Raw genomic sequence first — 72,089 nt, 5'->3', positions numbered from 1 at the left:
AAAGGAAAGGGAGGAGGAGCAAGATAGAGGAAGGGGACTAAGAGGTACAAATTACCATGTATAAAATAAATAAGCTATAAGTATGTATTGTACAGCACAGGGAATATAGCCAATATTTTATAATAACTCTAAATGGAGTATAAACTTTAAAAATTGTGAATCACTATGTTGTACACCTGAAACATGTAATACTGTAAATCAACTATACCTCAGTTTTTAAAAAGCACATACAGTTGTATTTCTTTGTCGCTATTATTCCTAGCGTAGCCTCAATAACTCTTTTTTTGTGTGTGTGTTGTACGACATTCGGGATCTTAGTTCCCTGACCAGGGATCAAACACGTGCCCCCTGTATTGGGAGCATGGAGTCTTAACCACTGGACTGCCAGGGAAGTCCCAATAACTCATATTAATTAAACTTTAAACCACAATAATTAACTTCCATTTATAATGACCCAAAGATGTATCCTCTCTGTAGCATATGAAAATAAGAAGCAAAGTATATAAAATTAAATAGTGGTTACTAGTCAACATTTTGGCATTCTAACTTACCTGGCTGTATATACCAGAAAGCCAAACCAGCTTAAGAAAAAGGAAATACACGGGGTCCGGTAACTGAGAAGTTTAGGAGTGGAATAACTTTGGCATGGTTGACTCTAGCTGCTCAAATAAAGTCACTGGGCAACTGTCTCTTTTCATCTCTTGGTTCTGTTTTCCTCTGAGCTGGCCTTGTTCTTCAGAGCCGTCTGCCTTCTCATGATGAAAAGAAAGTCCCTAGTAGCACTAAGCCCACATGATCTTTAGTGTCTAACAGCTCAGAAAATGGAGATTCAGATCATCTCTTTTATAGTGTCTGATTATTCTCCCTAAAAGGTCCTTAAGTAGCTCTACTTGGAGCAGAAGCCCATCCCTGGGCCAATAGCTGACTCCAGAGGTCTGGGATACTCCAAATGCTCAGCCTGGACCACCTGCCCACCCCTGTGATCATTTAGAATAGGGAGCAGGTATTCTCTGCCCCAAGCACGATGCTCACTGTTTTCATGAAAAGGCAGTCTTGAAACTTCAGCAGGGCGCCATGGAGGCCTACGAGCAGATCCAAAAGGAGCCCCTGAAGCTGAAAGGCGTGGCAGAGCTCACAGTGACTAAGCGGAAGAAGAAAAAAAACAAGGACAAGGCGAAACTCCTGTAAGCGATGGGAACAAGCAAAAAGAACGAGGAGGAGAAGTGGCGCAGCCTGGACAAGCGGACACTGGCCCAGGTGGCCTCTGAGAAGCGGGAGAAATGGCAAATGGAAAGGATCCTGAAGAAAGCATCCAAAACCCACAAGCAGACAGTAGAAGACTTCAACAGACACCTGGACACACTCACGGAGCACTATGACATTCCTAAAGTTAGCTGAACAAAGTAGCCTCCCCATCCAGGGTACGGAGTAGCATCGAGGCAAAGTTGGGATTATGTTTGGTGCCTTTGGCATTTTCTAGAAATATTCTCTTACACACATCCTTACGTCTTCTGCTTGAGACAGTGCTTTTCAAAACTGTTATGTCCTCATTCTGGAACTTGATTAAAGTAAGACTGTCCTTTTACTCTATTTTGATTTCTCGGTAGGACGTAGAAGAGAAAGCTTTTTAGCTTGGAAAGTTTACCCAGAGATTAAGGTTATTTCTGTGTAAGTGCTGTGGAAAAGTGTTTTTACCCCTGAGTTGCATCTGACTCTTTGACAGCCAGCCAGCTGGCTTTGCCTAGATGAAACCAACTCCAGAGACAAGGAGCTAATGCCAGCATGGCCTGCAGCACGTAGACCGCTGTAGGGCCCTGCAGGGGCTGCCTTTCCAAGCTCCCTCTAGCTTGGGGCTCATGCTCTCCCGTCCAGGGTCCAGGGAAACCACTTGTAGCTTCGTGGCCTTCAGACTGTCTCCTCAGCCACCTGGCCACTGAGACGATGTGGCCTGGGAAACAGAACAACCACCTAAGGCAAGGATGGAACGTACATCTTGTCCCTTTCTGAAGCTGTGGCCAGTGTGTAGCCTCTTTCCCCAATGTCCCCATTCCAGACATGTCTAGTGGGTGTTGCCATGGCAGACATTGCCAGTTGAGCACAGAATTCTTTGTAATGGAACCCAGACCCAATCTGCCTTCCTACCCTCCACCCTGGGCTCCAAGCAGCTCCCTGGATTTATTTAGAGTTGGCACATAACATGTTTGGCATTCCTGGCCTCAGGACACCTCAGGGGTGATGGGACCAATGCAGAGCTCCAGAACAGACAGACGTGGGTGCAGTTGAAAGGAAGGACTGAGGTTCCTATGCTGGAGAGCCAGGATCTTTGAGGGCCTATGTGTACCCACAAGATGAAGATCAAATTGCATATGCTATTGGGAGAAAGTGTGTTGACACAGATGCTGAAAGAATAAGAAAGTCAGAAAAGAAAAACCAAGGGTTGGGTTTGGGACTGTCATATGTGAAAGGCAGAATAAAACAAAAAAGTTATTAAAAAAAAAAAGAAAAGGCAGCCTTGTTTAGCAGAAAGAACACTAGACTGGTATTCAAAATACCTTGGTTTTACTTCTGCTCTGCCACCTCCTAACTGTGTGACCTTGGGCAGGCAAGTTCACTTCCTCAGACACCAGTATTTTGTGGTATAGAATGAATGGGTTGGATTAGATGATTCCAGACTTAAATGTCTATAAATGTGTTTCATTAATTCAGAAAGAATCAAGGTTTATTTGTCTGTTTGGGGGCTCAAAACAAGATGTAGAAGTAAGTTCTAGTAGTCCTAGTCAATAACAGAAACTTATTCAAGCTAGGTTAAGCAAAAGAAAAAAAAGTCAGGAGAACTTTGTACAAAAATCCGGAGTATCTCACAGAACCCAAGGACAGAAGTGGACGTCACGAAAGCCAAGCAGCAGGAACTAGAAAACTACCAGGAACTATTAGTTTCTCTCAGTCTCTGTCTCTCCCTCTCCCTTCCTACCTCCCTCTTGCTCTCTCTCTCTCTCTAACCAGATCACTTTTTTACCCTTTTCCCTTTATTTTGCACATCAGCTCTGTTCTCCTCTTTAAATGTCTACTTTCTCTGCTTCTCCCGGCATGTGGATGAGAATGGTTTTCCATGATGGCAGGTTCTGCTCTTCAGTTTCCATAACCCTCATTCCAGCTAAAAGGCACAACACAATCATCCCTGAAGCTCACCTCCGAGTCTAATTGCCTCACCTCAGGTCAGGTGTCCATTCGTGGCCAGCAAAGCAGGGTCATCAATCATAAATATGGCTGCCTCATGGAGATGGAGATGTTCTCAATGAAATGGGGGTACTGAACTGGGAAGACACCCCCAAAGGTATCTATTTCAACAGTTAGGCTATTTTTTTTTTTTTTTTACCGACAAGTGCAAGGTACTATTGTTAAGAAAGAAGAGTGCAACAAGAAATAACAAATGTCGGAGAGGATGTGGAGAAAAAGGAACATTTGTACACTGTTGGTGGGAATGTAAATTGGTGCAGCCACTATGGAAAACAGCATGTAAGTTCCTTAAAAAATTAAAAATAGAACTACCATATGATCCAGCAACTCCATTTTTCGGTATTTATCTGAAGAAAATGAAAACACTAACTTGAAAAGATATATGAACCCTCATGCTCATTGCAGCATTATTTATAATAGCTAAGACATGGAAGCAGTCTAAGTGTCCATCAATGGATGAATGGATAAAAAAGATGTCATACACACACAGACAAATATACACACACAATGGAATTTTATTCAGCCATGAAAAAGAAGGACCTCTTGCCACTTTTGACCACATTGGATGGATCTTGAGGACATTATGCTAAGTGAAATAAGACAGAGAAAGACAAATTCCATATGATCTCACTAATATGCTGAATCAAAAAAACAAGTAAAACGGCTCGTAGATACTGAGAATAGATTGGTGGTTGCCAGAGGTGGCAGGGGGGGAGTGGGTGAAATGGGTCAAAGTGTGGTCAAAAGTACAAACTTCCAGTTATAAAATAAATAAGTCCTGGGGATGTACAGCATGGTGGCTTCAGTTAATAATACTGTATTGTATATTTGAAAGCTGCTAAGAGAGTAGAGCTTAAAAGTTCTCATTACACACACACAAAAATTGTAGCTACATGTGGTGAATGATATTCACCAGACTTATTGTGGTGATCATTTCACAACACTTGTATATACAGAAATCAAATAATTACGTTGTACCCCGAAAACTAACATAATGTTATATGTCAATTATATCTCAATTTTTTAAAAAGGAAAAAGAAAGAACTTTACAACTATAAGGCTTTTAGATAGATAAACATGAGTTAAAAAAAAAAAAACTTCTGGGGCTTCCCTGGTGGCGCAGTGGTAGAGAGTCCGCCTGCCGATGCAGGCGACACGGGTTCGTGCCCCGGTCGGGGAAGATCCCACATGCCGCAGAACGGCTGGGCCCGTGAGCCATGGCCGCTGAGCCTGCGCATCCGGAGCCTGTGCTCCGCAACGGGAGAGGCCACAACAGTGAGAGGCCCGCGTACGGCAAAAAAAAACAACAACAACAAACTTCTTGGAAGGGGATGGATTCATAGAGTATAGGAAACTGAGCATGAGTCATAATAACACCATTTTAGAAACGCAGTAGGAAAAAAAAACACAGTGGGAAGTGTAACCAAAAGTATAACACAAATAGTTTTAGTGTCTTGTATGATTTATATATATTTGGCAACGAGGATTCTGATATATCAATATGTGGATCTGGTGGTATTTCTTTTCTGAACTCAATTAGAAAACCAGATGGATCAATTTCCAACAGCAGCTCCCAAGCTAATATGTTCTGATCCCACCTCTTAGGAGAAAGGCCATCTGACGGAATGCCCAGGTGGAATCACAAGGCATTTCATACTGATATCCTCATTTCTGGTCATACCTCTTATAGTTACTTATAAATAAATATTTATATTATATATAGAGAGAAATAAATCTGGAGATTTCATAGAAATGGAATCATATAATATGTTTGGTCTTTCGTGTCTGGCTTCTTCCATTTAGTACAGATATGCCACATATTTTTATCCATTCATCAGTTGATGGACATTTGGGTTGTTTCCACCTTTTGGCTATTGTGAATAGTGCTGCTGTGAATATTTGTGTACGAGCTCTTGTTTGAACACCTGTTTTCAATTCTTTTGGGTATACACCCAGGAATGGAATTGCTGGGTCATATGATAAGTCTATGTTTAACTTATTAAGAAACTACCAAAATGTTTTCCAGAGCGGCCGCACCATTTCACATTCTCACCAGGGTTACATGATGAGGGTTATAATTTCTCCACACCCTGGCCAACACTTCTTTTCCGTTTTTTGACTACAGCTAACCTAGTGAGTATGAAGAGGGAATCTCAAGGTGGTTTTAAGTTGCCTTTCTCTAATAACTAAGTTCTTAGCTGTTTGATTGCACAGAAAAGATTGTTTACTCTCAGAGGCATGGATTGTACCTTAGAGGCTTAATATTCTCCAGGCTGAGAACACAGTAGGTGATTTAATCATTACCTGCTGACAAATCTTTCATTGGGCAAACATTTACAAGCAGAGTCTGGGCTTCGTGTGAGCTCAGCGCCAATCAACAAGAGTTCTATTTAGCTTCAGGAGGTCAAAAGATCAGAGCACATGGATACCTTCTAAAGACTCTGACAACAGGCCCCTAAGAAGGCAAATTCACACCTCAACATGACAGAGCAATGGAAGCTTTAGAAGCAATCTGATCCATTGCACCAAATGGTGGCTGAAGGTCAATTACAGTTAAAATCGGTATCGCCTTCTGTTTTCATCTCCCTTTTCACTTTTAATAAAATGTGTCTTGGCAGAAATCTCTTAAGGCAGATGGGTGCCCACTTTGTAGAGGTGTTTGGTGGGTTAATGTGAGCCAAACGCTTCATGATAAGACGTCCGCTGCAACTGAAGAGTCAGGTGCTCTTATTAATGAGACTTTTAATTCTGAGCATTTACTCCATGCAAGATCCTGCCCCAGGCAATTTATTAATAGCTGAGAACGTAATGCGCAGCTTTCAGACATTATCTCAATCTTAATAAATAGCTTTCTTCTGCTGCAGCACTGGCTCTGTCTGGGCTCAGATCTGAGCTCTGCCCCTCACTAGCTATGAGATTTAACCTCTGTGAACATCAATTTCCTTACCTGTAAAGATGGAAATGAAAATGCTCATCTCTTAGGTTGTTTTTAGGATGAGCTAGGATAATCTGGTTAACTTATTACAATGTCTGGTACCTGGAGAGAAGTTAATAATGTTAGCTCTCTTTGCCTCCATTTAGAAGTAGCGATATTATAGATATTATTCCTCCTACTTTGTAGATGGGAGGAGTGAGGCACAAGCCTCACAGTGAATGAGTCATCATCCTGTCTTCCCAGCTCACAGCCATTTCCAGCTCCCTGAGGACTGCACGCCGAACCAGGGTGATGGACCACAGCAGTCATGTTTGTACCACAGGCACGGCCTTCAGGTCATTGCTCATTGAATTGAGGGAGACAGACATGGGATTAAAGTGGGCCAATCAGATTCTTGTGTAAGAATTTGGAATTGAGACCAAGAGACAGAAAGTTAGAATCTGTATGTGGTTAGAACTGTGTCACATAATTTAGAATCTTGATGCCACTATATTCTGGCATATGGATGGGGGAGTGCAGAAAGCTGGTCCTCAGAGAGAGAAGAGGGAAGCAGATGTGCAGAAAGAAGCAGCAATGAGAGCCTAGAAGAGACCCCAGTGGTTTTCCAGTACTTGGTTCTAGTATTTTCTGAGCCCAGCTCACACATTTTCCCTTGGATTCCATGAGACACCCACCTACAGACATCACAAATTCCCTCAGGTTGCTTCTCGGAGTTTGGTGGGCAAGATTTTCACAGGCCACCAAACTCCAGAGAGCAAGTGACGGAACTTTATTTCCTGTAACATAATTACATTTGAGTTCTCATTCCACCTGATGGCAGAAAAGCAATCAAGTTCAGCTTCAGGTAAACTCAGTCATTTTAGCGTTTTTGGGGCATTTTAGGCTTCACTCAATTCAGGGTACCTTCACACATTTCCTTCTCACCGTAGTGTCATCTCCAGACTTCCTGGGCATCCTTCTTGCCAACAAGAGGAGGCACTTAGCCCATGCTCACCTCCCTAGAGAGAGGTGTAACGGCGGTACGATGCATTCCATCTGCTCCGGGGTCATCATGTCCTTGCAGCCACTCTCCAGTCACCTGATTCTGCACCACAGCCCTCGACAGCTCTTTGCTCACTGTCAGACACTTTTGTGCCCCTTTTAGGAACTCGCTAGCATCCAAATCTTTTTATTTTTAATAAAAATGGTTTTGACAAGATCTGAACAATCTTTAATCTGCAGGAAGCAGAGCCTTGTGGTTATCCTTCTGATTTCTTCCTAATATCTTGCTTACAACATAAACTTTGTGCATTGATCTTTCGGGGGGAGAGTCTTTGGAAACTTGAAATTCCTTTTTATTTCAAAAATCCTGGCTGTTGTAAATCAAAAGTGTTAGATTTTAAGACTATTGTTTCTACTATAAATTTCAAGAGCCTAAGTTGGAACTAATCTGAGTTTTAAGAACCTAATTTGGAACTCAAATCCATTTGGCTAAGATACTGCATAGTGGTGACTTAACTGGGGAGGGCCAAGGAATAACTTATAGAAATGCACATTTTGTCGTGCTGCATGGGTTTGCGTTGATTTCTTGATTACTGTGATCTGGATAAACACTGGCTTCCCAAGAATGCTTTCCATCCTTCGACCCTGTCTGCCTTTTAGAATTTCCAGGATTATCTCCTCTGTAATGTTCCATCTGCTTTCCACAATCTTTGTGTCACTTGGTGCACAGATACTGGTGGGCACATGGAAAGGGTGAGCCAAAGTTAGACCTGCATTTGCAAGACCACGTGAAACCCAACGCTCATTCTCCTGAAGCCAGGCTGCTTTTAGAAAGAGAGAAGAGGAATGCCATTCCATCACGCATGCTTACCATTCCCCAACTTTGGTTTCAAACCATCTTTATACCCTGGCCCATGGAGAAACTTGCCATTAAATTCTGTTCTCTCATAGCCCTTATATAGCAACTGTGTTGGGGACCACTTCAGACATTCCAAGCTTCACTAAGACAGCAATTTTCTAACAAGAAAGCTAGAATGGGGGAGCATCTAAGATTTAGTTGGCAGCAAATTGGAGACCAGACAATATAATCAACTTATTCAGAATAGTCAGTGAAAACAGCTCTACGAGAGACACACAGCATTGTCATGCTTTAAATGCAATGCATCTATCAGATAGGATTATAGGGGTCTTAGAGTAAGTATTCCCTTTGTTACTTCCAGGTCATGGGGTACAGAAAAGTAAATTTAATGAATTTTAATGATATAATAAAATATAATATCACATGAAAAAAGTAGTAAACAGATATACACATATGAATCCAGTTATTCATATATATATACACAAACACATACACATATATGTATATCTAGACACATATAAGAATAAAAGATGGAAGCAGTAAACAGTGATCACTTCTAGGTAGTGGTATCATGGGTAGTTTACATTTTCCTCCTAACATTTTAACATGTGGCCCAAATTTTTCATTACTCTTATCAAGGAAAATAATTAACATCATCCTTTTTTAAAGAGTGAAATGGGACTTCCAATCTCATAAGATAAGATGAGGGGAAATGATAATCTGAAACTTCTCCTGCCACATTGTCTAGAAATGCTTGATAAAATATAGCAAAAGTGGGCTTCCCTGGTGACGCACTGGTTGGGAGTCCGCCTGCCAATGCAGGGGACGTGGGTTCGTGCCCTGGTCCGGGAGGATCCCGCATGCCGTGGAGTGGCTGGGCCCGTGAGCCGTCGCTGCTGGGCCTGCGCGTCCGGAGCCTGTGCTCTGCGACGGGAGAGGCCACAGCAGTGAGAGGCCCGCGTATCGCAAAAAAAAAAAAAATATATATATATATATAGCAAAAGTTATTTTAAATCCCTCAGTGAACTAGTAAGAGAGAGGGGAAGGCCCAGGTGTGTCAGTTAGAAATAGGAAAGCCAGTGGCGAGGATGTGAGGTGCTGCTGCAACTGGGATTGGGGTCTGGATCCCTGAATAAAGCAGTCTTTAAAGGGTTGTACTCTCATTGAAAGAGTAGATCAGGAAAAATATCAATCTACTGGCATAGAGACAAAAAGGTATTTGTATGCTTTTCTCTGTGTGGGAAAAATGCCCATCTGAGAAACAAAATCTCCAGGTTTGTTCCTACTCCAACTTTGGAGGTTTAAGTTTGCCGATGATCCAGGAACCGTGATTCTAAATGACTGCCAAGGTGATAAAATGACCAAAAACTTGGTCCAGATATGGTGATCTCTCCGTAGCAAACGCAAAGCAGCTCTTGAGAGATACACCCCAAACCCAGGCCACAGGGGAGTCTCACAGTAAAACAGCCTTCTCTAAAGAGGAGCTCACAAACAAAAATGATGAAATACAGAAGGACAAAATCCTCCATGAGAGTCAGCAGACACAATAAATAGCACCAAAAGATTCCCTAAAACTCTGCATAATAGAATGACAATTTGTTTTTGTTTGTTTGAGTACAGGAGTGGCATGATCTGATGTAATATTCCACTGTATATACGTGACACATCTAGAATGACAATTTGAAAGAGAATGTAAAATAATCACCTTTATAAGTCTTAAAAGGCCTGAACGATGTAATTAAAACACGAAGGAACTTCCCTGGTGGCACAGTGGTTAAGAATCCATCTGCCAATGCAGGGGACATGGGTTCGAGCCCTGGTCCGGGAATATCCCACATGCCGTGGAGCAACTAAGCCCGTGCGCCACAACTACTGAGCCTGAGCCTGTGAGTCACAACTACTGAAGCCCGTGCGCCTAGAGCCCGTGCTCTGCAACGAGAGAAGCCACCACAGTGAGAAGCCCACGCACCGCAACGAAGAGTAGCCCCCCCTCGCCGCAACTAGAGAAAGCCTGCATGGAGCAACGAAGACCCAATGCAGCCAAAAATAAATAAATAAATAAATTTTTTTTAAAAAAGGGTTTGTTTAAAAAAAAAAAACAACACCAAAAAAAGAACAAGTCCTATGAAAGGCACTTTGCATGACAGTTACAAGTACAAAATCTGGAGCTAAACTGCTAGGTTCAAATCCCAGCCCTATCACCCATTAGCTGGATGGTACCACCTATTAGCTTGATTTCTTGATTACTGTGAGCTGAAAACCCTGGTCTCCCAAGAATGCCTTCCATCCTTTGACCTTGCCTGCCTCTTAGAATTTCCAGGATTAACTCCTCTGTAATGTTCAGTCTGCTTTCCACAATCATGTCAATTGGGGTGAGTCACTTATTATTTCTGTGCCTCAGGTCCCTCCTCTATAAAGTGAGAATATTAATGGTACTTACATCAATGGGGTGTTGTGAGGATTAAATGTGTTAATATATGTAAAGTGCTTAGAAGACTGCCTATCAAACTATATCACGATCTATATACAGAGAGATGGAAGTGGATAGACATAGACATAGTTATATATTGTATCAGTATATATACAATATATATTCTAAATGTTTATATACTAAATCCATGAATTTAAAAATAGACCCAGATATCAGACACAAAAACCCAGCCATAGGCTGTTCATAACAAGGACACTTAAAATCTAATAACTCAGGAAGACTAAAAAAAAATGAAATAGCAAAAAAATTATACCAGGTAAATACACATTTTTTAAAAATTGAGGGCTTCCCTGGTGGTGCAGTGGTTGAGAGTCCACATGCTGATGTGGTCCGGGAAGATCCCACATGCCGCGGAGCGGCTGGGCCCGTGAGCCATGGCCGCTGAGCCTGCGCGTCCGGAGCCTGCGCTCCGCAACGGGAGAGGCCATGACAGTGAGAGGCCCGCGTACAGCAAAAAAAAAAAAAAAAAATTGAGAGCACATACTCAGTAGCAACAACAGAGGCCAGAAGACAGTAATTATGTTGATACTAGACAAGAAAGACTTTGAAATTTAAAAAATTTTTTAGATAAAGAAGTTCACTGCAAAATGAAAACATGAACAATTCACTAGGAATATTCAATAGTTCTGATGTTCTAAGCACCAAATAATACAGCATAATTGACAGAATGACATGGTAAAAATGGACAAATTCACATTTAGAATGTGGCAGGCAAAAACAGAATATGGAAGATTTGAACAACACAGTTGACATGACTCAGTGTATACCAAAAAAGTCAAGGTTTTCTGAATACAATGTACTACAATTTGAAATTAGTTAACAAGATAACTCAAAAAAACCATTAAAAACACACTTCTAAATAGTTTCTTTGTCAAGAAAGAGACTTTAAGGGAAATAAATACATATTTATCACTAAAGGACAATGACAATAACACATGATAAGACATGTAGGATGCAGCTAAAGCAGACCTTGAGTCACTTATGACCTTAATTGCATACATTAGAAAGGAAGAAAGCCTGAAAAGTAAAAAGAGAAACGTCCATCTTCCAGTTGTAAAACAAATATGACAAACCCCAAAAAGTAGAAGCTAGGAAATAGTAAAAATCAAAACAGAAATGAATAAAAAAAAAAAGTTGTTTTTAAAAAAGTTAAAATAAGATGACACTGAATAGCCAAAACAATCCTGAAAAATAATGAAGTTGGGGGGGTTCCCTGGTGGTGCAGTGGTTGAGAGTCCGCCTGCCGATGCAGGGGACACGGGTTCGTGCCCTGGTCCGGGAGGATCCCACATGCCGTGGAGCGGCTAGGCCCGTGAGCCATGGCTGCTGAGCCTGCGCGGCCGGAGCCTGTGCTCCACAACGGGAGAGGCCACAACGGTGAGAGGCCCACGTACCACACACACAAAAAAAAGATCCCGCATGCCTCAAGGAAGATCCCGCGTGCTGTGACTAAGACCCAATGCAGCCAAAAATAAATAAATAAATAAAAAATAAATCTTAAAAAAAAAAGAATGAAGTTGGGGGACTTACTCTTTCCAATTTCAAAATTTACTACAAAGCTCTGGAAATAGAGATAGTGTGGCATTAATAAACTGTTATATTAATGGTCAATCCATTTTTAACAAACATGCCAAGAAAATTCAATGGGGAAAGAATAGTTTTTTCCACAGATGGTGCTGGGACAACTAGATATCCACATGAAAAAGGATGAAAGTGGACCCCTATCTTACATTATATATAAAAAATTAACTCAAAGTGGATCAGAGATCTAAAAATCTAAAATTCTTAGATGAAAGCATAAGAGTAAATCTTCATGATTTTAGACTATGACTTCTTATATACTTCTTCTCATATAAAATAAGAAGTATATAGACTATGACTTCTCATATAAAATAAAAATTTTGATAAATTAGACTTTATCAAAATTAAAGAATTCTGAGTTTCAAGTGATAACACCAAAAAAGTGAAAAGGCAACCCATAGACTGCAAGAAAACATTTGAAAGTCATATATCTGGAAAGGGACTTGTACCCAGAATATATAAAGAACTCTTACAACTCAATAATATAAAAATAAATAACTCAATTAAAATTGGGCAAATGATTTGAATAGACATTTCTCTAGTGAAGATATACAAATGGTCAGTAAGTGTATGAAAAGATGCTCAACATCATTAGTCATTAGGGAAATCAAATTATTTGCAAATCAAAATGATGAGATACCATTGTGCACCCACTAAGATGGCTATAGTAATAAAAGAATAATAATAACAAGTGTTGGTGAAGATGTGGAGAAATTGTAACCCTCATTAATGGCTGGTAAATCAGAAAATGATGCAACCACTTTAGAAAACAGCTTAATGTCAAATATGGAGTTACCAGTTACCATAGGACCAAGCAATTCTGCTTCTAGATACATATCCAAGAGAAATGAAAACGTTTGTCCACACAAATATTGGTACACAAATATTCATAGCGGCATTATTCATAACAGACAAAAGATGGAAACAATCCAAATGTCCATCAACTGGTGAATGGATAAACAAAATGTGGCACATCCATACAATAGAATACTTTTCAGCAATAAATAAAGCAGAATAAAGTACTGATATATGCTACAATATGGATGAATCTCAAAAACATGCTAAGTGAAAGAAGCCAGTCATAAAAGACCAAATATTGTATACTTCTATTTATATGAAAGATTAAGAATAGGAAAATCCATGGAGACAGAAAGCAGATTACTTGTTCCCTAGGGCTGGAGGAATGGGGAATGATTGCTTAATGGGCACAGGGTTATTTATTTATTTTTTTTGCGATACGCGGGCCTCTCACTGTCGTGGCCTCTCCCGCTGCGGAGCACAGGCTCCGGACGCGCAGGCTCAGCGGCCATGGCTCACGGGTCTAGCCGCTCCGCGGCATGTGGGATCTTCCCGGACCGGGGCACGAACCCGTGTCCCCTGCATCGGCAGGCGGACTCCCAACCACTGTGCCACCAGGGAAGCCCAGCAGAGGGTTATTTTTGAGGGTGATAAAAATTTTTTAAGATTAGATTATGGTGAGGACTGTGTAACTCTGTAAATATGATAAAAACCATTTAATTGTGCACTTTAAATGAGTGAACTTTATGGTATGTAAATATGATTGCCTTTTGAAAAATTAAATAAGATGAGATAAATGCAATGTGCTATCCTGGATTGGATTCTGAAACAGAATTCTGGAACAGAAAAGGAACACAATGAAAAAATTGGTAAAGTCTGAGTAATCTTTGTACTAACATTAGAGATGATGGGTGATAATAATACAGGAATTCCGTATTAACTTTGCAACTTTCCTATAAATCTGAAATTATTCCAAAATGAAAGTAAAACAGAACCATGGCAAACCTTTAGTGCGCTTGATCTAGAGATATGGGGCACGGAGCCGGTAGAAGAGGCACAAATAAATAGTTAGGAGTGACACATAGGATATAAACTATAAACAGTGGAGGTGTAAACCTAATACTAAGAACTATTGTGTACTACTGCTGTGCAAGGTAGGTTCCTTCACTGTCACCACCGGAAAGTGCTCTGGGCTCAGGATGACTTCCACAACGTAACACAGTTTGAGATAAGGAACAGGCCCTATTGGGGGAAACCTACAACACAAGGGTCAGCAGAAGAGACGAGAAATGTGGTTCACTGTCTTCCCATCACTGCATGGAGAGTCATGTCAGGACCTAAGCGTGTATCAGTGGGAGGCAAACGACTGCTTGGCAGAGTGATCTGGGTTCAAGTGCTTGATGTTTATAGCAGCTGCTGAGAAAGCCAGTTGCCCAGCACCTGGAAACCTGGGGTTGGGGGTGTGGGCTGTGGGAAGCTGCAGGTGCTCCTGCCAAAGGAAGGGAGCTACTGATCCAGTGGGAAGCTGATTTTGGGTGTGATCCCTCCCTCTAGCAGAAGGTGGTACAGGCGTAGCCTGCTTCTTGTCCAGTCTACCCAGAGTAAGCTCTCAGGGTTACTTTTGCACGGTTGTACTTGACATTCATAACCAGTAAATTGAAAATATACACAAAATGCGTGGTTTCTTAGAAAAATACAACTTAATAAAACCACTCAAGAAGAAATATAATTTTGTCTTAGATTTATAACTTGAACCAGGAGTTTTAAAATCCACCTTCCTCTCTTAACAAGAAAGAAAAGGAAGAAAGAAAGAATAAAACAGCCCATTAAGCCCAGAAGACTTTACCAGACACAAACTTCAAAGAACAGATCATTGTTTTCTGAAACAAACTGTTCCAGTGAATACAAAATGAGGGAACACTGCTCACCTCATTCTATGAAGTAAAATAATTCTGATGGCAAAATCAGATAAGGAAGGTATGAGAAAGTAATAATTAAAGGCTAATCTCACTTCCAAATATAGATGCAAAAATCCTAAATAAAATTTAGTCACATCAATCCAGAAATGCCTATTAAAAATATATCATTACCAAGTTGGAGTCATCTTAGGAATGCAAAGATGATTAAAATTAGAAAGTCTATTAAGAAGATTTATTATATTAACTGGTTAAAGGAGAGAACCATATGATCATCTCAATAAATGTAGGAAAACTTCTTACAATATTCAACCTTGTTTCACAAATATCCACAGAAAACTAGAGTAGAAAGCAAATTCCTTAGCCTGGTAAATGGTAGCTACAAAAATTATAGCAATTTTCAAAATTACACAACAAAAATTACACATAATGGTGAAATGCTGAAGGCATTCCCTTTCAGATCAGGAACAATGGAGATTTGTTCTATCACCACTTCTATTCAGCATTGTATTGGGGTTTTTCACTAGTGTGATAATACAAGAAAAAGAAATAAAAATTATAAAAATTGAAAAGGAAAAACTAAGAAATACAAAAGAATCTACAGACTACTAGAAATAAGGGTTTATCAAGGTTATTGAAGGCAAAACAGATATGTAAAATCAGTAACACTGCTGTTCACCAGCAACAAAAATTATAAAATGTAATTTTTTAAAAAGATAGATTTTCGAAGGCAACTCTAAAATATAAGGTACTAGGAATAAATACAACAAAAAATGCACAAGATCTTTATCACTAAAATTATAAAACTTTATTAAAAAAATTTTTTTTAACTTTATTGAAAAAATAGTAGAATACCTAAATAGATGGAAATATAAACCATATTTATCGATGCGAAGATATAATTTTGTAGCAATGGCAGTTTCTCTCCAAATCAGTCTGTTAGTATGATTATAATAAAAATTCTAACAAGATATTTTTCAGAACTTGAGAAGATGATCCTTAAATTCTTACAGAAGATTAAAGGATGAAGAATAGCCAAAACTCTTTTTTTTTTTTTGGCTGTACGCAGGCCTCTCAGTGTTGTGGCCTCTCCCGTTGCGGAGCACAGGCTCCGGACGTGCAGGCTCAGCGGCCATGGCTCACGGGCCCAGCCGCTCTGCGGCATGTGGGATCTTCCCGCACCGGGGCACGAACCCGTGTCCCCTAGCATCGGCAGGCGGAGTCTCAACCACTGCGCCACCAGGGAAGCCCCAAAACTCTTTTTTTTTTTTTTTTCCCAAAACTCTTTTAAAGAGGAAACACAAGGTGTGTGTGTGTGTGTGTGTGTGTGTGTGTGTGTGTGTGTGTGTAGTGGAGGAAACTCACCACTTTCTTTAAAGAACAGTGTGGTATTGGTCCAGAGAGAGACAATCAAACAAATGGAATAGAACAGAGTCTAGTATTAAATTCATGTATATATGATAGTGGTGGCATTTAAATTACAGGAAAAGGATAGCTCCAGTGGTGCTAAGACTAGTGGCTATCCATAAGGAAAAGATAACATTAATCCAAACTACACCTCATACACAATTTCTGGATGATTTTAAAGGCCTAAAGGTGAAAAATTATAAAATTATTGGGAAAAATATCAATGATGTTCTGGTGATATTTGTATATGGAATTATTTTCTAAACCAAACACAACAAGCACTAATCATAGAGGAAAAATGATAATTTGATTATATTAAAATTAAAGACTTGTTTTATAACAAAGCCATGAGATACAAAGTGAAAAGGCAAGCCACCAACCAAGAGAAGATATTTGCTACTCATATGACCAATATAACCAGAATTAAAAAAAAAAGATAAACAACCTAAGAGAAAAATGACAAAAAGTATGAATAAGCAGTAACAGGAGGAAGAACCCTGAATGTCCAGTAAACATATGAAACCATGCTCACCAATCCCTTTTTTTAAGCCATTTTTATTTCTTCATTTGTGAATTATCTAGTCATAGCCTTTGTAACTTTTTCTATTGTGTTTTGCATATTTTCTAACTGATTTGAGGGAATTCATGTTTTTGAACTTACCATTTTGGTCTGGCTCTTCTGACCTTGTAACGTTGGCCCTGCTGTTTTAATACTGTTGTTCCTTAGAACATGTTTGTTTGTTTGTTTTTAATGACTTCTAAAATTTAAATATGATTTACATACGTTTGAAACTTTGTCTGCTCCAAATTCACAAAGATAGTGCCCTAAGTTTCCTCAGAGAACCTTTAGACTTTAAAAATTTTTACGTTCAGTTGTGTGATCTTGAATTATTTTTTGTGTGGTGTAAGGTATGGATTGAGGTTCATTTTTTTCCCCGTATAGATAGGCAGTTGTTCCAGCACATTTTGTTGAAAAGATCTGCCATTCATCATTGAACTTCTTTGATATTTTGACCAAAATTAATTGACTATATAAATGTGGGTTTATTTCTGAACTCTCTCTTGTTCCTTGATTCTTTATACCATACCATCTTAATTACTACAGCTTTATAGAAAGTCTGGTAATTAGCTAATGTAAGTCCTCCAACTTTGTTAACTTTCGAGATTCCTCTGGTTATTCTAGGCCCTGTACATTTTCACATAAATTTTAGAATTAGTTCATCAATTTCTGCAAAACCCTACTGGTATTTTTTAGACAGGTTTATTGAGATATAACCCATATACCACACAATTCACCCATTTAAAGTTTACAAGTCAAGAGTAAAATTCATGTATGCAATTCAAAGTATAGAATTCATGCAATGAGTTTTGGTATATTGCTTTATTAAGTTAAAAAATTGTGAAAAATATATGTAATATAAAATTTGCCACTTTAATCACGTTTAAGTAAGCATTAAGTACATTCACAATGTAGTACAAACATCACCAATATATAGTTCTGAAACATTTTCATCATCCCAAACAGAAATCCTGTAACCAGTGTGCAATAACTCCCCATTACCCTTCCTCCCAGCCCCTGGTAATCTCTACTTTCTGTCTCTATTAAATTTGCTTACTCTTGATATTTCATGTAAATGTAATTGTACAATGTTTGTTCTTTTGTGTTTGGCTTACTTCATTTAGTATAATGTTTCCAAGATTTGTCCATGTTATAGCATGTATCAGAACATCATTCCTTTTTTTTTTTATGGCTGAATAATCCATTGTTTGTACAGACGACATTTTGTTTACCAATTCATGTACTGATAGACATTTGGGTTATTTCCACTTTTGGTTATTGTGAATAATGCTGCAATGAATATTGGCATACAAGCGTCTGTTCAAGTCCCTGCTTTCAATCCCTTTGCGTCTATGCTTGGGAGTGGAATGCTGGGTCTTATGGTAATTCTATGTTCAGTTTTCTTTTAGAAACTGCCAAACTGTTTCCACAGCACCGGCACCATTTTACATTCCCACCAGTAATGTACGAGGGTTTCAACTTCTCCATATTCTCTCCAATCCTTGCTATGTTTTTTTTGTTTGTTTTTCATTATAGCCGTCCTAATAGGTGTGAAGTGATATCTCATTGCTGCTTTCATTACATTTCTCTAATGACTAATGACGTTGGGTATCTTTACACATTCTTAATGGCCATTTATATATCTTCTTTGGAGAAACGGCTATTTCTCTTTTGCCTATCTTATAAATCAGGTTGTCTGTCTTTTTGTTATGGAGTTATGTCTTCTATTTATAGTCTGGATACAAGTCCCTTATCGGGTATACGGTTTGCAAATATTTTCTCCTATTTTGTAGTTCAGCTTTTCACTTTCTTGACAACGTCTCTGATGAACAAAAGTTTTTTACTTTGATGAAGTTCAATTTATTTATTTGTTATTGGTGTTGCTGCTCATGCTTTTGGTATCATATCTACATGCAAGTATTTTTATTGGGATTACATTGAATCTTTAGATCAATTTTGGAAGAAATGACATTGTGATACTGTGATTTATAATAAGAAATATATCGCATTTCTTCCATCTGGCTGTTCCTGTGGTATATCCTTTTATAATAAACTGGTAAGTATAAGTAAAATGTTTCTCTGAGTTCTGTGAACTAATTTAGCAAGTTAATTGAACCCAAGAATGGGGTTGCAGTCAGTGAGAGGCACAGGTAACAATCTGGACTTGTGATTGGCATCTGAAGTCAGGGGAGGGTAGTCTTGCAGGACTGAGCCCTTAACCTGTGGAATTTGACGTTTTCTCTAGGTAGATAATGTCAGAATTGAATTGAATTGAGTTGAATTGTAGGAAACCCAGCTGATAGGAAAGAATTGCTTTGTGCCGTGATAAACACACACGTACACACACACACACACACACACACACACACACACACACGTCGGAGGCATCCTGTCAGATCTTCTAACCCATAAACATGGTATAACTTTAAAAATTTATTTTAGGTCTTCTATATCTTGTCTCAGACATATCTTACAGTTTTCCGTGTAGGGGTTTTATACATATTTTATTAAATTTATTCTTGATTTTTTTATGCTATTTTAAATGGCATTGCTTTTCAAATTTCGTTTTCTAATAGTTTTTTGCTAGTATGTAGAAATACAACTTATTTTTCTATACTGATCTTGTCTACTGCAAACATCCTATATTCAGCTATTAGCTCTAGTTGTCTTTGTAGAGTTCTTAGGGTTTTCTGCTGCAGACATACATCCTTTGCAAATAAAAGGTTTTACTTCTTTCTTTTCAATCTGTATACTTTTATTTCTTTTTTTGCCTTACTGCACTGGCCAGAACCTCAACTTCAATAACGAATGGAAGTGGTGTGGTTAGAACAAACATCCTTACTTGCTCCTGATCTTTGGTGAGGGCAGGGCGGGGCGGGGGAAACATTCATTCATATTGTTAGGTATAATGCCACCCAGTGTTACAGGTTGAATTGTGTCCCTCCAAAAGATATGTTTAAATCCTAATTCCTGGCAGCTGTGAATCTGACCTTATTTGGAAACAGGGTCTTCGCAGATATAATCAAGTTAAGATGAGGTTATACAGAGTTAGGGTGGGCCCTAAATCCAATGACTGGTATTATAATAAGGAGAGAGAGATTTGGAGACACAAGGGGAAGACAGCCACTTAAAGATAAAGGCAGACCTTGGAGGGATGCTGCCATAAGCCAAGAAGCACAAGGGTTGCTGACAAACATCAGAAGCTAAGAAGAGGAAGCACAACCCTGCCAGCACTTTGATTTTGGACTTCTAGCCTCCAGAACTGACAGAATAAATTTCTGTTGTTTTAAGCCAACTAGTTTGTGGTAATTTGCTACTGCCCTAGCAAACTAAAATACCTAGTTCTGTAGTAAAAGATGTTCATGAAGTTTTGGTTTTGCTCTCTTGTTGTTCTGTCTGTTTTTATGTGGAAATTCAAAGACTGAAAAATTATACTGTTGCCATTCCCATCTTCCCAGAATCTTTCTTCAAGTCAATGATCTTGTTTTATGGTTAGCACATGGTTTAGCTTGGTGAATGTTCCATGTGTACTTGCAAAGAACTTGTATTTTGTAAATGGATGTAGCTTTCTACAAATGTCAATGAGGCTGAGTTGGTTGATAGTGTTTGTTAGGTCTTTGGTCACTTGCAACCAAAAGAGTGCTAACTGGTACAATGTTCTTTATGCTCCCACTTCATTGCCACTCCCTCTAGGGAGCCTTTGTGCTATGCCCTCAACTAAAAGGACACACTCTCCCCTCTGGGATCCTGAAGCATTTTGTTTACACTTTTTGTAGAGCTTGTATTACATTCTGTTTTATAAGAAAGTAATTCAAGAAGATGTCTTATCTCCATTCCTAGACTGAAAATTCCTGGAGAGCACGGTGTGTATGATTCATTCCTATGTCTGCAAGGTACCTATCACGGTGCCTTGCACACCATAGGTACTCACTTGTTTGCAGTGTTTTACTTCCTGCCTGGTTGTGGAGACTTTTGTCAATAGAACTCAGTTTTACAATGCAGGGACCGGCACGGGGCTATATTAGATAGATTTCACTTTTGGTGTGTGATTAAACATCTTATTTTCTAAAACATAAGATATTTTAAATAATTTTCTTTTAAAAGAAACTTCCTCTCCTACCAATCCTGAATATTTAGCAGATTAAAACAAATAACTATAAGAAACTTAAAAGAAAAAGCCTTAATTATAAGTGATGACATTTATGAACAGTCTAAAGATGTCCTTCCTGAGAATGTAATTTCCTTTCTGTCTACGTGCAATTAGAGTGAGCTGAGGAGGAATTAACTACATGTCAGAAGCAGGTACCTCTTTAACCACTCCACCACCACAACTTAACTAGTACTTGCCATGTGCCAAGCACAGTGCTATGTGCTATAGATATGTTCATCTCACATGCTCCTCATAACAACGCCATCTCAGTCTTAAAGACAAGGAAATAAAGATTCAAGGGGTTAAATGATTTGCCCAAGATGACCCAGAGTGTAAATTACAAGGGCAGAACCAGAATCCAGACCTGTCCATTCCAGTCCCATGCAGTTTCTACCCTCTCGCTCAGGAAGATAAGAAGGGTACGGATGGATCTGAACAAAATGTGAGCTCCCACTACGTGTCCAGGAGATTCGAATGTGGGCCATGATGAAAATACCTACAAGCTTGTGCCTGTCCAGGTGAGTAAGGCAACACGCCAGGGGATCTTCATACGCTGCCACATTTAATCCCTGCAAGGAAATCAAGAGCAGGGAGTGTCACATCATTCTCTCGGTTTACAGAGGAGAAAGTGAAGCTCAGAGAATGTAACTAGCTTGCACAGAGCCCAGCATGCAGGGATGGCAGAGCTAGGATCCGACTCCAGGTGTCTGCTCTCCTACATCAGTCACTTAGTGATAAGGATGTGGGCTCTGGAGTCAGCCTGTCTGGGCTCACGGCTCAGTTCCACCTCTCACATGCATGCTCCTTGGGCAGACAGAGCAGCATTTCTAAGCCTCAGTTTCTTCCTATATAAATGTAGTTAATAATAATAGCATATACTTGCGGGTTATTCTGAGGGTTAAATGAGATACTATGGAGTTCTCCACACAGTTCTGGGTGGTACACGAAGATTCATGTATTGTAATTTAGGAAGGAGGTAAAGACTAACGGAAAGCAAAGACTCAGCCCAGTGTCCTAGTGCTGCTGCAGAGTCAAGCAGTTATGACTTAACTGGACCTCCGGCTGGCCCTCGTTTAGGCACGTTGCTCCTTTTCCTTCTATTAACCACAGAAGATTGTGTCCACATATCATGTGGAGGTGGAAAGCATTGAGAGAGAAGGTGATAATGGTGCCAAAGGCAAATGTCTTGGACTCACTTGAAAATTGCTCAGGCTTCTTTCAGTTACAAGTGCAAGAAGCAGGGGGAAGTGTTGGTTTGTACAACTGGGAGAGGTGGGCGTGGACCCGCCCCAGACACGGTCTGACACAGCACTCAGCAGCGTCTATCCACATCCTCTCGCTCTCTGCCCTCCGTGCTGCCGTTCCTCAGCTCTCTGCTGCCCCCATCTACCCCTCCTGTCTCAGACCTCCACACGCAGTCAAGGGAGGCAGGCTGCCCATGAGTCATTCTTATGCCACCGTAGGTTGGTAACCCTAGAGAAAAGGGATGCCTTAGTCAGCTGGGGCTGCTATTCCAAAATACCATAGCCTGGGTGGGTTAAACAACAGATGCTTATTTCTCCCAGTTCTGGAGGCTGCAAGTCCATGATCAGCAGGCAGGCTGGTTGGTTCTTGGTGGGGGTCCTCTTCCTGGTTATGTCCTCACATGGGCTTTCTTGGTCACGGCAGAGACCCCTTGCCTTCCTTTTACGAGAGCACTGATCCTATCAGGAAGGTCCCACCCTCATGACCTAATCTAACCCTAATTACCTCCAGAAGACCCCCCCTCCTACTACCATCCCACGGAGGGTAGGGTTTCAACATATGAATTCTGGGGGGACACAAACATGCAGTTCATAACATGGATGCTCTCTCCCAGTGTCCAAATATATGATCCTGGAGAAGTCCCAGGATGGGCCCATTCTGGATCACATGCCCACTGCTGTGACCAGAGGGCTGGGCACTGTGACTGGGGGCCCAACCAGAACTCAGACCAGTGAAGGGGCTGTCACTCAAAGAAATCAGTGTTCCAGAACAAGGGGAGAGGAGATTAGGGCAGAAAAATGTATTAGATGTTCTCTGGAGTGAGGGGGAATGTCCTATAGAAAGTGTCAGGTCCACCCTAATGCCCTGTGAGCTCTTCTTCTGGAATCCTCCAACTGGGATACAGCTATGAAGCATCACAGCTGGCTCTAGAACTCAGGCAAGGAAGAGGAAATGCCACGGTCTCCGTGGAAACGGGATTAGGTGAAGGTCTCCTTTTTGAAGGTGGCATGACATTCAGTGCGGGGAGGGGACCTGCCCTAGAGGCAGCACTGGATCCTCTGTGAGAGCAGGGACAAGTGGCCAAATTAAGAAAAGGCTTATTCAGCTAGGAGAACTCCAGACATGATGGCCTTTAAAGTTTTACCTCCTGTTAAAACAGTAATAATAACAACAACTATTACCATCACCACCACCATTTTTGGAGCTCTTACCTTGAGCTTGACGCTGTGCTGTGCACGTTATGTACAATTCCGGATTGGATCCTGATAACCTTTTGGGATACTGGTCATGCACCACAGATGAAGGAGTCTTCCAGTTCTACAATCCTGTGATCGTTTTTCTATACTAATCAAGTCAAAGGTTTGGGATTTTATAGAACTGTGTGACAGAGAGAGGGTCCTGAGTTGCTCTCACGCATGCCACAATAGAATATAGGGCTCCCGTGGGTTTCCACCAACATAATGTTGAATGGTCCTGAAAACAGATGCTTACTGAAGACAGGTTACTGCTGCATTCTTGCCTCTGCCATCCCTGGAAGCTGAATTTGATCAGCACAAGCTAATACCGAAGCACAGTTCTACTGACCAGCAATTTCACTTGGGCAGGGGAGGGGCTGACGTTTCATTTCCAAGCTCCCAGAAGCACAAAGAAAGAAATCTTTCAGCATCTCCAATGGACTGCAGCCAATTCATGTGCAAAATTCCCAAGTTGCTGAGTCTTTTTGGCTTCCTCTTGTAAGATGACTGTCAGCTACTCCAAATGCCTTCTTTTCCTATTTTTTTCATGTTTCAGATGCACTGGGCAAGTCAGCAGGTCTCATACTGGGTGTTCCATTTTTTCCCCCTTAGCCCCAAAGAATATAACACTCATAAGCTGTATAAGATGGGATATTTAGATGAATAATATATGAGTAAAGAAATAGTGGCTTATGAGTGAAAAATAACCAGGGGGAAAAGGGAAGTGTGGTGAGATTAAGTTAAAATTTTAAGGTACCTTGCTAGAAGTTATAAAGCAAATGTCACTATAAGGGGCAGCATATGTCAGAGGTCCACTCACACTATACGATGATTTTAAACCTTGTTTTAGACGGGGCCTCCTGCCCTAATTTTAAAATAAAAAGATAGCATAGTTGGGCTTCCTTGGTGGCGCAGTGGCTGAGAATCTGCCTGCCAATGCAGGGGACACGGGTTCGAGCCCTGGTCTGGGAAGGTCCCACGTGTTGCGGAGCAACTAGGCCCGTGAGGCACGGCCGCTGAGCCTGCGCGTCCGGAGCCTGCGCTCTGCAACAAGAGAGGCCGCGACAGTGAGAGGCCTGCGCACCGCGATGAAGAGTGGCCCCCGCTCGCTGCAGCTGGAGAAAGACCTCGCACAGAAACGAAGACCCAACACAGCCAAAAATAAATAAATAAAACTAAAAAAAAAAGAAGGTAGCATAGTTATCAAACAAAAGTCAAGCAATATAATAAATGACAAATAAAAAAGTAAAACTACATCAATACACACTTAAAAATAACCATCATTGGGCTTCCCTGGTGGCGCAGTGGTTGAGAATCTGCCTGCCAATGCAGGGGACATGGGTTCGTGCCCCGGTCTGGGAAGACCCCACATGCCGCGGAGCGGCTGCGCCCATGAGCCATGGCCACTGAGCCTGCGCGTCCGGAGTCTGTGCTCCGCAACAGGAGAGGCCACAACAGTGAGAGGCCCGTGTACCGCAAAAAAACAAAACAAAACAAAAAAACCATCATTAACTTTAAATATCATTCCTGACGTTTTTTTACACAGATACAGATTAAAAAGAATAGAGGATATTTTTATAAACATAGATGTATACTTATTTTTTCAAATTTATTTCTAATCATATTAAGTTTTTAAAAAAGCATTCAGGTAGTTTGCTTGTATTTAGGATAAGAAACTAAACTGTTGCCATTACTAAACTTTAAATATTTCTTTATCCCAAGAGGTATTTCTTTCAAGATCCATTCAAGCTTATTAAAAAAAATACCATTATATATATACTTTATAACTTTTTGTTTTAGACAATATCAGCTCTCTGCTATGAAAATAAGAGATTAGTACTCTTATACCTCCCTTTCCCCACTTTCAACTTATTAGTTATATTATAAAGGTTTATAATATTTGCAATCTGTATCTACAATACAACTACAATTCCCAGTTTGGTCTTGGTTCTTTATATAAATTCAATGCTCACCACCAGTCCTTTTATTTGATTCATTTCTCCTATCAAATGGTTTCTTTAAGAAGGGCTCACGGGTGTTGCATTCTCTGAGTTCTTGCATGTTTAAGAGTACTTGACGTTATATTTGACAACTTGGTTGGCAATAATATACTAATCTTCAGAAAACTAAAAATAGAATTACCATATGATCCAGCAATCCCACTCCTGGGCATATATCCAGACAAAACTATAATTCAAAAAGATACACGCACCCCTATGTTCATAGCAGCACTATTCACAACAGCCAAGACATGGAAGCAACCTAAATGTCCATTGACAGATGAACGGATAAAGAAATGTGGTATATGTATGCAATGGAATATTACTCAGCCATAAAAAAGAACAAAATAATGCCTTTTGCAGCAACATGGATACAACTAGAGATCATCAATCATACTAAGTGAAGTTAGTCAGAAAGAGAAAGACAAATGCCATATGATATCACTTATATGGGGAATTTAAAATATGGCACAAATGAACCTGTCTACAAAACAGAAACAGACTTACAGACACAGAGCACAGACTTGTGGTTGCCAAAGGGGAGGGAGTGTTAGGGAGGGATGGATTGGGAGTTTGGGGTTAGTAGATGCAAACTATTGTATATAGAATGGATAAACAAGGTCCTACCGTATGGCACATGGAACTATATTCAATATCCTGGGATAAACCATAATGGAAAAGAATATAAAAAAGAATGTATATAGGTGTACAACTGAGCCACTTTGTTGTATAGCAGAAATTAACAAAACATTGTAAATCAGCTATACTTCAATAAAAAAATAAATTAAAAAATATATTTAAGGCACTCTTTTTTCCCCACTCAGAACTTTGGAAACATTCCTCCATTGCCTTCTGTCACTGAATCTCTGAATCTGGTGATAAAGAAGTTTGAGACCCTTTGGTGTTTCTTCCTAACCACTGAGGAATTCTTTCTTCGTTCTTTAAGTTCATCAACTTCATCAGGATACGTTTTGGTGTCAAGTGCTTTCTCTAAGATTCCCTACAACATAGTGTACTTTTTCAATCTGAAGATTCATTCCTTCATTCCAGGAAAACATTTCTGTATTATATCTTTTAGTACGTTTTTAGTTCCTTTTTTTTTGGATACCGATTAATGTTAGAATACCTTTTTCTTTCTACAATTGTCCTCTCAAGAATTAATCTTGGCTTTTTAAATTCTTCATTCACTTGCAGTCATCTCAAGCCCTTTCTTCTATGTTACCAATTCAGTTTTCAACCATGTTTCTTGCTATTTCTAATTCATTGATTTGTTCTATGATAGTGTTATTTTGGCCAAGTTGTTTCCTTAGCTCTGCAATCTGCCCTTTTATCTCATTTTGTTTAATCAGCTCACATGTGAGCTCTTGTTTTACTGAATTCTTGTTCTTTTGATGCTCTTTGAGAACACAATATACCTGTAGGAACTTTTGTTTCTTAGGTTAGCTTTTCTTCCCTATTGGTTTCCTCTGTTCCCCACTCTGCTCCCTTTGCTGCCTGTAGCATATTTATGCGGTTACCAGGCCATTTAACTGAAATTTGCTCATGCTTAAGGTGGGCAAGTCTGTTCAGACCATTTATCTGCTTTGATATGGCGTTGGTATATTCTCCTTGGCATATTTCCCATCTTATTTGACAGCTATTTCTCTTCCTCTGTGAGCTTGTGTTCTATATACTTTCCTGCATGGATGACATTAAAAATATTGAATAACTAGCATGACACAGACACTGAATAAGCAGAAAACAGGTTGACCACAGCTCTGGGGCAGGGGTCTGAAGGCTCCTCGTTAGGCCACAGGTTATCTTTTTAGGTACCGGATTGTGGGGTGGTCTGGAGTTGGGTGGTTCTCGTGAGAGGGGCTGGGGTCAAAGCAGCATGAGTCACTTCAGAGAGTGATTATTTACTGCTTGGCATAGAAGCATTTCGATATTTTAATAACCCGCACAGTCATACCAGTGTGTACCAGCCAAACCTGAGCCCTGCTTGTCTGCATGGGGGAAGGAGGAAGAGTTGTGTATACAGGCTCTTATTGGAGGGACTGGACTCTGCTCTGCCTTCTGATAGTTATATTAAGTCCTGCACCAGTGTGAACTCCGAATGGAGAGGAGAGATTATCTACTATAGCATGGGGGAGAATACCCTTGGGACGTGGCTTCTTCTCTTAAATCAGGGATGCGCTGGTTATTCCTGTTCCTTATTCACCCATCTCTCCCCAGCAAAATCCCCTTCCACCTACACACACACACACACACACACACACACACACACACACACACACATACTCACCAGCCCCACTCAGAGGAAGAAAGAGATGTCTACTCATCCTGTCCAACTCTCCAATCTTCTTTCCAAAATCTGAGATTTTAATGAGAATTCTAGATTTTTCAAATTCCCTCAATAAGGGCAGGATTAGGAACTCTTCTCATTCTTGCCAGAAAAACGTGGTCTTTTTCTTTGGTGATCATCTTTTGAAGTTTAGGGCACAATGACAAGGTTGGGCTCCTTCTTTTGTTTCATCGCTGGTGAAATTGTTTTTACTGGTTTGTAATTTAAAAATGTTTACTTTTTATTTATTTGTTTATTTATGGCTGCTTTGGGTCTTCATTGCTGTGCACGGGCTTTCTCTAGTTGCGGCGAGCGGGGGCTACTCTTTGTTGCGCTGCGCAGGCTTCTCATTGCAGTGGCTTCTCTTGTTGCGGAGCACGGGCTCCAGGCACGCGTGCTTCAGTAGTTGTTGTAGCACGTGGGCTCAGTAGTTGTAGCACATGGGCGCAGTAGTTGCAGCAGGCCAGCCCTAGAGCGTGTGGGCTTCAGTAGTTGTGGCTCGTGGGCTGAGTAGTCGTGGCACGCGGGCTCCACAGCACATGGGCTTCAGTAGTTATGGTGCGCGGGCTCAGCAGTTGTGTCTCGTGGGCTCGAGCGCAGGCTCAGTAGTTGTGGCGCACGGGCTTAGTTGCTCCACAGCATGTGGGATCTTCCCAGCCCAGGGATCAAACCCGTGTTCCCTGCATTGGCAGGTGGATTCTTAACTACTGCGCCACCAGGGAAGTCCCTCCATCAGTGTTTTTGTTTGCTTGTTTTTTAAGTCCTTCTATTAATTCTAATGTACAAATAGGACTGAGAACCATGAGCTGGACTTTGCCTTCTAATTGTTCATAATTTGATACACATAAGCACCATTAAAAAAACATTTTATTACCTGCATTAACGAAGGCAAAATACAAAAAAACCCATAAATTATTTATACTCTGAGTGTTCAGTCAGTAATTCTTGAGCAGCCAAAGAAGCAGGAAGGACTAGAAGAGATGTGTATGGCTTTCCTTCAAAATATTTTTATCTAGCTAGATAACAGTAGTAACACACCTGAAGGAACCAGGGAACACCATCAGAGGTAATGCCCAACTTCTAAGATAGTCCTGGAAACCTCCCATGGACAGGAAGGCACTGTTGGGTGCTGGGCACACTCTTTTGAAGAAAGTGAAGTTTATGGTTTAGTGAGGGAGGCGGCTACACTGATAACCAAAACATGCACCAAAGAATCAGTCCAGTTCTCATGTAGTCACACTTCCCAACATCAAGTTCTAATTTACGTGGTATTGTTTAGAAGTGCAGGAAGTGTTTAGAGGTGAAATTGATGGCCGGGATTTACTGCGTCTGGGCAGTTTCTGAAGAGACTCAACCTGGGTTTTCAGGAAGGGGAAAGGGCAATGCAAGTCTGTAAAGCAACCTGAACCATGGCATGGAGTCATCAAGGATTTTCAGAAAGACAGTGACAGGCTGAAAAAGCAGAGAATTCAGAGATCAAGGCTGCAGCCACTGGGAGTATGCAGGCCAAGACAGGCCTTCATAACAAACTGGGAGAAAAGTGTAGAAGTGAGGGAGTTTAGGGTGTCTGAATTTCTTGCCTGAGAGATGAGAATAATGGTGATGCCACTGACTTAGAAGGCAAAGCTTAAGGGGCAACCACGTTTGGAATTGGGGTTTCAGACGAAGGTAGGACATCTAAGGATCAATGATCAGGAGGCAGATGGGTCTGGATTGGAGCTCCAAGACCACAACCCAGGTGAATGACCTGGTTATCCACACTCCATATTCCAGGTGTATCCACATTCTTGTAGAATAGTAATAAAACAGAAAACGTACCCGTATTCTCAGGTTCTGGAAGAATAGGAAGCAGTGGACATTGCCTCTCCTCAGCTGACCCCTCATTAGCACAAGGCAACTTTGCTCTCCTGCCCACCAGAAATGAGGACAGATGTCCAAACATGGTCTCTTTTGAACCCACCTTGGTTCATCCTCCAGGAAGCTTATCTTTTCATGGTTTCCAACTACTGCAGAGGGCGGAGCTGAGGGACAGCGACTGAGTCTTCACACACGCATATCTGAGCACACTGCTCCAGGTAGGTATGGGGGAAGGCAGTAGATGGTCAGCTAGTCCTTATACCGCCATCTCTGGGAGAACTGATGCTTACAATTTGCAAGAACAAAGCCATTCCAAAAAGGCCCCTGGGGTTTTCTGGGGGAATTGAACCTAAGTTAGAATAAGCAGAGCCCATACAGACTGACTTCAGGTCTGGAGAGGCATTTCCATTTTACACGGTGAGAATGATGGTGGTGGTGGTTCTTCGACGTATATCACTTGGGTGTTTCTGGACTTGCCCATATTCAGTGTGGAATAAAGACACACATGCTTGTCACAGGGATTATTTCAAGGAATAGAAGCCCGCTAAAAGCAGCGTAAGCGAAAAAGGCTAGGGTCTTACTGTAAAGGTACAGGGTTCTCAAGGGGAGGAATTCTAGGGCAGGAGCCAGAAGTGGGAAAGGGAAAGCCAGCCTTCAAGGAAAGTTTGCTGGTGTGTGGCAACTACACAATTCCTCGTCCTTGCTTCTCGGTGTGCCTGCACCATCCTTTCCTTTCCCACCGGCTTTCTCTTCTTCCTTCTCTTGCATGTGGCCCAACATGGCCACGCCAGCTCAGACTCCACAGGACCCTCTTGCTTAAACACCTACCACACTTCACTGGTTTCTCTCTCTTCCTTCAACCCTCCCTGTCCCAGTTCTAACTGGCCTAGCTCACGTATTTAAAGAGGTGGCTGGAGAGGAGGCCGTGTGGGCAGGGTTGCACCCCATCGCCAGCCACACGTATCTATCTATCTGCAGGCATCTTGACATCCACCAACAAGTATCAGAGAGTGAAAACCTAACAAGTCCAACCCTACTTCGGCACCAAGTGATTTAGGCAACAAAGTATCTGCTTTGAATGTAACCAAACAGCAACTCAGACGTTAAGCACAGCAAATTCATCTCTTTGTTCTGCGTTTGTGGTTTCTCTGAAAACAGAATTAAACCAGGCCAAAGAACACAGCCACCTGTGACAGGAGCTAGTCTTTCTAGTGTGCTTAGAACACCCAGGGGCAATGCCATTACAGTGGTCATTTGATGTTTCAAAATTACGCTTTGTTTAGGTTTAAATAGTTTGTTATAAAGATTCTGGAGCCTCAGTTTGTAGCCTGGCTCTACTCCTCATCAGCTGTGGGACCTTAGACCAGGGGCTTCCCCAATTTTCTCATCGTAACTTGGGGTTAATAACGGTACCGGCCCCACAGAGTGATTACGAGGACTAAGTGTGTTAATATTTGTAAAGAGCTTGGAATGATGCCCAGCAAATAGTATGTGTTCCATAAATGATACTTATTACTGGCATATTCATTAAGCAAAAACCCACACAATCTTTAAGAGAAGCACTTGATAAAATACTTTAAAAATAAGTTTATTATAACTAATGAATATAAAATCTGACAGATGTTTTCAAATATTTTTGCAAAAAAAGTAAATCCCTCCCTTGTTCCCCCTCCCCACAAGATACAGAGTTAGAACTTGGACAGAGTTTTACATGAAACCTAAACATGAAATTCTCATTTATCAGTTGATCCTTAAAGGCTCCAACACATTATATTCTAAGTAAAGGTCCATTAAAATTAAGGGATCAACAAACCACTGGACACTTGCTTTCTACTGTTGCTTTCTACTGTCATTATGATGCTCATTCAAAATGCTAAAGGACAAGAACAGGTAACATAGGATTGCATGTGACAGATATTCAAAGCGCATGGATCTATGAGATCACAAACAATGGAGGTGAGAATACTGGGGGTAGAATTAAACACTGACTTAAAAAAGCAACCCAAGGAAATCTATGTACATTGTAGCCTTTGGCATCTGGTCTAACATCTTTCTTCTTTATAGAGACATCATTTTGTCCAATCTATTAACCAGATTAAATCAACCTTAACACATGTCTCATCTGACACAGATTGTCCACAGCCAATTTCATGTGAGGTAGTTGGGCTGTTTACTGACATTCTAGTGAAAATTGTCATGACACAAAGGGATTCATGCATCAAACATGCCACAGGAGACTGGCTCATTAGCCTTCTGGGAAGCAACAGAATTACTTCTAGATCACCTTTCTTGTCACCACTGACTCCATATACACCTATAAACAGACACAGATACGCAGGAGTCTGTGGATGAGATCAGCTTTGCAAGGGGTATCAACCATTTCAGGGTGGTTTCTGTTTATAAAGTACAGGGAAGAAATACTGATCACACTTTAAATATATAAAATAGAACGGACAGTGCTTAAAACAAGCAAGATCTGTTGTGTTCTCACATAGCTTAGCTGAAAACATTTGTTCACGCTCAAAGAGAAGTGATTAAAAAGGGTAACCGAAGAATTTTAAAAACTTTTGCTTTGCAGAGCAGTGGTATGTTTTTTCCTTTTAATTTAAAGCTATATAGAAACAGTGGAGAAGAAAGATCGATGCCTGCGTCAACCGTACCGCTGAGGATCGCTTCCAAGTGCCTTGATGCAGCAGCGCAACAAGAAATCATGCAAATGGCTTCTGTACGCAGGCTACTTACTGCCTGCGCCAGGATAGGACTGGGGACATTTCCAGAGGAGGTCTACTGAACAGTATGCTCATGGAATTGCTGAAAGGACCCTAACACCCCTGTAATAGATAAGCAGTCTTAAAATACTATTAGACAGCTAGTGGGTATTTTTGTCATTCTTATGAACCCCTGGGTAAGCAACTGCAGACCACAGAGGGCCGCCCAGAAGCAGAGTGCGTTTCCAAGTAAAGCACTCTATGCGCATGTCACAGGGACACGGGCTGCCGTAGACACTGAAGCTCATGTACAGAGTCCACCAGATCACACACGGCATGGAAGTCAGCCCCTCCAAGACCAAACATGTTAGCTCAGCTAACAGAACAATGGCTTAAAATGTACTGTACTTATAAATTCTAAATCTAAAAAAATTTTTAAAGGTTGATAGTTCACCTTAAAAAAAAGAAATGAAACACAAGGGCAGGGAAGCTGAGGAGTTATAAAACCCATGACTAATATCAGAAGCAACTGATTTTAATTGACGATTCAGAAATGCACCATCATGTAACCAACTTCTTATGGGACGTGGTCGTTTAGCAGAGAAAAACATAAAAAGTGGCGTTTCAGGAAGTTCCCAAAATCACATCGTCTTGTATCGCTCATGACCCTTTGACTCTTCCTACTGACTTAAATGATGTTTCTTCATACATATGACTTCCACAATCAGATTAAGTTTCCTTAATAAGATACCTCTTCCTTCAGCTCTTTTCCTTACTTCAAATTTAATAAAGAAGAGTATAATTTATTTATTGGTCCCTACCACATATTTTTCTTAATTAAAAACACTTTTCCGAAAATATAAAGTTGAAAGCATTAACTTTTGATGAATTAATAATCAAAAGGAGACTGCAAACCTTTCCAGCAGCACTCATTTAATAACAGATCACCTTTCTTAGATGCTACACACCATGTGGTCACCTGCTTTACAGCTACACATGGGAACAGGGGTTCTTTAAGAAGCTCTTGCAGTCTGGGAGGGGAAGAGAATGCCCACTGACTGGGCACCTGACCCTGGCTAGGTCTGTGCCAGATGCTCCACGTATGTGCTAGAAGCTGCTGCTGAGGAATGGAGCAGAACAGCTAAGAAAGGGGACGGATTTGGTGCTCTGATGGGGGCACTGTTCGCAATCATTAGTAACAGAAGAGGAGAGAGAAGCAGCAGGGCTGAACTATGGAGTTCAGATATCCCTCATCGTGGAATGTGACATTTTGGGAGCATTTATTTTCAGAATGACACACAAATAATGATGACAAGGCACCTGAAGCCACTACTTACACATCCTAACAAACGCTGCCTTTCAAAGTCAATGCCTCGGGGACTGATGTGCTCAACATTCCAAGAGCCCCAGTTCTAGAACTACCTGAGGAGCTGGATCAAGAGGTGATGAGAAAATCATTTCTACCTCAGAGTCACAAGTTGGTTCTTCCCCAAAAGGTATCCCTCTAACTTAACATTTTTGTCAAGATTAGGTATAATGAATCAAATCTGCTCTCAAAGACAAAAAAAATTTGCCATCATTGAAAGGATTTTGTTCAGTTAGACAAATATATATTAATCCCTATTAAGTGTAAGGGCTGGCTTCTGCTGTGGGGAGAAGTGCAGACATGATGAAATTATGTGTATGGAAGTGCCTTATAGGAGGTCGTCCAAATGCTACTTATTAGTTAGAAGACACATTACCTTTTCTTTTCCTTCAGGATCTCTCTAAAGGTTACTCTAGAAAGAGAACCCTAAAAACGTTTGAGCAACCAACAAACATACTAGCGTTTTCCCATCTCCTCTCATTGTCAGAGAAAGAAAGCTGAGAGGTCCCAGGAATCTTAGAGGATTATGGAGAGAAAGCCTTATCTTTTCTCTTTGTCCTCGTCTTAGATAGTAAATGTCAATTAGCACACATTATGCCTTTAAATAAAATGGAGAAGCAAATACTGCAGGTCCAGGAGGAAGCTCTGACTGTGCTAAGCGTCAGGCCAAGTTGAATTTGTCATCTAATATGAAGTTCAATTTCCAGAGCTTTACGCATCTTAGGTAAACTTAGTATATGCTCCAGTGAGGAAAATACCTATCAAATAACATTACCCCCTTTCTGTAGGGTTGGAAAAGTGTTGAGTAGGTAATGCAACTTATTCAAGTTATTCAAGCTACTCTGATCTGGGTTCCCAAAGATCCCAGATAATGTGAAACCCTTCTTTCCCAGAAAACTGGGTCATATACCCCAAGGCAGTACCTATAGAACCGCGCAATGGCCGTGCTGAGCAGCTTTCTTCCTGTGTGTATTCAAAGCCTCGGTGGAAAATCTGAGGTATTTTCAGTGTGCCCACCTCCCTCCCAGAGACCAGACCAGCTCTCCTGAGGTGTCGGGGAGCACCACCACTTGCTGCGAACGGTCGTGCTTCACAACGCTTACAATCTCCTGGCAGCATCCCCACCCAGTGGTGCAATGTCTAATGTGCATTCATTCAAGGTAAAGCAAAGGCTGGTGGCTTTTTCTTTTTCCCTTTTAGGAGGCTCTGTAAGGGCAGAGAGTCTAACTTATCCCCTAGTCCTGCCATCATGTTCACACTAGCCAGAGGAGGAGGTCCGCACTAATTACTCGTGGGAATGGGAGAAGACAACATACACCCCTTAGCAGCTGCTAACAGCAAGCGCTAAGATACAAAAGAATCAACATCACATTAGCACCCTTTTTCTCCCTAGCCTTAAAATATTTGATGTTGCTTTTCTAAAGGTTAAGCATTTTCCAGAAGTCCTTACTGAGCACAGTATCTGCTTCGTGAATTTGAGCTACATAAATGCCCATTTGTTTAAAGACAGACAAAAACAAATCAATACCCCTCCCTACATTAATCTCTCACCTAAGGAGAGGGTTCTCTTTGCCCTCGGGACAGCATCACCTGTGCCCCTTGAAGGAACTCACCTTCTACCCGGGGAGCTTCCCTTCCAGCTACTTAAAGCGAGTAGCCCCTGACAGGGAGGGCAGCCATGGCCTCTCCCCGCCGCTCGCTCTTGGCAGCCTGGCCTACTGAGAGACTAGGGCCACAGCCCTGGCGTCACACTCTTCAGGAGAACGCCTACACAAGGTTGTTTTGTGAAAGGCTTAAATCCCACCTTTAAGCTGTGACACAGTCCCAGAGCTTCTGAGATAAGATAAGCAGCTGCATTTAGCTTCCTCTGCACCACTGGTGATAAAGCCAAGACGATCAGAGAGCACATTCAGAACTGTGGTCCCTGAAGGCCTGCTGGCTCAGTTACGAAACCTGCCGAGTAAACCTGCTCCATTTCTCACTCTCCCTTTAACTACTTCATTTCAACCATAGCCTCTTCCTCTTTGAAAAAAAGGACACATCATTTAGTTCATGCAGAAGACTGGGAATTCGGTAAACTAGAATTTAATCTCGTAGCTCTTCAACCCTGTGTGCACAAGAATAACGTGGGAAGTTCATTCAAATTCAAGGTTTATTATCCTGAGTCCCAATCCCACCATTCTGGTTCTTCAGGTCAAGGTAAGGCCTGGGAATTTGCTTTTCAAACAAGCGCTCCCTGTGATTTTGATGCAGAGGCGGTCCAGATAACACGTGGAAATCACGCGGCTCTTCTATTTAGTGGCTGTGTGACTGAGCAAAGCCCTCGACCTATACACCTTACTTTTGAAGTTTAATAATAATCCCTGAATGTCACGGTTTTGCTCTGATGTCCAACTGAGATGATGCCGAGGAAAGCAGGCTGGCAAAGGGTGTGCACTGCACAGGGGTCACCTCAGATGACCTGTCCCACACCTCCCATACTGTCCTCCAGCTCGGGGCTAGGACATACCACTCATCTCTTCAGAGCCAGTCTCCTGGCCCATAAACAGGGATGGCACTGCTTGGTCACACCAACGTCCCGGACACACTGACTACACAGGCTCCTCTGGCCCACAGAGCCACAGAGAAGAGGATTCTTTGCAAGACGTCTAGGAATAGCAAACTCTATATTTCAATAGCTTCAACAAAGGGGCTGAGCTCCCTCTAAATTTTTAGTCTAATTCTAAATTGATTGAAACACTGGCTAAGAGTTACAGTCCTTGATAAAAAAATTGCTCATTTTCAGCTTGGGTTTGGGTGGCCCATTAAAACTAAAAGCAAAACACAATACTAACAAATTCATTTGTCAAATCTGCTCTTATAACTCGCCGTTCACGTCTGTGTAACAGCTATGATTTGGTTTCCAGGAGGCCCTTTGAACTGAATATATAGCACCTTGATTTTTAAACACACAAAACATATATGCATTTAAAAAATTATACATAAAAGCACTAGGCTTTGCCTCCTCCTCTCCATCCCCCCAAGTAAGGGATTGGAGAGGACTGAAGCTGCTGCTGGAAATTAAGTAGGGCAACGAAACACTTTAGCGAACTTTATTCCCTGAAGTTAGGAGGCGGCGCTGCCCTGCAGACATCATACCACCTCGTCAGACTCCAGTCCGTGGACCTCATATAAAGTGTCCAGTATCGCCAGCTGCTTTTCCATGGCGGGGAGGTAAAGGCTGAGGTCCCTCTGCATCCCAACACTGAAAGCTGCTTTCTGGTGGTCGCCTTCCTTAATGGTTAATGCAGCCACAAAATCTTCATAGGATGGAGCTGCCCTCAGAGCTAACTGCAAAAGAATTGCCCGTGAGAAGCTGCACCACGGCTCGCTCTCTTGCACATTATACTCATGCACAAGCGCACGCGTGCACGCACACTCACACACATACAGAGCCGAGGGGAGCAAGAGTGAAAAAAAAAGGCATACAGCCTTTCAGCTCATGGACTCGAAAATTACGTGTCAAGCACCACATCACTAAGGCTAGAAGAAGCAAGTATGTTCTTGGGCCGTCTTCAGGATGCATAATCCCATCAAGTCAGGGAATGCTGAGAGGAAAACAGTTTGAGGAAAGCTCCCTTCTCATTCACAGTGATCCAGCCCCTTCCAGCTGAGCGCTCAGGATGACCTGCATGCGTGCTGCTACCACAGTCTTTGTCGGCACGTGGCCAGCCTGGCAGGGCGCCTCACCATCCTATTTGTATCTCATCTCCACGTACTTTCTTTGCGTGTCTCCTATTTCCCACTACATGGATATTTCCTTTGTAGTCTTGAATATTTTCTAAATAGGAAGGGGGTTAACATTTGTTGTCTGCTTGTACACTGATGCTTTAACGTATTTTATCCCAGTTAATCTTTGTAAGAACCCTGTACAATTTACATTCCTATTTGACAGAGAGACATCACACAGCTAGTGAGAGCCAGGGCCGGGATCTGAACTTAGAATCATCTCTATGCTTTTTCAACTCCACCACCAACCACACTGCTTCCCTGATGGAAGATTTCCTAAGCTCCTTATAGCTCCCCTCCCTTTGCAGGCCAACTGTTCCCTAAGCTTGCTAAAATCTGCTATCTGGCACCTACTGGTTTGGCTCCGCTGAGTTCTCTGGAGACTTTTTGGAATCTTGAATAATCATTCTGCAGTTGCTTCCCTGAGCTTCCTTATATTGAAAGTCTTTTGAGGATCAACCCTCTCCTTTTTTGCAACCAGAAAGTGACTGGCATTATGCAGTGGTTAAAGCACAGGCGTGGGTGAGGAGACCTGGACTTGAATCCCCAATCTTTTACATATTAGCTTGAGGAATTTAAGCAAGGTGATTAAACTCCTAGAACCTCAGTTTCCTCATCTATAGAAGATGACTGAGAGCACTTTCCTCATTTGAGGGATTAATGGGACATGTAGGATGTGTTTATTCTACTGCCTGGCACGTAATGAATACTCAAGTAATGACAGGGGTACAGGGAGAGCAGAGAATGAAGGGAAGGCAACTGTCCAAAAATATAATGTGAGAAAGTCTCCCAGAACTGAAGGATATGAGTCTCCAGATTTAAAGACCTATCCAAGTGCTCAGCAGAATGAATGATAAAGACCAAAAGGAGAACACGGTGAAATTTTAGAATGTGGGCATAAAGACAGATCCTAAAAGCATCTAGAAGGAGGTGAGGAACAGTTTATACACAGTGGCACATTAGATTTTACAACAGTAACACTGGAAGCTGGAGGACATCAGAGGAATGCCTTCAGAGTACTGAGAGAAAATGACTATTAACCTAGAATTCTACACCAGCCAAAGCAACACTCTAGGAAAAAAGGGGCAGAATAAAGATAGTTCCAGGAACTCAAAAATTTACCTCCCTTGCACCCTTTCTTAGGAAGTTACTAGAGTTTGGGTACCATCAAAAAAAGGGATTGGATCAAGAAATAGGAAGTCATAGGACTTGGGAAATGGAATTAGGGTGAGGTGGGGATGGAATATAGGAAAACCTGTGAAGAAAAGTCCTAGGGCAATAGCAGTACAACAATTTAGACTGGAAGAAGAGTTTAGAAAGTGCTGGAAGGGCACACTCCAAGAAAAAAAATACAGGTAATCTGATACATTCGTGAGTTCAGAATGATGGTGATCTGAGAAATCTGATGGTACGGGGAAAAATGTAAACCTCATGTAAGAAAGAACGAAAAAAAATCACAGAATTCTGGCTCATCATCATAGTGTTACCTTGTGATATAATTATATAGGGAAGGTGGAGGCAGGGGAGGTGAGGTAGCGACAGTAAGGTCTAAGAGAGCTAATTTCTAACCTATAACAGAAATCAACAGTGATTAACACTGATAAGTCCACAAAGAACAGTAAATAGTTTTAGAATTACAGAGGTATTGGAAGAAATAGTCAAAGCAGTTGAAAGTGGCAGCCTCTTTTAGCGAGCCTGAGAAGTATGGAACAAACTGCTATTTTTTTGTTATAACCTTTTTGGACTCTGTGATAAAAAGCAAAACAAAACTCTGCGTATATATATTTAAGTAAAAGAAAAAATTTTTAAAGTTTCTCCAGAGTGGAACCCAGGACTACAGATTTCTCAAAGACTCCTAGTGGACTGGGATGCAGCCGAGTCTATCTGGGAAACAATAACAGAACTCAACTGAAGATGAAGCCAAAACGGAGCCACAGAAAGAGGCAGAGCCTAGACTGGCCATCAGTTCCACAGACGGTAACTGTTTGAAGATAAAAGTTCACTATTTGTCTGGTAAATAAGTCAAATTCCTTGAGCGTGAAAGCCACTTCCCTGAGCAACCAGGATTAGTTAAATGAATTTGCCCCTGATAATTTTAATTAGCACATTAGAAAACTCAATAAACTTTCCAAAGTAGGGATGACTTAGAGAATAACAGGAGAGACACTGAAAGGTAGCTCCTCTATTGAAAAGGCTGTTGCCAAATGCTCAACATAATCTATTTTCTTAAAAACCAGCAACTTGAAAAACTATTGGCAATAATATCAAGTCTTCAAAATGTTCTTACTCTGTAACTTTGGGTGTATTACCTCACCTCTATGTGTTTCCGGTTTCTTTGTCTATGAGCAGGGAAAATAAGAGAACCTACCTCAGAGTTATGAGATTAATAACTTTATGTAAGTAAAGCACTTAAAACAACATCTAGTGCATGGTAAGTGCTCCAATTCTAAGTTGTGGCTGTAGTTTCTTGGTATTAGACATAGCAATTCTACTTCTAGGAACGTATTTTGAGGAAATAACAGTTTTAGTCAAAAATGCATAAAAACAGATGCTGTTCTGTCTGTAAAAACAAATTTAGAAGCAGCTGAAATTTCCAACACAGAGATTTGGGCAAATACATTATGGTACCTCCATACTAGGGAAATATTATGCAGTCCCTAAAAATAAGTGGGGAAGACTACGGCTAACACTCCTGTTGGATACACAGCAAACTTGTTCCAAGAGTAAATTCTAAGAGTTCACATCACAAGGAGAAAAATTTTTTCCTTTCTTTTTTTTGAATTGTATCTATATGAGAAGATGGATGTTAGCTGAAGCTATTGTGGTAAGCATTTCACAATGCATGTAAATCAAACCGTCATGCTGTGCACCTTAGACATACAGTAATGTCTGTCAATTATTTCTCAATAAAACTAGAAAATATAAAAAGTTAAAAAGTGGAGAAAAAGAATACAAAATTATACAACCAGCTAAACGTCAAAAAAATTTATATGCATATACAGAGTAGGTGTACAAAATAAAGGTAATTATACACATAAAACAAACATGTAAATATAAAAATATAAGTATCTATAAGTAGATATTTATATAAATATATGAAATGAAATAGAACCATATTGAAGAGGATATGTAAAAGTATATGAAAATAAGAGCTGAGAAGGTAAAACACAAAAATGTTAAAAATCCTTATTATAGAGTGGTGAGATTATGGACAATTTTAATTTTTACCCTTTCTATTCTTCCATAATTAAAAAAATTTTTTTTTTACAATGAGTCTAAATTACTATATATTGGGAAACATCCTGTAAGTTAAAATGTTCTTTTAAAGACTCAAGCTTACGATAAATTTTGTGCCATAGCTTCATTCTTGTTGGCAACATCTCGGATCATCAATAACGTTTCAGGATTAAACTCTGCCCTCTATACTGAAAAAATAAAACAACCCCAAACCACATTTATGCTTCTTATAAGTGGTGCAGCCCAGTGTTTTTATGCTCTGTCACCTCACCAAGGTACCTGTGGGCAATCACAGTATTTACTCAGGGAGACTGACGAATGCGGCAGCATCCTTTGCCTCATTTCTCACTAGCAGTTTCTCAGTTATTCTGTCTTCACTGTGGAGAGCTGTGATGTGTGGGATGAGCACCAGCCTCGGAGACAGCAGATCTGGGTTTAGACCTGGACTCTGCCACTGCCTCACTCTGGGACTGGAACAAACAGTTCTGAACTTGTAAAATAGTGGGAGTTAATCCCGAGGATTACCAAAGATAGTGAACACAGAAGTGCCGGGCACAGCGCCTGATACACAGTAAGTGTCCAACAGCCAAATGGTAACTATTATTATGTTATTAAACATGCACTGAAGGTAAGTGTGGGCAGTCAGTGGCTGCAGCTGGTCTGGCTCCTATTCCAGTGAACAGCAGGACATAGAGCTAGTCATCTCTATGCTTTCAAAAATGTTTCATTTTCACTAAAATTTGATTTCTTCCACGGTAAATTCTTCCCACTTTCTTTACCTGCCTCCGAGTAAATCATGACCTGAACAGTTCTTACCTTAGGCAAACGATGTCTCCCGTGCTTTAAATTAGTAAAAGACCATCATCTGCAAGGGTATGTTTAATCCCCCGACCTTCCAAACAACACTCATATTCTATGACATTTCATACTGTACCACTACATGAGGCTCCGCCTTTTCATGGCTGCACCTGACTAAGGCTGACCTCTCCCCAGATGAGAGAATAACAGAGTATTACTGCTGACATAAAGGGGCCATCTTCTCCTTCTATTTTACAAAGCAGGCTCAGTGATTTGTCCGGGGGACTATGATTCTCAGGCGTGTGCTCTTCCTAGGTCACGCAGGGAAGGAAGGAGCGGTAGCTAACAGGAGCCCAAACATATGAATACAAACACCTCCATAAAGAAAATAACTGGGTAAGAAGATATTTCTAGTCCTAGCCACTGGCAATCCAGGTCAGTTAATATTCAAGACAAAATTCAATTTAGGGGAAAAAAACCTGACTAAAATCTGAGAATGAACAGGATTGACTTTAACAGGCAGCAGAGGGAGCTATGGGCTTCAAACCACCACTGGTTTCCCCTCAATGGTGAGCATTCGACAGCTTCCTGCCTATCTCTACACTGACACTCTTTACTACCACATCAGAAGGCAACCACTTCTGAGACAAATCTTCTCAGGGTCACTGGAACTAGATAAGGTGAAGCACATTCTAACAGTCTTTTCTTACTTTTTATTGCCAACATTTCCATACAACAAAGACCTACAGACTTAAATGAAATAAGCAATATTTCGTTCTTATTCTCAAAAACAAACAGAAACACCACACACACAAAGCAAAACAAAACACCTTGCTGTGACCATCAGAACATTAGGAGGCAGAAGGATTACTTACCGCAAAAACCCCTCGAACTACCCAGCCATGGTGTTGCCGTAATGTTTTACCATATGCGTTATCTTGAAAAGAAGAAAAACTCCGTGAGGAACAATTTCATCAGAATTTGATGTGCTATTTGTATCATGTCCTTTCTAATGTATGTAGTAGCACATTCCTATTGGTATTAGAAACTGATTAAAAGAAAGCTGAATTATGAGATTATGTACCCCAAAAGTCTTGAGTAGGAAAAAAGCCTACAGAGATTATTTTTTTAAAGAAAAATTGGTATTTCCACTCTTACCCTCTGTCATATCTCAACTTCAGCTTATTATCATGGTTGGAAAATTCAATACATATAAGGAAGTAAAGAGGGAGGAAAAGATACTGTAATATAGAAACTAAATACAATTTAAAATACACTATAAAAATATAAAAATGCAGTTCTTTGAAATGTTGTGTGATCCTGAGCCAGTCCCTTAGCTGACCTCTCTAACCATCTGTTTCCCTCTTTGTAAAATGAACTCTAAGGTTCTCTTCAATTCTAACATTCTATTCTGGGATGTCAAATGCTTGTCCTAGATGTCCCTATGACCCTGGATATACAGTTTTAAAGCTAGAAACCTTTAAAACTATTATGGAAAGAACAGCTTGAAGTTATTAAGGTAGATATAAAGTAAATGGTGAGGCCTATTGATAAAAGTCATTCACATTCTAGACTTTAAAGATAAAAACCTATTATTTTTGTCCCAGTGAGTTTTTTTAAAAGGAGATTTAAAAACTGCTATATAATAATTTTAATTACCAAAAAAAAATCTCGAGAACAAGATGACTGTATTTTATGCAAGGGATGTGTTCCTGAAGGCTTTGAATAATTCAATATATGCAAAATTCAAAACTGATTTTTCCACAGGAATAAATGCGTTCTCAGGAGGGCACAGCTCTACATCACCACAGTGCATTTTTATTTCAATGCTCCATTTTATTTTCTCAGCATCATCTCCAGTGGTCTACAGAGTCCTCACACTCCTAAATTACAGCACAGAGTATCATAGGGGTTGTCTGACCTTCTTTATCATGTTTTACCACATCTAAATTTTATTCCAAACTTATTTATTTTCATGGGCTAGTTTCAACACCAGTACAAGCACCACCATCAACCATTTAATCAATGCTTGGGCGACACTGTAATAGGATATAAAGACATTTTAAATTATAACAAGAGCAGATGTTAAAATAACAAAAAAAAAATGACACCAAATCCACAACCACAGGCTCCTATGCAGTAAAAAGCAGTGTGGTTCACAGAATACTGCCAAAGAACATCAGGTATCTGCATTTTACTGGGCAAAACAGCACTGCCATGTGGCTGTAGCTTGAACACTTTACAATTTATTCAAGCTCTCTAGCTTTGAAATGATGTAATTCTTGTCAATTTCTATTTTTAAAATTTGGGTGAGGCTTTATTAATACTTTTAGCATACCATGTATCAATTTTACATAATTCAAGTTTGCATAAAATACATTATATTTTGTATAAAAGAAGACTGTACGTTTGAATTCTAACAGCAGGTTTCGCTGGCTATCTAAAGTTTTAGGAATGGGTTGAAATGCCAGCATCCAGTGTGGTGAAGCTAAAGCAGAAATGATAAAAATCAATAAATTCAAGGGCACAAAGGGCTCTTAGAAATAGCCTAAAGGAGAAATCAAGATTAAATTCAATCTTTTTCTTAGGAGAACAGTCTGTAGGCTAAGACAGTGTCAAAGATACAAGTCTTCAATGTAAGCCACACTTAAAACCTATCTGATTCTCTAAGGAGACAGATGTTATCAGGGACATTTTAGATGGTATCTAAGACCTTAGTGAAGAAAGGGTTGCTAGCATATGGGTGCAGACGGGCAGGAAATACTAGGCACAGCCTCTGCAGTAAATCAGTAAGACAGTCAAATTTCTAACCATCTAAGGAGCCATCTGGGCTGGTAAGAAGGTGTACAGTCCATGGAAAACATCATGAGGTGAGTCACAGAGGTATAGTGGGAACACTTTCTTTCTTGTTATCCTAATCCATGTAAGGTATTAAATGCCATTAAAAATCAGTAGATGAAACTTAGTGCCATTACAATCTGCTCGTAGACATCTGTGATGGAACAGCTGCTCCATTCAGCAAGAATTTAGTGCGAGTCTACCACTGCCCCTTACTAAGTGCAAGGCAGCAGGGATCACTGGGTGATTTAAACTCAGTCCCTTGCCCTCAGGAAGTTCATGGGTTTATAAGAGAGCCAGCCTTTAACAAATCATCGTTATGCAAATTGCCTACTGCTATAACAGAGATCTCTATCCAGTGCTACAGGAAAAGAAAGAGAGATGAATCCAGCCTGGGAGCAAGGGCACAGAAAGAATTCTCCAAAGGAGTCTCAAAGGCTGGGTAGGGCAGAGAGTAGGGTGGTACCTGGGGCTGCAGACAGAGAAAGCTACATGGAGTTGTGAGAGATGGTGGCATGAAGGGGGAACAGTCCAGTAGGGCTGCAGATCACTGGGGCTGGGGCCAAACTGTGAGGGCCTTTTTTATGCCGTGTCAAGGATTCTAAACTTCCCACCTGAGGCACAGTGGTAGTTTAAAATAACACTTACTGCTTTTTTTCTGATTTCACAAATAATGTTCAGGAAAATGCAAAAAGGGAATAACTAAAGAAACCTATAATCATGCCTCCCAGAGGTAACCACAGAGGGCATTCTGGAGATATATTCTCTTAAGTCTTTTTTCCTATACAGACAGTATTATTTTCTTCTACTAACAGTCACGATCATTCTGATTTGGAATTGTGGTAGGGAAGTAAAAGGAGATCAGTATTTCTTTACGGTATGCAGCAAATGCAGCTGACCGCTGTCCTGGTCCCTGAGCCTTCGGCTCCAGAGTTCACCTGGCAGACAAACTGCCTGTTTATAAGGGCTCTGGATCCAGTGCTACTCCAACCTCAGGGGCCTTATGCCTTTCCTACACTTTGCCTGTGAAGTCAACCACTCAAAAAAGCCCAGAAACCCTTCTCCATGCTCCCTTCTATGGGACAGGAAGAAAACAAGGATGCTGTGAGTCCAAGTAAGAGGGGCAGCCTGGTCTAAGGAAGGGAGAGTGTTTGTACAGCAACACGATCTGTGTCTCCCCCCAGCCCTTCTAGAGAAGGCAGTTGTTCCTTGCTGTGCCTGCATCTTGCCAGAGAAGAGTCCCACTGGGCAAAATGTGGGCCAGTAAGTCTAATGGGAGAAGAGGGAGGCAGAGAATTTAGGCCAGGTCCTGACTCAGGCCTAGGAAGACCACCTCCACAATTGAAAACCAACAAATAAAATAAAACTCATAAATGAAAAGGACTTGCCCCAAGTCTTTAGCTGACTTCGAGGGCTGCAAATATCCCTGCCATGTGAGGCTGCATTAAATTAGGATGAAGTCTAAGCATTGACCTATTTTGGTTACCCAGAGAAGATTTGATAATGAAATACATTAATCTTCACTATAATACCCATTCATTATCATGATGCATGTTCTATAATCTGGAAGTATTTTTGGCCTCTGAAAGACATAAGTGATTCCCTTCTCCCAGTTCTCTGAAATCTGTCAGTTCCTTAGAAACTGAGTCAAAATTTCTAAGTAGGAAGTGTTGACAATCACCTTGCCCAATTCTCTTCCTCTTACAGGTGAAAAAATAGAAGACCCAGAGAGAGAGTTACCTGCCCAAGGTCACAAAGCTAAAAGCAATGAGAACTTGGGGCATTCTTGTCACATTAAACCATTTTGACAAAACTAATGTTTATTCTTTGTGATAAAACAAAATAATGAAAATGAAAAACGTGCCTTTTCCCAGCCATATCCTGAAAAAACTGCAACCATATTCTATTCATAAAGATGCAGATTTGACTTCTTTAATGGTTAGTCAAAAACTTTCTATGAGGTATTTAGAGATTATGCCTCAACCTATCATAGCATCTGAACAAGAACTACCTTTCCATTACTGTTGGTGGATAGCTATTCTGTCCAGGAACAGAATAGATGAGAGTGTTTCTCTATTGTAAATCTATAATTAGTGAGAATTTGCAAAGTTACTTTGGGTGGTAGAGAGGGCAAAGGAGAAATGCAAATCTAAGTCTTAGGAGGCAGCTTGAGAAGTAGACAAGCAAAGCCAGAAAAGGGTGAAATCAATCATTCACTGAGCTCAGGAAGTGACAATCATCTCAGTTCTGCAAATGAGCTAAACTAGGAAGTCCTTAGGCAAGAATCACGAACAAAGAAAGGTTTGAAAGTGAATAAGCAGTGAATAAATCTGAAACTACTGAGTGAAAAAGGAAGAATGTGTATAATGTGACACCATGTACATGAGTTTAAAACATGCAATACATTACTAGATACTGTTTGTGGACACATAAATATATAGTAAAAGTATAAAAACATTCATTATATAACGATAAACTACAAATTCTGGATGAAGATCTTCTCTGGAAGTAATGGGGTTATGAGGTAGTAGATGGTACTGTATTTACATATTTGGTCAAATGATAAATATCTGATATAATTTTTAAAAACCTACTACTAGGAAAGTACCCCCAAGTTCTTTACAGTGACTAAGCTTTGGGCAAAATGAATTGTATGGAGAAAAGCCAACTCAATAACCAGTTGACAGAGATGGAACAAGTACCCAGAGATATCCTTTGTTACCTCCAGGCACCATCGAGAAGAAAACTTGTACTGTAAGCCAATTCTGCCATTAGAAGCACATGCTGTTAATAGTTCTGGAAACGGCATGACTTGATTCACATTCCCCGGTACTTCCAGAATAATTAGTCAAGTTATGATTTGGTGTCAAATATCTGATTATGAGTTCTAACTTCATCTCTCTCATATAGCTCTCCTTGTTTGTGAAAGCCTTTCATATTAAATGCGTAAGTGAGCCTCCTCTACCTTTTTTTTTTCTCCTATTCTGTGCTCCAGATCTTGGTTAGGTTAATGTTTACCTGACATTTACGGAATCATTCCGAGGTGAGGGATGTGGCAATATGCTATCCCACTGAGGGAATAGTGCAGAACACATAATATTTAGTACAATGGTGCATGAAATGGCAGAGCAACTTTTCTTCATTTCACCTACAAAGATGCTTTCCAAAGCCTCTTCTTGATGTGGCATCTGTGAATGGAGGGGCTCAGCTACAGGGTGGACCATTAAACACATTTGCCTTGTGTACCCAACTCTTTCCTTAGAGTGATCTCTAGAGAATGTCAGAGGACACTAGAGTTCAGAGCAGCTCTTGGCATGAGACCACCCAAAATATTCCACTCTGATCATCGTTATGGGGAATTCAGGTGATGGCTCAGGTGATGCAAAAGGGGGCAGTATAAAGCCCAAGGCCTCCTTCCGATTGCTGAAAACTCATTCTAGGTCACAGAACTGCAGCAATACAATGACTATACATGCATTTTCCAGAGAGTTAATAGATGTCAAGGCTTCCGTTGTGTCATTTAGGACTGTTACATATCACCTCCCATTTTCAAAGCCACTAAGACTATCCAAAATTATGAGCAGTTACCTCAAAACCTTTCTTAAGCAGTGTTTTCAAATTTGGGAGTGTCATCCAAGGTTTATCCTTATTTTATCCTTACTAATTGTCTTGCTGTTCCTAGGTTAAGAAAAGTTTTCAGCCATTGGGTAACCAGCCAATTATCATGAAAAGGAGGCAAAATTAACTGATGCTATGGGTAACTAATTTCAGTACTTTTATTCCTGCTTATTTAATAATCACTTAGATGCAGTCAAAATTCCCAAATAACCAAATGTAGCCTAGTGACAGGTGAGCTTCAACATCCCAGCTCTAGATGAATGGGTCTCACACTTGAGCATGGATTAGAATCACTTGCATGACTTGTGAACACACGCATTTGCTGGGCCCCACCTCGGGAGTTTCTGAGTCAGCAGGTGTCAGGTGGGACCCAGTAGTCTGCATTTCTAATAAGTCTCCAGGTGATGAAGATGTTGCTGTCCTTGGACCACTCTGAGAACCACTGATCTAGATCTGAGACCCTAGGGAAAGTACTTATCCTCTCTAAACCTCAGTGTACTTGCTGTAAAAGGGGAGTGCTCAGAAGATTAAATAAAATGCTTATGGAGAACCTAGTGTTATGCCAACACTGGGTGCTCTATAAACGGTGGCTGTTATTACAATAACTCAAACTCAATTTCAGAATAAAAAATGCAAGCTAATTTGCCTGTATGTGGCATAAAAATCGCACATACCCACTCTTTTACTTACATACCTAAACTATCTCATTTTAGATAAAATATCAGTTCTGCTTATAAAGCCTGTGACTTCAAAATGAGAAAAAAGAAGCCAGCAATCCGGAAGAAATAGGCAACAAGCAGCCTGTGGGTTCTGCATAGTTAATGTGTAAACATTTCTCATAAACCTCTCTTACTTGCTTGCACAGAACTTGTTGTGTCTGTGTTTAGAGGGAAGGGGGCTGGTTAGGGGAGCTTTCTCTCTCCACATTGCAGAGCAGCAGGAAACTAGGGATCCCGGTAAGCAAAGATGATTTAAATCATGAAGACCTCTGAAATAATCCTGAGCATCAAGGATGAACATCTCAAATTTATGGTCCCTTTTCCTTTCCACTGAAAACAGTCCAGCAGGGAAGAAAAGGAAGGAAAAGCTGAGACTGGCTGTGATTATTTCAGTTTTGAAGCAGCATTTGCCCTTCAAGTCTCCTCTCTCTTCATAAAGTCAACATCTCTAGGCCCAGCTTTCAAACCCAGTAAAAGATAGGGGAGGAAGGGGGGCAGAATTAGGGATGGGGGCAGGGCAGAAAGGGTATATCTTCAACTGTCTCTCCACCTCCAAGGGGCAAAGCTTTTCTTTTCACTTGCTGTGTCCGGTAAGCAGCTGGGTTCTCCTCAATCCCAGCTCCAGCAGAGGGGTAATGAGATTAGCATTCCCCACTTGCCCTCACACAGCCAGCCATCAGAAAGCAGTAGCATCCTGTGACCTGTGGAGTCCACCATGCACACAGTGCTGAATCCCATATCTTCTGCATTTCCTGCAGGTGGTGGAGTCTTCCTACCAGTGTGAAACTTCCATACTAAGAAGTCAGTCTGGAGAGAAATTTCAGGCTTGGCAGCTGAGCTTGGTAACTTTCCATTTGTGATTTGGGACAAATAAGTCCCATTTTCTGGTAGGTTATCAACTTTGTATATGTCACGATGATGAGAATATAAACAACAATAGAAGCTAACCTCTATTAAGTGCTTATTATGTACCAAATTTCTAATCTTTTCACATGCATAAATCTATTTAATCTTTACAACAATCTTATTAGGGAAATCAAGTCATCATTCCCATTTTACAGATGAGGAAACTGAGGCACACAAAGGTTAAGTAAATTGCCTAAGGGCACCTATCCAGAAAGCCCATGATCTTAATCACTCCACAAAGTCATCAAGTTTGATAGAGACTGGTTAGGGAGTCCTAATAGTCGTGGTGAATATATTTTTAATACTGAAATCAGGACACTTAGGGGAGGATATAACTGAGACAGTCCTGGAAATTCAAGGATGTATGAGAAACCCCAAAATGCAGGTAGCTCAGGGATGGTGGAGAAGACCTTCTGTGGGAGAAATGAGGACCTTACAGCTGAGGATCCCAAAATGACCCTGCTTCAGATCCTTTGTGGTCTTAGCGTGTCTTTTGATCTTTCAGAATTTCAGTTACCTAACCTGTAAAAATGGACTGATGTGAGGACTAGGTTGTCTAAATTTTTTATACAGTGTTACAGAAATATCAGCTTTTATTGTTTCATGGCACATCAGCAAGTTTCTATACAGGGAGGCCTGGGAAAATCACACAGGGGCAGGATCCCTCAAGATTCATGACCCAAAGGGAGGACTAACAAAAGGAAGAACTCACCCCTGACATTGATAAAATGCTGTGTGAACACTGGCTCCTCCTCCCCAGCAGAAGTATCTAACTCATTCATTTCATTATTTATAATCATGACTGCCTAGAGCCTGACCATGTGCTTCTCTACATCATAATAATACAGGGCTTCAAAGTAATATGGAAATCTCACTCCCATCTGCTCACCTCAATGCCCATCCTGGAAGGATTTCCTAGAGACCAAGATTGAGAGTTTAGCCAGTCTGTTAGTGGCACTATGAGGATGCTTCCAAGTCTTCAATGTTTTCCAAAAGTGGTCCGACAGGTGCATTGATCCATCCATCTATCCACCCACCCACCCAATGTTTATTAAGTACCTACAACGTTCCAGTCACTGCATTAAGATGCTGGAGATGTCGGATGATCTCCTTTGACCAAGGCCTTCATCCGAGTCTCAACTACCACCACAAAAATGGGGCACATAGGGCACTTGAGGAATACAAGATGATGACCAGCCCTTCATCTTACTTCAGAGCAAATCCTAGGGTTCCCCACACCCTCCCTTTTATGGTCTCCAAAACTAGCTTCCCTCTGGATACAGATTTTAGAAAACTACACAGTTATCTCAAGATTCATTTAGGAAGAACTGACTTCTTAAAAATATTAGGTTTTCCTATTAAGATTAAAAGATGGCTCTTCTATTAATTTAGCTCTTCTTTAAGAGATACTGATTTTTAATAAGTTAGATCTAGACTACCAGGTCACTATCTCGAGTTCTTTTTTAACAAAGCATATAAGAAACAAACAATTAATAATAATGAAATAGAAAAATGCCAAAATCAGATCTTGAAAAGCACACCCTATCTCCTCTTCCAGGGGTCTCCATTCCACATCCTATTCAATTAATCAACCAAAATGTAAATAACACTTACTCAGGGCTGTCTGGATGTCCTTTTCTCCATTTTTCACTTCTGTCAAAAATCCCTTCAAAAATTTGAGACCTCTAAAACAAAAAAGAGGAAGAAATATTATTTTCAAAGTTCACTTATGTTGAATGGGTATGAATAAATGGCAGACATCAGCTTCTTTTTCAGTAGTATCTTGGGCACAGCAATAAACAAGTCAAGTCACATGGCAGTCCTTTCTAAGTCTCTTCCCTGTGATTTCCCTTTAGCTTGCTCTAGACGCTTCTTATCTGAAATACCTACACAGTGGTTTTCAAAATGTGGTCCCAGGACCAGCAGCTTCAGCATCACCTGGGAACTTGTTAGAAATGCAAATTCTGGAGCTCCCCTCCAGACTTACTGAATCAGAAATTGGGTTTTGGGTGGAGCAATCTGTGTTCTTTAATAAGCCCTCCAGGTGAATCTGGTGCCAGTACAGTTTGTGATCCACTGACTTAAAGACAAACCAATCGGCTTTACTGTCCTTTATGATTCCTATCTTATATATTCTATTAATATTAACAATGTTTATCACTATCAAGACAGGGGCCAAAAAAAGTCGATATTCTATTCTTCAGGCCTTCTAGAAAAGGCTATACATGGGTTACAGCTTTCACTCAGAAGCAGCCTCTTTTGCATAACAGTTTTTTTTGGTAGGGGTAACATTTCAACTAAGCTGGATTTCAACTGCTGCCCCACCCCAGTTGCCTCACCTCTTCAGCCACAGGAGGGCTTCTGTAGCTGAGTTCCTAACCTGGGCTACGTCGGCCTCCACTTCGTGCAGCACTATTTTCTGGAGTGTGGTAAACTCCTCTTTGTTGGTTATATACTTCTGATTTACTTTCTGCAGGAGAAGCAGGGAAATAACCTAAGTTAAAAGTGCTAAAGCTGTCAAGCAAGTCAGTTTACTGTTGAGACCTAAGTTTGTCAACCAGGCCTCTAAGAAATCAAAATGAATTAAGCCTCTCTTACCTTCGTCCTTATGCTTTCCAAGTAATCTGTTTTATTTGTTTGAGGATTCTTGTTAGGCTTAAGCTAGAATTAAATAGTTTTAGGGTTTTAAAGTACTGTTTTTAAAGTATTTTTTCCTCTGAGAAAGGTTCTTACAGCTGGCCTATACTTTTCATCCCGAGTATAAAACTCAACAATCATTTGTTTCTGAATGAGATTTCATGCAACTACTCCCTCCAAATATACAGTCTCCACGGAGACAAGCCAGTATATTCACCTTAATATTTCCAACTAGATCCATTTTAACAGGAGCAAACACTGTAGGGCCAAGTTTGTCTAGAAGAAAAGATTGAAAACATCTTTGAAAAAGCAATTTTTTCAAGTGGAAAATATTTTTTATAGTAGCAATGAATTTAACAGGCCCCCCCCACCCCCCGCCAAACTTTTATTTTTTGCTTTTAAATCATTTTCTAAACATAAGCTTCAAAGGTTCCTGCCACACTGTCATTGCTTTTTTCTACTTCACTGCTCTGAAGTGAATAACTATAATAAGGGCCTAAGGGCAGGTGAGGATAACCTTATAAGTTTAGAACGCGCATTGTAATCCTTAGGGCTGCACTGTCCAATACGGTAGCCAGTAGATGTGTGGCTATTGAGCCCTTGGAACGTACCGATTCCAAACTGAAATATGCCGTAAGTATAAATATATACCAGATTTCAAAGACTTAGTACCAAAAAAAGAATGCCAAATATCTCAATAATGATTCTTTTATATTGATTCCATGTTCAGATGATATATTGTATATACCAAGTAGATAAAATACATTATTAAAATTAGTTTTATCTGTTTTGCTTTACAATTTTAATATTCTTGCCAGAAAATTTAAAATTATATATGTAGTCTGAATATTTTTGTTGGATAAGAGCAACTAAAAATAGTAACACAAAGGGGTATAGCCAAAAAGCCAAAAGAGAAAATATAATAAAATTCTAAAAAATACTTGACTCATCCAAAAGAAAGGCAGGAACAAAGATAGGTAGCTAAAAAGCTAAAAGAGGAAATAAAATAGAATACAAACAAATAATTGATTAATTGGGTGGAAATCAAGAAAGGAGTAAACAAGGAAGAACACACGAGACAAACAGACAATAAGTAGCAAGATGGTAGAAACAGACAGCAAGATAGCAGGCTTAAATTCATCCAAACAATGTAATTTATTACATTGAGTACAAGAAAAAAACATGATAATTTCAATAAACACAGAAAAATATATTTTATAAATTAACTCATTCATGATTGTAAAAAACAACTCAATGTACAAGTCAATTGTATCTATATGCTATTAATAAACAACTGGAAAATGAAATACTTTTCATGATAGCATTAAAAAACATAAAATTCTAAAAGTTATTCCTAACAAAAGATGTATAAGACCTTTACACGATACAAAATGTTGTGAAAATAAAGAAGACCTAAGTAAATGAGAGATACAGCACATTCATGGATTAGAAGACTCAATGTTGTTTAAGATGTCAATTTCCTACTAATTGGTTTACAGATTCAATGTAATCCTAATCCAAAAAATCCTAAAAAAACAGGATTTTTTTTTTTAAAGAAATAGTAAGAAAATCATATATGTTTATTGAAAGGTTTTCAAGATTCATTACTTCAAAAAAAAATCACAATGGGACACATAGAATAAGCTCTCTTTTGTGTCTTATATAATACAGTATGTCTTATTCAGAAATGCCTCTATCTATTCAAAAAAATCAGTTGGTAGTACTTATGTTTTACTTACTCTCACTAAGTTTTGAGTGGTTTACTGGCTTAGTACAGAAAACCAGTACATTTATCAGAATACTGCATTTTACTATCTTACTCCTTTTTTTATTCCTAAACCATAGTCCTTTTCTGTTTCTGTGTATGTTTGGGATATATGTAATGAGATTTATTTTTATTTATACAGAGAAATATTTATGATTTCTCTGATTTTAAGGTTTAAGACTTAAGACTCCTGGCATCTTCATGATAAGAGGGATAACTTGTATTATTGACCATAACTACTGTGTAGGGTGGAATTGGAGTTACCTTGTAGCTCTCCCATCAGACTGCTATTCTATCCTGCCTCCTACTGTCATACATGCTTATCAAAGAATGTATGGTCCCAGGAATCCTACAGGAAAAAAAAAATCCCCTTCAACCTCTAGTCCCAGTGTGTATATAGACTCTCCTTTCTTTGGCCAACTGGACCATGTGGAAGCCACCTGCATGCCCCTCTACTCTGTGGGCTCCACTTTGTCCTTGCTTATCCTATCCAGGAGAGTGAAGAGGAGTCGTGGAAGGAGGATGGGAACTTTGATACCCTCCACACATCTTTGGAAAGGTCCACTCTAGTACACTGACCCCTGGATACGGTCTTAGTTTTTCTCTTTGATCTGTATCAGGGCTCTTCTTCCTCTCTGGGGTTGAATTAGTGGGATGGGCAGCTTTGCTTTTTCCCTTAAAGTAATGGGAAGCATGCATGGCCCATGATTCTTCCTTTTCCCCCCCCACCCCACACACTGTATTTTATTTTTACAAGAGATAAATAAACTGACACCAAGCATTGTAAATGGATGACCACAACAAAAGCAACATTGATTGCAATTACCAAACATGAAACACACTCATACTATGTCATAATATTGACATTCATTTTAACAGCTAAAATTTATATGGACATGCAAAGGACCTAGAATTGCCAAAACATCTTGAAAAAGAAGAACAAAACTGGAAGAATATATTATCTGATTTCAAGCCTTACACAGTAATTAAGATACTATAATACTAGGATGAGGAAAAAAAAACAGATGGTTGAAACAAAAGAGAGTCCAGAAATAGACCCACACTTATAGGGTCAACTGGTTTTCAAAGCGCTGCCAAGGTAATATAAAAGGGAAAAAAGATACTTTTTCAACAAATGGTTCTTGAACAACCAGATAAAGGAAAAAAAAAAAAAGAAGGAATCTCAACCCTTACCTCACACCACATAAAAAACTGATTCCAAGATGGATCACAGATGTAAACTTAAAATCAAAAATAAAAAGTGTAGAAGACAACACAGAAGACTATCTTCATGACCTTGGGGATAAGCAAAGATCTTTTAGGATACTGAAAGCACTAACTATAAAAGAAGAAAACATAGATAAATTGGATTTAATGAAAATTTAAAACCCTGCTCTTCAAAAGGCATCATTAAGAAAAGAAATGAACAAGTCATAGTCTGGGGGAAAATATTCATAATGAGTATGTCTACAATGAAATGTTATTCAGAACATACAAAGAACTCTTTCAATTCAATAATAAAAAGAAAATTAACCAACTTTTAAAAATAGGTTAAAGATTTGAACAGACTTCACAATGGAAGAGATAGCAAAGGTCGATAACCATATGAAAAAGTGCTCAACATCATTAGTCACCAGAGAAATACAAATTAAAGCCACAAAATACCACCAAACACTCACAGAAATGTCTAAAACCAAAAATACTGACACCACCAAGTGCTAGTGAGGATGTGAAGCGACCAGAATATTCATATTTTGCTATTGGAAGTACACAACGGTACAACCACTCTTTATGAAATTACATGTATAAACCCTATGAATCAGCAATTCCACCCCTAGGTGTTTACTCAATAATGAAAACATGTGCCCACAGACACAAAAACGTTCAGAGCAATTTCACTTATAATAGCCCCAAACAAGAAACTACCCAAATGTTTATCAGTAGGAGAATGAATAAACAAAACGGGGTATAGTCACTTAATAGAATACTATTCAGCAATAGAAAGGAATGAGCTACTGATACATGTAACATCAAAGGTGAAAACATTACACTATCAAGAGTATAATAATGCAAGAGTACGTAACATGATTCCACTTATGTGAAATTTTAGAACACGCAAAACTAATCTATGGTGACAGAAATCAGTATGGTTGCCTTGGGCTGGGTGACAGGTTGTGGACTGACTAGCATAGGGAACATTCTGGGGTGATGAAAACATTCTCTGCCTTGATAGAGGTGTGGATTACATAGGTAGATGCATTTGTCAAAACTCACTGAATTATAACAGTTAAGTTCTATGCAAGATATACCTTGATTTAAAAAAGAGATACAGAGTTAAGTGGATTATATAGCCAATTTCAACACATTAACAATTCCTGGTATTACTGGCTCTATAAAAAGTAAATGTAATTTAAACTTAAATAAAGTTATATATATATATTTTTTTTAATCTGAAAAATGTTTTAGCTGGTAAAATGTTTTTTCATAGTACCAACAGATTTGAAGATCTGTTCCTCAACTACTTTCACTTTTGCTCTTAAGTAAGATTTCTAGAAAACAGAATTCCCTTTTTTCATTACACAACTCTAAGGTCAATATTAATCATAATTAGAAATGAAATAGAAATATGTAATAATGCTTAAGGTCGCACAGTTTTAAGTATATGTGCCTAGTGATATGAAGAGGTAGATAAGAAGGGTCATCTCACTGCACACATAGTTCAGCATATTTCTACTACAAAATAACTGCAGTGAAACAGATTCTAGAGACTATGAATTTAAGGCAAATCCAGCAATCTTACCTAATACTGGAACCACAGCATAACATGATGCTAAGAATGCTTCTGTGGGAATGCCACTGTCTTCCAGAAGTTCAATGTCACTAAAGCTAAACAATTTGGTGATACAGAGGAGGAAAGAGTGAAAACACAACATTAGCATGCTCTGCAGTTCACAGGCAGTCGTGAAAACAGCTGCCCCTCTGTAGGTCAAATCATTTAACTTCATCTCACAAATATGCCCCAGTGACTGTTCTTCTATTATAACACAGTCTAATACAATCATTTTCCAAAGATAATCCACCAAAGCAAGCTAAAACTTGTTGACCGAGTGTACTCTCACAATCCGGTTCCTTCTCATCCACTGCTTCAGGCAAGGTGAACAGTAAAGCAGATGCTTGGTATGCCACATTCTCTATTCTGTTAGGATACGCCATCCCCTGAAAGGAACGCCAACATTGACTTTCCAGAAGGAAAGCTCGTATCCGACTGTCAGTGATTTTAGAGAGTACAGAATACCTGGTGTTCATGGTACTAAAGAAAGTTGGGATGACTTCTCGGCCTTCTTCCCAGTGGGCTTCTGGAGAGCTGCTTGAGGAGTGTGATTCAGACTGTGCCAAGTGGCTGTCATGATTTCCCAGGTTTTCCTCTCCATCTTCCTTTATCATTTCACGTTGGACTGTAAAGCAGGAGATACCTATCACCAACCTTTTATTTATGTATTATAAGATTACTATATATATCTATTCATTGTTGAACATTTTTAACACAGAAAAGTATACAGAAAGAAAAATCAGTGAAATACTACACATATACACACAAACAAAATTGAGTTTAAATACATGTAGATTTCCATCCAGCCTGTTTTCACTGAACGGTATATCATGAATATTTTCATTATCATTCAATACTCTTCAAAACATGGTTTTAATGACCATGTAATATTGACTCATGTTTATGTGGCGGGCATTTAGGTAGTTTCTAAACTTTCAGTATTATAAATAGAGTTGACCCTCAATATTAGTGTATTCTGTCTTTGTGGATTTGCCTACTTGCTGAAGTTTATTTGTAATACTAAAATCAATGTTCATGGCACTCTTGCAGTCATTTTGGATATGTGCAGAGTAGTGAAAAAATTTGAGTTACCTGACACGCATGTTCCCAGCTGAGGTCGAACAAGGTGACACTCTGCCTTCTTGTTTCACCTTTCCTACTGTACGCAAATGTGTTTATTTAGTGCCATTTTTTTTTTTGCATTTTTGTGCATTTTGTTGTTGATTTTGCTGTTTAAAAGGACCCCCAAGTGTAGTGCTGCCTAGTGTTCCTAAGCACAAGAAGGCTGTGATGTGCCTTATGGAAAAACACGTGTCATATAAGCGTATATAAGATAAGCTTCGTGGGCTTCCCTGGTGGCGCAGTGGTTGAGAGTCCGCCTGCCGATGCAGGGGACGTGGGTTTGTGCCCCGGTCCGGGAGGATTCCACGTGCCGCGGAGCGGCTGGGCCCGTGAGCCATGGACGCTGGGCCTGAGCGTCCGGAGCCTGTGTTCCGCGACGGGGGAGGCCACAGCAGTGAGAGGCCCGCGTACCGCAAAAAAAAAAAAAAAAAAAAAGAGATAAGCTTCGTTCAGGCATGAGTTATAGTGCTGTTGGCCATGGGTTCAATGTTAATGAGTCAACAATATATATAAACAAGGTATCTTTTTTTTTTTCCTTTAGGAGGAGGGACTCTTTTCTTTTTAATTTTTATTGGAGTAGAGTTGGTTTACAATGTTGTGTTAGTTTCAGGTGTACAGCAAAGTGAATCAGTTATACATATACATATATCCACTCTTTTTTAGATTCTTTTCCCATATAGGCCATTACAGAGTACTGAGTAGAGTCCCCTGTGCTATACAGTAGTTCCTTATTAGTTACCTATTTTATACATAGTAGTATGTATATGTCAATCCCAATCTTCCAATTTATCCCTCTCCCCAACAAGGTGTCTTTAAACAGAAACACACAAAACAACAATATGTTCTGATCAGCTGATGAAAATGTGAAAAGAGGCTTGCAGGAACCTAACCATGTATTTCCCCTAGGAGCAACGGTTCAGTATTTTCTAATTCAGTGTTTGCGGTGACTTTATAGAACAAAACTACCATGAGTAATGAGAATTAACTGTAATGTCATAAAGGACATCCCTGTCCATATATATTTGTCTTTAAATCTGACTATTCCCTGAGGACAAATTCCTAGAAAAAAATTATTGGGTCAAATAAATAATAGTACTGTTTTGACAGAAATTCTCCTGTCTATTATTTTCTCAAGGGATAAGACTTCAGTGATGTATGGATTGCTTGCTGCAGGTTAACAGCTATGAAAATGCATCTTTTCTTCCCCCCACTCACCAGAGTAGATGAGGAGGAAACTTTAAAAAAAATTTTATTTTCAAACTATTTAGTACACACTTATAACACAATTAAAAACTCTAAGATGGTTGTCATGGACTGATCTGAAGTTGGTTTCAGTAGCTAGAGCCAGTGAAATTAGTAAATCGAAAAGGGCAGCACTTTCAACTACAGGTTATTACCTAAAACTTGGGAATTTGGCTTGATGAACACAGAGACGGCCAGGCGAAAGTCTGATGGTGGCTGGTGAATTCGGACATCCTCAGGCTTCACCAGAAACCAGGAGGATGGAAAACTGAACTGCCATAACTCTGCAGACTCTTAAGCTCACATCATAGTCTATGTTCAACGGACTTTGAAATTCTGAGCAGAAGGCCCTAATACTCATACTCTCTAAAAAGTCAGCACAGACAGCTACAGCTCACTGAAGCCCATGGACATCACAGCTAAGAACAGTGAGTGGGAAACTCCTCTTCATTCTGCCTTTTCAATAGGGGGGTCAGGTGGGATGGCAGAACGTTTTCAAGTGAACTCTGTTATCTTACGAACAGCTGCCTCGGGAGCTACCTAGCACGCTGTCTTGAGGTCAATCCCTATCAAGTGTCGCATCATGGATAATGAATCAAAGCCCCATGATCCTTTTATTCAATGGTTTGCCTCACATCTTTTTTGTTTTTACCTGTTATATTATCATCTGTATTTTCTTCACTTGATATGCTGCGATCTGTCTCTGCAGGTTTCAAACATAAGGAGCTCTTGTTTTTCATTAGGATTTCTTCACCATCATTTATCTCCATATGTAAAGATCCGTTCTCACAGCTGTTTAACTCTGTTTGCCTAAAATTTTTTTAAAAGGAAAAAAGCCAAGAAGTCCAATTATTTGGTCATAAATAGACTGCACAGATAGATCCTATTCTGAGGGATGGGGAAGGGTCCACAACCACAATGACCAACTCCTTTTAATGCTGATTGAAAAACAGAACTGTTAAATCAAGCCAAATCTCTCACCCCACCCTCCTGCCTCAAAGGCAGGTATCCTCCTGTGCTGGGAGCAGGCCTGTCTCCAGGCTGAAGTTCAGAGACCAAAGAGCCATTCATGGCTCTTCATGCACCCTCAGCTGACTCCAACTTCCTGCTCCCCACCAGCAACAGGAAATATTCACTGATAGCACCTGGGTTTTCAATCAGCTTTTCTACAGGTACCACATTCAACACTTTTTCTCACTTTCCTCAGCTTCTCCCTGGAAGGTTTTTTTCCTCTCTCCTCACCTCTCAAATCACTGGGCACTTTCATTTGTTTGCCTAGCAGTTAACTGTCTAGAAGCCACAGCTGTGGTCAAGGAAGACAGGAGGACACAATACATCCTGAGTATCTGTTGCTCTTTAGGGTAACATAAAAGGCTATTTAACATGCAAGTGAAATAACTGATTCTGTTAAAGGGACAATCATAACATCTTATTATAAATAACTAGACTCAGCCAAATTAGAACAAAACCATTTTCTTCTAATAAGAATAAAGGGAAAAGGTCCAAGCTACATGTTGACTCCAGGAAAAGCATTTGTTTTTCTAAAAAAAATACCGTATTTCAACTTGGCAATTAAAAATATAGGAGTATATTGATGAAATACCTCAAAAGAAAACAAAAAGTCTACAAAGATGTTCCTAGTAGAAATATTTAGATCAGGAGAAAATTATTAACCAAATTGGGGAACAATCCTTGTACTAAAGAAACAAACAACTGTATATAAAGGGATGAAAATATTAAATAATAACTTGAAAGGACAAATACATGGACAATGTCAAAATACAGGAATGCTTATATGAAATAATAACTGAATAAAGACCCTAAATAATAGGAACACAACTGTGTAAACGTGTACTTTTTTTCAGTAGTTCAGATTTTGATATTATGTTCTTTTTCCAACCTGTAAAGCTACCTAAGATTTTTATTTTTAAATGAAACAAAATAGCACTGTCTTTTCTGATAAAACCACATTTAAATCAATGCTCGGCTCCTTCACAAGAGAGGAGGTTCCAATGCTCAGTACAACAGAGAAATGAAAAGTTATTAGATGTGGTGGGTGAGATCCATATCCTGGGGAAATGCAAACATCTTCCCTAGTAGTCAGTGCTGAATGAAAGATTTGCAGTGCTTCAGGTTCACCTCTGGTATCATCTCAAACCATGAGAAAAACCACCACATGATTTCTTTCCTTTTCTTTTTAAAATTTATTTATTATTTTTGGCTGTGTTGGGTCATTGTTGCTGCACATGGGCTTTCTCTAGTTGCAGTGAGCAGGGGCTACTCTTTGTAGCTGTGCATGGGCTTCTCAATGTGGTGGCTTCTCTTGTTGTGGAGCACGGGCTCTAGAGCACGTGGGCTTCAGTAGATGCGGCGCGTGGGCTCTAGAGCACAGGCTCAGTAGTTGTGGCACACGGGCTTAGTTGCTCCGCGGCAAGTGGGATCTTCCCGGACTAGGGCTCGAACCCGTGTCCCCTGCATTGGCGGGCGGATTCTTAACCACTGCACCACCAGGGAAGCCCACCACATGATTTCTTAAAAAAAAAAAAAAAAACAAGGAATACCAATATCCTTATTTTATATTTTTAGAAAGAAGAAAAAACAAAAAATGTTACTGTACCTTTCCAATGAATTATGAATTGGTACAATAGGATGTTTCATCTTTAAAAGAAGCAAAGAAAAGAAAATTCACATGTTAAACTCCCAACAGAATATATTTAGAGTTTTATCACATATGAAAGTGGTAAATATGATCATAACACACACTGCCCCACTCAAGAGGAATAATTTTAGGTCTTCCCAAAAGAAAGGAGTCATTGATCCCAACCAGTCTCAAATAAGGATACCCAAATTTCTAAGAAAAAGGAAGATGGTCTTTTGAAGGGCCTAATTACCATATTTATACCCTCGGTGGTTAGCTTTCTTGTAATTACTATTACACTCATTAAATATTATTAAATACCAAACTATGATACAGCATTGTATCAAACACTGGAAGCATAAAGGTAAACAGTATGGGGTTCTTGCCCTTAAGGTACTTTCAATATAGAATAAGGCTAAAATAGGGGTATGCGTAGAGGAGGAACTCTTAGCCCAACTAAGGGATTCAGGGAAAGAGAGATTAAATTTTGAAGGATGAATAAGAGCTAAGCAGGGCAAGACAGGTGAGAAGGGCATTCTTGGTACTGGGAAATGGCCCAAAGAAGTGGGGGAGCTACAAGCAGTTAATACATTCAAGCCAGGTTATGAAAAAGAAAGAGGTTGGTGATGTGGGAAGGGGCTAAGACGTTTTGACTTTAACCTGTAGGCAATGAGGGAGCCACTAAAAGGTTTAGGTAAAGTGGCCCAATTTACACTGCATGAACAGAAACACTGTAGGCTGCCTCAAGAGTCGAGCTGAAGGCAACTAGTTAGAAGGCTGTCACCAATCTCAGCAAGACTCCCTGGACAAGGAGGCTGGAGACAAGAAACTAGCTACATCAGAGAGAGACATGTTCAGGTGGTAAAACTGCCAACACTAACTGACTGGATACAAGGGACTAAGGGCATATATAATAGTGGACATAAAAGAAAGTCCACTACAAAAATGTCTTTATCAGTTGCCAAAGGGTGATGGAGAACTTAGCTCAGTATATCACTTTCTTAACTTTTCATCATGCCCTACTGCAGCCAAGCTGACCTGGTCTGTTACCTTGTTGGACTTGAGCATGGCCAGCTGAGGTGATCCTGGGGGAGTGCGACAGAGCAGCTCAGAAGTGAAGGCTGCGTTTGCGATCTGCATGCATTCTTCCAAAGTCTTCAGAAAAGTATTGCAGGTTGATTTCAGCAGAGTTCCCACATCAATTCCCTCCTACAAAACAACCAGGGTGAAGACTCCTTTACCTTGCCAAAAAGGAAAAAGCCCAGTTGTGGAATGTCCTTAGAGGTTTTATCCAGCTAATAACGGGTGATAACAATAATCATGTACCCGTCTATTTTGCTGGACAAATATGTGTATCAGTTATAAAAGAAAAAGACTGAGCAAGTCCAACTTATCTATTAATCATACTCAAGCCCTACCCTCAATCTGCCCTTCATGCTCACCCACCACTCCAACTGAAGGCAACGACTTCTCTCAACTCAACAACACTATATGACAGCACTTTTTCAGGTGCTAGGCGCTGAGCCCTTGTGGAGTTTGCGGTCTCTAAGGGGTGGCAGACACCAAACAGAATTACATGGACTAAAGACCAGGGGGATCAATGGAAAAATGTCTCCCACTGTCTGAGTAAAAATGAAGTTCTAGAGTAGAAGCATTAGAAACCACAAATCACAGTACAGATGAGTCTTTCAGTAAAGATGAGTCTAAGAGGTTTCAGCAACTGGAATTATTCTGAATATCTAATCATTTTTTTCTCCAAGTTATTTCACTTGCTCAGGTTGTTTTTCCTCTGGATATTGATATTAATAAGTTGTTCAGGAAACTGAGGCTACCCGCTGACTAGAGAGTTTGGTAACCACATCTTAGTGGTATTAAAGTTACCAGATTGGGCCCAAGATGGAGTCACTCATGCTAAGTCTCACAACAGCAAACCAAAAACGTATCCAAGTTTCTATGCTGGGCTCTCCCAGAAAAGGCAGGCCTAGGTCAACCAATCAGTGCTTGCCTGCTCAGCACAAGTTAGTGAGTGTACTGACCTGGCTCCAAGACTTCCCTTTGCTCCATATAAGAAAAGTAACCCTGCTTTAACCATTCAGCAAATGCCCAGTATAACTTCCTTGTTCCTGTTCACTTTGGTCCATAAAGATCTCTAGCCTGGTACAGCTCTTCACAGCTCCTTTCTATCTGCTAGACTGGATGCTGCCTGATTTATGAATTGCTGAATAAAGCTAATAAGATCTTTAAATTTTACTCAGTTGAATTTTGTTCTTTAACCATAGCCTCTATAGTTTCCTCAATTTTGTATTTCTAACAAGCTAGATGTTACTGGTCGTGAACCACTATTTTTCAGACACCAATTACAATGTGTGGTTTTTTTTCCACACCACCAAGAAATTCTTGGACACCAGCTGGGTGTCTTACAATTCTGACACAATTTACCTGGAAATAGTGTCAGATCTCACAGGTTAAGCGCTCAGTCCTACAAGACTGCTCCCCACCCCCACTTCAGACACCAATGGCAAGTTCAGGGTGTCACTTGTACTACTGACTGACCCACTCTAGAATGAAAATTCCAACAACCCCCTCCTTGTGTTTAGTTACTTTGCCAGAGCAGCTCACAGAACTAAAAGAAACATTTAACTTATTAGACTGCCAGTATATTATAAAAGCATATAACTCAGGAACAGCCAGATGGAAGAGATGCATAGGGCAAGGCATGTGGGAAGAGGCTTGGCACTTCCATGCTCCCTGAGTATGCCACTCTCCCCAGTCAACACATATTCACCAACTCGGGAGCTCTCCAAACCCCATGCTGTGGGTTAGGGAAGCTTCGTTAAATGGGCACGACTGATTAAATCATTGGCCAAGGGTGACTGAAGTCAATCTTCAGTCCCTCTCCCCTCCCAGGAGGTGAGGGGGTAGGAATGAAAGTTCCAACCCTCTAATCACTTGCTTGGGTCTACAGTCAACCAGAGCCTCTATCCTTAGTATTTTCCAATTAACATAACAAAGACACTTTTTATCACCTGGAAATTCCAAGGGTTATTTTTTTGGAGCTCTGTGCCAAAACCTAGACAAAGACCAAACATATATTTCTTATTATAAATCACAATATCATAACCACAGTTTCATAAGCAAGTTCCCAAGGCACTTACTATAAACACTTCCTAGAATTAAACATTGCTGTGTTCACTTTTTCCCTTCCTACTAGACCAGGGCTGCTCTACCTTGGCATCACTGGCATTTGGGGTTGGCTTATTGGAGCAGGGGATATAGGGGGAGTGGCTCTCCTATCCATTGCAGACATTAAGCAGCGTCCGGCCTCTGCCCCTTAGATGCCAACAGCACTCCCCCAGTAGTGACAACCAAAAGTGTCTCAGACGTTGCCCAATGTCTCCTGAGGACCAAAACTGCTCTGGGTTGAGAATCAATGCTCTAGTCTCTAACATCCCAAAAGCAGGACTGAAGTGTTTTGGTACCCCTCCCATCTCCCTCCCCCAGCACAGTATCTTGTACACGATAGGCAGTTGCTGAATGAGTAAGAGAGACCCCCCAAAAAGTGAGTGAAAGTGAGTTAAACCACCTTTATTAGAAAAACTTAGAGCACATATATTACTAGTAGCATAGTGATACACCACCTAAGAAAAGTAATTTAAACGCATTAATTATAATCTACAGATTCTTCATTTTGTGGGCACTGTTTTTCAGATAACTTCTCTGAGAGCAGAGCAGAGACCCCTCTCTGGTTAATGTGAACCATTCAATACATAGCTTAACACCAGATAGACCTTTTAATATATGTTTTAGAATGAGTAAATAACAATTTCATTAATAAATGATAAAAACCGCAATCCTTGCTGATGATGAAGAGAAATGAAGCTGTGTCTCTATCTTTGAAATCACTAGTCTCTACTCAAGCAGAACATCTATTTCGGTGAAATAAAATCCTGTTACAGTCTCATCAGAGGTGACAGATACATATTACTGACAGACATGATGCTGTCACCTTAGGAGCCACATGCGTAGTATAGAAGTGGCTCTGCCAGACAGCTAAGGTTATATTTTAGAAAGTTATGCAAACTGGGGAGACACATATTTTAGTACATCAGTACTAAAGTTAAAAGTTCCAAAATTATCAATTAATTAATCCTGAATTCATCCCAGGAAGGAAAACTATACGCTTCCATATGCTGAAATGCACACACTTCTCTTTGTTGAAGTCTGTCACTTTTTTTCTCTGAAAAACAGTAAATTCCAAGGTAGGGATTATGTGAGAATAAGCAGCACCTGTAAGCAACATCTGGCGTTACTTGTCACGTGGCTAAGAAGAATGGTATTTTACCTCAGAATTGGACACACCAGTTGCGGTCACTTCTTTTGTTTTATCTACTTGCCGAACAAGAAGATCACAGTAGAGTCTTAGTTCCGACATTTTAGTTTTCAAGTTTTCAGTGTTTTCAGCAAACTCTAAATAACAAAATGATGAAAACGTAATTTAATTCCCAGAATAAATAACTGATATACTAGTTAGCATACTATACAGATAAGTGAAATATAATCTATGCCTAAAGTCAGATGTTTATAGTATGGGTTACAGATATGACATATTTGAAGTTATGGGAGCAAGAAAAAGAGAAAAAGGAGATTTCTAGTCTTCTGAAGTAATCTACACTATTTCTTGAGCCAACATATTTAATGATCACCAGTACAGGAAGAAGGAGACAGTATACCTCTGATCCACTTGTGTCAGAACTGGGAACAGTCAAGGGTTCAGGGTTTTGGTCTCAGTTCTGCCACAGTTTTCCTATCTGTAAAATGGGGTCACAGCTATCTATCCAGTGCTCAAAACCGGGAAACAGTGTTCAGTAACATGCAATTACCACTAATAAGACAGCTTGTGAATTCAGAGGACTGGTCCAGCATGCTGCCTGGCAAGGCGAACGGCACCCTCTGCACACCTGCTGCTCCTTCATTAGCACGGCACTCCAGCCATCCTGGCGCTGAGGGCTCGGCTACAATCATAACTGCCTCTGCTTGCTTCTCCGTGAGAAAGCTGCACATTACCACCTGATCTGAGTCAGAGCTGACAGTGTCTAGAATTTGCTCTCGACTTAGCATTGAAAAACAACCAACAAATAGGTCATTTTACTGTGTCTACTTGAAGAGTTAAGTAGACACATCTGCCATATGTGTCATGAGAAAGGTCCCCTGAAACACTTGTTCCCAGAGGCCCCTCTCTCCCACCAATCTTTTCAGGTGTACATTTGAGGCTGGGGGGCTGGGAAGGCAGAGCTCAGGCAGTAAGCCCTGGCACTCGTGACCCAGGCAAAATAGAAAGTTATGCCATGGTTCTCAGGAGACCTAATGATGTTGAGTCAATGAGCATTAAGCAGCAGCAACCTGACAATTAAGTATCCATCTACCCCAGGAACAGGGCGGGGAAAGCGGGGTGTTACTGCAGGAAATACCAGATCCAAGGCTTCTCTGGCTCAGCTACTCTTTACCACAAGTCAACTTTGTGCCAGACGAGGTACCTCATGGTAATCCTTCTAAGATAGGTAATTACCTCTTTTCAAAATATAAGGAAACTGAAGATTAGAGAGGTTAAGTGACCTATGTCAAGGTCACAAAGCCATGATTTGAACCCAGTTGTATCTGGCTCCAAAACCTGCATTCTTTCTACTATGACATGCTAAGAAAGAAGACTCAGGTATAGACTGTTTAAGGTCCACTGAGATATACAGCATTTGCATGATATAAAGAGCTGGCTATGGGGGCTTCCCTGGGGGTGCAGTGGTTGAGAATCTGCCTGCCAAAGTAGGGGACACGGGTTCGAGCCCTGGTCTGGGAAGATCCCACATGCCGCAGAGCAACTAGGCCCGTAAGCCATGGCCGCTGAGCCTGCGCGTCCGGAGCCTGTGCTCCGCAACAAGAGAGGCAGCGATAGTGAGAGGCCGGCGCACCGCGATGAAGAGTGGCCCCTGTTTGCCGCAACTAGAGAAAGCCCTCACACAGAAACGAAGACCCAACACAGCCAAAAATAAATAAGTAAAATACTGAATACATAACTACTTTAAAAAAAAAAAAGCTGGCTATGGCTAGGTGGTCAGAAGCAAGATAACAAATATGGGAACCCAGAGATGCCACTAGGTGATTCCCAGGGTTCCTAGTCCAGAGGACAATCAATACTTGCCTTTTTCTTTCTGGGTCCTACTGTCTGTCAGGCAAGCCTTGGCTGACCCTAAGGCTACCAGCCACCGTTGTCTCTCAGCCACACTTCTGGCCTTCAGGTAGAAATATTGTTCCCCAGGGATTATCAGGTCCATGCGTGTGTTATCTACAGAATGAACTGGAAGCAAGGCATAGGGAGGTCAGAAACCCAGAAAAGCCCTATCTGGGTAGCCTCCACTCCATCCAAATTCTTGAGCTTAACTGGCGCGCCAGTCACTGAGAGCTTCCTCCAAGAGAGGATGTCAGCCCTTACTACTTCTCCTGGTTTATTTATCTCTTCCTAGAGGTCTCTGCTAATGGAGAAGGAAAACTCTGCAATTGGCTCCAAGGTCTCACCAGGACTTTGGCCTAAAAAAGAATCACCTAAATCTCCTTAGGATCATTTATAAGAGGAGAGAGGAAAAATCTCTCTTCTGGTGTGTGTGTGTGTGTGTGTGTGTAAAGTATGCTGCTCTGCCGCCAAAAAGGCTTGATGCAAACAAGTAAGGATGTACTCTTTCTCTCCTTGGGTTATTGAAAAGCAATCAAGAACACCACATCTTTCCTTTCTACTTTCCTTCACTAGTCCTATCAAAAACGTGAGAATTCCCTTAGAACACTTTAGGAGAGGAAGCAAGTAAGCCACACTCTCCTTCACCCCCAGCCCCATGCCCCAAATTCCCCTCTAGTCGGTTTCTGAGCCACATCCCCTCAGCATGTCTCAAGATTCTCAAAACCAAGAAGAAAAGGCTATTTGCAGGTCTGTTAGGTGTTTGCTTGTTTAGTTTTGAGCATGGTGGTGGTGGTGAGAAGGTGTGTATGCGTCGTGACTTAAACACAGAAGTGTTTGATGTTGCAATAAAAAGACAAATAAGCTTAGCAAACTGCCACAAGCCCGAGGGGAGCAGGTGACCAAGGAATGAGCACTACATGTGTGGTTACTAAGCACATTGCTCTCATTTATTCTGACTTCCTCTAAACCAAGCTCCTTGTAAAAACTCGCTGCAGTTTTAGGTCTGACTTGTAAGACTTTTTCTGGGGGACGTAACATTATGTATCTTTATACTATGGGAGCAGCAAAGAAAGGCACACAGAAGCCAGTGGTTTTTTTTTTATTTTGGGGGAGAAACAGAAAGAAAAATAAAACCTGCAAGTGTCTTGGCTTCTCACCTTGAATTTCACACACCGCCATCTGGATGCTCCCTTTGCAGCCTTTCCAAGCATCTTCAGGAGAATCATAATAAGATAATATTCCCCCACAGAGAAGGAACCACCGAGGCTGCCAACCTGAAAACAGAAGCAAGAGCATGGTCTCAATTACTGCTTCCCAGGACACAGGAATAGGACCTAACAAAGGATGCTGGATTCTAGCTCCAAGGAACTTACATTCTGGGGGAAAATTCTAAGGGAAAGAAATAAGTTAGAAAAGATCTGTATGTTTGATCTCATTTTTGCATAGAAGTCTGGAAGGATCAGCAATAAATATGGTGATGATTCTCTAGGTAATGGGATTACTTATGATTTTTATTCCTTTTTCCCCCTAATACAGTACTAGTAATCTTTGATTTTTACTTTTTCTAAGATAAAAGATTAGTATTTTCTAAAGATTATTGTTAACATCCTTGCTCTCCCTCCTCCCCTCTGGTTAAGAAAAATTATTTCAAACCTAGAAATGAGAGAAAAGATTATGCTGCCCTTTCAACATCATGCGAAGTGCTGTCTAATACGCCTGCCTAGGGTCATATGTTCCCTAAGGAAAGATAACTTTAAACTTACTATTTGGTATTGATCCACTGAAATGGAATAATCTTAAAACATTCAAGGGCTTAACTACTTTTACTTCACAGCATTTCAGGGGATGAACCATATTCAGTGGAAACACACATCTTATCTAGTCCTCTTACACAACCTATGTTCTAGTCAAACCAAACTTACTTGCTGTATGCCTGCCTCAGGGCTTTTGCTCAGACTGGATCTTCCTAAAATGTCATCCCTGACTACCTCTGCATAAGCCTTGTTAGTCTCCTCATCAGATGTATTTTTTCCTTCTCTGAAATGCCATAGGCTTTTAAGGATACATTTCTCTCACTAGACTCTTCTACAGCTGAGACAGCTGGAGCGAAGGCTGGTAGGCGCTTTGCGCAGAGCCCCAAGGGCTGCTCAGGTACATACCTGATGGGCCCTTGGGAATTGACTCACACCAGCTAAATACGTAAGTCACCAACTGATGTCACAGTAGTATTGTTAGGGAACCACTAACTGAAACCGCCCACCCTGGCCAGGCAGAATAATAACTGCTTGCATGAGTTATCTCACAACAGGAGGTCTCGATAAGAAACACGGAACTGACCAGCTACCACCAGCTGGCAGAAATCGGGAGGGGCCAAAAGGAGGGAGGAGATGCCAGCCATAATATGTCCTGCCGATGTCCCAGAAACCCACCTTGACTGAGAGATGCGTGCGTCACCAGGAATTGGACCAAATATGGGCACAAGCAAGATGACTGGCCAGAGACGACCCGGCAAGCTAACCCCATTACCATAAAACCTGAGATGTGAGCTACGTGGCAGAGCAGTTCTCCTGGATTTCCTTTCCCTGCTGCTCTCCCCCCCCGGGGGGCCCTTCCCAATAAAGTCTTTTGCTTTGTCAGCATGTGTGTCTCCTCGGACAATTCATTCCCGGGTGTTAGACAAGAGCCCACTCTTGGGCCCTGGAAGGGGTTCCCCTTCTGGTAACAGCATCGATTTATTACGTTATAACAGAAGATCAGTGCACTTCCTGGAGCACCCATAGCCTAAGATCATAGTTCAGGGAAACTTACATTTTTAATCAGGAGGCTGAATGGTCAGCACTAAATCTAAGCTCAGGCACAGGAGTTAGGTGGCAAGCGAGATGTTTCACTCATCATTTACTTCATCAGGGTCTGCTTTCTAGGAACCAGAACACTCAGGCCTGCTCAGGTACCACATCTCTCACTTCCTTAAACAAAATTGGATAAAGACCAATTCTCAATATCCACCCTCACACCAGTCACTGAAATACCCTTCCCTATAAGCCTTCTCAATCAAAGATGAGTAACGTATTCTACAACTATGGCTTATGTTCCTCTTATTCCATCTTATACTGGGGACTTCCTTCCCAGCGATGAACCTAGACCCTTTACTGGACATCAGGAGCCCCACGGCCTTATCTCGACACCCCCACAAGTTGATTACTGGCTAGAAAACCTCTTGGGGTGAACTTGAAAATTTTATTTCAGAAGGTGATGCTTCCTGACCTTGGCTTCAAATTCTACGGAAACACAAACCCGAGGGCTACTATTCTTGGCACAGACATTACAACCCAGGAAATCAAACTGATCATCAGATTGTCTTGTTGGGTAGATAACCAACACTCCTGGAGTCAGATATTATTAGTGATATTGTAGCCCTTTGCAAGAGAGTCATTATTTATACCTTATGCCATCTCCCCTCACTGAAACAGAAGAATCAATCCCTAAGAATCTGAGAAACGGAAAGGGCCTTTGAAATCACCTAGTCCGACCAGCTCATTTTACAGAGAAGGAAACCAATCCCAGGTAGATTAAGTGACCTGTCTAAAGTCACACAGGAAGTACGTAACAGAGTTGGGAAGAAAATTATGTCTTTCTAACACTGTCCCTCCTGGCATAACAACCCCCAAACCTTGACTCCCCATTGCTAGAAAGCTATCCTGGTACAGAACAGTAGCATCTTCTCCCTTACAGCTCAACTCCCATGATTATGTTTGGTGTGAACACTCTCCAAATCCACTATGACTCTCAAGTAGAGGGAGTTCAGCATACCCTCAATCATCATATTTTATAATTTAGGACCCCATCTGTATTAGTCTTGGTTCTCCAAAGAAACAGAACCAATAATATGTATGTAAATCTATATATAATTTATTATAAGGAATTTTCTCATGCAATCATAGAGGCTGCAAAATTCCAACATCTGCAGTCAGCAAGCTAGAGAATCAGGAGAGCCAATCTGTAATTCCAGTCCAAAAGTCATCAGGCTTGAGACCCAAGAAGAGCCAGTGTTTCAGTGAGACTGAGAAAACCGGAAAAGACCAGTATCCCAGCTCAACAAT

The 72,089-nt window shown here is 40.5% G+C and overlaps 1 protein-coding gene and 1 pseudogene across 1 annotated transcript; one reads left to right on the top strand and one right to left on the bottom strand.

The window, feature by feature from the left end:
* Positions 1-1,074: 1,074 nt before the first annotated feature.
* On the top strand, positions 1,075-1,407 carry LOC136128514 (protein FAM32A-like; annotated as a pseudogene).
* Positions 1,408-36,492: 35,085 nt separating this feature from the next.
* Positions 36,493-69,258, bottom strand: PLEKHA8 (pleckstrin homology domain containing A8). Its single transcript, XM_065883853.1, has 13 exons — positions 69,147-69,258; positions 67,960-68,115; positions 66,109-66,233; positions 62,817-62,975; positions 61,746-61,786; positions 59,781-59,938; positions 57,230-57,389; positions 56,735-56,820; positions 52,387-52,445; positions 51,872-52,002; positions 51,147-51,217; positions 42,327-42,388; positions 36,493-36,978 (listed from the first exon to the last, which is right to left on the bottom strand). The coding sequence occupies exons 1-13, from the start codon at positions 69,166-69,168 to the stop codon at positions 36,781-36,783; spliced, it is 1,428 nt and encodes a 475-aa protein (XP_065739925.1). The 5' UTR covers positions 69,169-69,258; the 3' UTR covers positions 36,493-36,780.
* Positions 69,259-72,089: the final 2,831 nt, after the last annotated feature.

Source organism: Phocoena phocoena, chromosome 9 (assembly GCF_963924675.1).
Source record: "Phocoena phocoena chromosome 9, mPhoPho1.1, whole genome shotgun sequence".
In the NCBI taxonomy this organism is placed as follows: domain Eukaryota; kingdom Metazoa; phylum Chordata; class Mammalia; order Artiodactyla; family Phocoenidae; genus Phocoena; species Phocoena phocoena.
This window is presented reverse-complemented; position numbering and strand designations above follow the sequence as displayed.

Bases quoted from the DNA above. Each gene is read 5' to 3' on its own strand.
- PLEKHA8 (XM_065883853.1), bottom strand. From the start codon at position 69,168: ATGGCGGTGTGTGAAATTCAAG. The intron at 62,976-66,108 runs GTAAAATACCAT...GTTGTTTTGTAG, and splicing joins CTGGTGTGTCCAATTCTGAG to GAGGGAATTGATGTGGGAAC. The intron at 59,939-61,745 runs GTACAGTAACAT...AAAAAATTTTAG, and splicing joins ATTCATAATTCATTGGAAAG to GCAAACAGAGTTAAACAGCT.